Source organism: Centropristis striata, chromosome 19, assembly GCF_030273125.1.
Source record: "Centropristis striata isolate RG_2023a ecotype Rhode Island chromosome 19, C.striata_1.0, whole genome shotgun sequence".
NCBI classification, from domain to species: domain Eukaryota; kingdom Metazoa; phylum Chordata; class Actinopteri; order Perciformes; family Serranidae; genus Centropristis; species Centropristis striata.
Genome location: NC_081535.1, coordinates 6853549 through 6925637, shown reverse-complemented (window position 1 = coordinate 6925637; position 72089 = coordinate 6853549).

Here is a 72089-nt window from a genome sequence, read left to right as displayed (position 1 = left end):
GCTAATAAAACTTACTGAACAGAGTATTGAGTGCATTGTGTTCGGCCAGCTCACCCATTAACTTAGTGCAGTTGTCAAAATTGCCACGACAATCCTTAAAGTGGCGCATGAAGAAGGATCGACATAATTTGTCCCACAAAACTCAGTTCAACAGCAGCAATACTTTAGGATCTGTAAACAAACTTTTTGAATATGCAAACGAAAGTTGATTTACAAACAAATGTTTTTGATCCTCAAATGTCAATATAATTAATTAAATAATACAATAAAAATGTTTTGAAATGGTCTTAAAAATTCCTCCTCTCTCCTGTTGGTCACTGCTGTAAAATAGGTTCAACTATAACAGCCAAGGGTTCTTTTTCCTGTTGATTTTCAACCTGACTTTGACCTCTTCAAACACATAATTCAATACATAAACCCAAACATGCAGTTGATTCAAATGTTACAATGATAGCATTTCCATTATTGTGGAACCGAAGAATATCGCACCAACTTTTCTGACTAAATTATTCAAAAATGCAGAGTAATCCAAAGGGTTCACTAACTTTTTATTGGCACTGTGTGTGTGCAAGATGACTCTGCAGCTAAACTTTAACAAGATCATAATAAGATTCATACCAACCAGGGACATAGTGGGCAAGTGGGACTTCAATTAGTGTTAGAATTTTAAAGACTAGAGGCTTAGAAAATTAAGAAATCAGTTTGGCTCTCTTCTCCTACCACCTCTTCTGTGTGTGTTTGTGTTCTTAGACAGTCGGGGTGTTGTGAATTTGTACCTGCAGCACTGTTAGAAAGTGAGTCTGTACCTCTGAGTAGCATCAGTGTCCCTTAGCATCATAGATCTTTGTTAAGTTCACTGTGAGTTATTATTATTAAAGCTTATGTTTTCAGCAGGGGCTGAGGCCTGCTGCTGGATCGCGCTATAAATCAGAAAGCCTAGAAGGCAATGGCAAAAGTTGCATATTGTTAAAATTCAGGTGCATTATTTATGATGTAGAATTCTTTAGCGATACAGTTAATAAACCACAGGGTGTGATCATTTCAACCCTAGTTATTTTTCTCTTCAGAAACCACAGTGCAGTGCAAGAGGCATCCGGTCTATACCATCTATCAAACAAACACATTAAAGAATAACCCGACCAATTACACTGCTTGTGTTAGTGTTAGCCTTCCCAAACGCAGACCTTGCTTGTGTCGCAAATGCATCATCATAAAGGATGGGTCTCAAACTCGCGGCCCGCGGGCCAATTGCGGTCGTCGTGATGATATTTTGTGGCCCTCACCTTGATATGAAAGTTTAATGTGAGTTTTATATGAATGGCACTTTACCGTGTTGTGTGTGAACGGTCCCTTTAATTACTTTTTTTGGTAATTTCTTTTTTTTTTTAAATAATTTTGCGTCTTTTTTTAAAAATAATTTTGTGTCTTTTTTAAATTATTTTGTGTCTTTTTTGGTAATTTTGTCTTTTTTAGAATAATTTTGTGTCTTTTTTGGTAATTTTGTCTTTTTTAGAATAATTTTTGTGTCTTTTTAAATAATTTTGTGGGTTTTTTTGTAATTTTGTCTTTTTTTAAATAAGTTTGTGTCTTTTTTGGTAATTCTGTGTCTTTGTTTAATAATTTTGTGTCTCTTTTAACTAATTTTGTGTCTTTTTTGGTAATTCTGTGTCTTTTTAAAATAATTTTGTGTCTTTTTTAAAATAATTTTGTGTCTTTTTTGGTAATTTTGTGTCTTTTTTTAAATAATTTTGTGTCTTTTTTGGTAATTCTGTGTCTTTTTAATAATTTTGTGTCTTTTTTAAACTAATTTTTTGTCTTTTTTGGTAATTATGTGTCTTTTTTAATAATTTTGTGTCTTTTTTAATAATTTTGTGTCTTTTTTGGTCATTCGGTGTATTTTTTGGTCATTTTGTGTCTTTTTAAAATAATTTTGTGTCTTTTTTAATAATTTTGTGTCTTTTTTAAAATAATTTTGTGTCTTTTTTGGTAATTCTGTCTTTTTTTGGTCATTTTGTTTCTTCTTTAAGTAATTTAGTTTTTTTCTGTCATTTTATATCTTATTTTGGTCATTTTGTGTCTTTTTAAAATAATTTTGTGTCTTTTTTAGTAATTTTGTGTCTTTTTTGGTCATTTTGATACTGCCTCCAGCGGCCCCCAGGTAATTTGAGTTTGAGACCCTTGTCATAAAGGATATTTGTCCGTTCAAAGCTGCTTTGCAATGCATGCTAAAAATGTCTTATGATATGTTGGTGCTGTTTTCTACCAATAGGTGAACATGCTCTACAGAAGAGCATGCTGGAAGCCAAGTGAACCAGCAGGGACAATGGCCTCATTGACATACCTATTACTGCTGCTTCTACTGCTGCTGAGGCTGAGTCTTCTCACCAGGCCTGGGCCGGTGCTACAGCATCACGGTGCATTATGGGTTCGGGGGGAATCTGTGCTCGATAAGATGGAGCGGTGATTTTCACAGTCACCCATTCACCTGCGTTGTCACAATCGCGGCTCGGCAAGGAGAAAACTGATAAATGAACACAATGGGTTGCTCCGTGGCTGTCACAGAATGTATTAAATGGATAACCTGTAGGAATCAAAAACTAATCTTTATAACAAGTCTGTGGAGTGTTGGCTCAACTGCAATTTCAGATTATCATATCCATCATAATTGGATAAAATACAATATGAATTGCATATCTGGTGGGCATTAAGAAGGTGAGGAATATGGATACAGGATAATAACAGGAAGAAAAAAATATCTCATGGGAGCTCTGTTTTTAAATGCATTCTGTATTAATTGCATTAAGTGCCAGATCTCTTATCTTGCACTCAGGAAATTAAATGATTTCAGCCATCTTTGGGGAAATCCAAACCTAGGTTTATGGTGCAGCAAGCCTTGCCAGTATGTCTGGTCCTTTGGTTTAATTAAATGTTTTCAATATACAGGGAACAATGTAATTGAAATACATAAACAATGCTAATAAAGGCCAGACAAAGAGGTAAGTTAAGAAGCTGTTTGTTCATCCAAGTTTGAGTGTAAATACTTAAGAATGTGTCATTAATCTAAAGGGGTGTTCCAGTCAACTCCGGGCACTCAGCATTACATAAACACTCAGCTTAATTCAGTAATGTTGCTGATTTTACATTTTATTCCACAGTGACATTTAATACACCATCAACAATAAAAAACAAAACAATTGCAGATGACAAAGAAACACGACACGAACAACCAGTGGCATCGACCCCTTCAAATTCAGCACACTTGGTACAGTCCAATGAGACTAATTAGCAGCAGCAGCTGTAGTTTCTGATGCAATTAGAAACCCTTGAAGACAAGAGTGTTTCCAGTATGTTTATTACAACTAATTCCAAGGAAGGAAAAAGGAAGTTATTTAGTTGACAAAACAGAATGCCGGTGCACATTTCAGTCTTCCTGAGGTCTGTACTTCCTGTCCTGTCAGGGGTCCTTACCAAAACCCTTAATCCTTAATAGGGCACTCAATGAAATACTTACTGAAATACTCCAAATTTCAACCCTTGAGATTATTGGAGGATATTACATACAGCCAGAATGTGGATTGTGGAATGTGTAACAAAACCTACGGATCTGGGGGAGGGGGGTAATATTTTGAGAAAAAAGTTAACAAGATTAAAGTGGCAAATCTGTGACTTTTTTCTTGTAGATTTGCCACTTTAATCTTGTAAATTAGCATTTTTTTTCTGGAAATATTACCCCCCCAGGTTTGTATTTTTTAAAATTTATTCATACTTAATATGCCCTAATATGCCGTCATAGTCAAGTTCTCCTGGTACAAGTCATTGAAGAATAACACGACTGTTTCTTGCAGATTTTTTTTCTGAATTTTTGATTTTTACATTGGAGGTCCAGGTCAATAAAGTTAATATTATTATATTATTATCATACTGATTGGTCAGATGTCATGGTGTCACCGCCTGTGAGGTAGCCTGATCTTTGCTGTTTAGCTGGGAGAAAAATCTATGTGGTTCTACGACATTTGAAAGTAGATATATTTAAGCATACACACCGGACACTTTATTATTCAAAATTTCAATTTATTTCAATTATTTTCAATTTATTATACCACCAATAAATACAGCAGCATATGACCACAGTGCCACTGTATGAGGTTCACCCTGCTAGCTAGTAAAGTGGCCGGTGAAAGTATGTCCCAGTTGCCTATATCAAAATCAAATCAAATCAATCGAAATTACTTTTTTTATCCCAGAGGGGAAATTCATTAAGTCTGGTAGAATCTCTGTTAGAATGAGACAGCCTGATGGCTGTAGGAGAGAAGGATCTTTTGTATCTCTCGTCCTGCAACAGAGAGAGAGGAGCCGTCCACTGCTGTTTTTTTTGGTCCATAAAGGTTTTGTGTAGCAGATGATCCGGGTATTTCAAGATGGACTCGAACATCTTGACAGTGGCTGTCTCCACCACCTCCTCCAGTGTGTCCAACTGGCTCCAACCACAGAACCAGCTCTTTAGACCAGTCTGTCCAACCGCCTTGCATCTCTGTGTCTGATGCTGCCTCCCCAGCAGACTGCAGCATAAAACAACACACTACCACCACAGACTGATAAAACATCTGCAGCATCTTACTACAGATGTCCAGAGATCTGAGCTTCCTTAAGAAAAAGAGGCGGCTCTGCCCCTTTTTGTAGAGAGCGTCTGTGTTTAGGGACCAGTCCAACTTATTATCCAGGTATACACCTAGATACTTATAACTTGGCACCACCTCCATGTCCACCCCACAGGTATTCACTGGCTGAAGGGGGGCTTGAACCTGCAGAAATCTATGATCATTTCCTTTGAGGTGTTCAGTATGTGTTCATCTGAATAACACTGATCTTCTGACAAATAGCCCATACAAGATCTCATATAACCCCGAGATACTCTTTCAAAATCGACACCCTCCTAAAATAATGAGTCAATTTTTTTCAGGTTTTTCAGAAAACACAAAAACTGGTGGTCAAAAAATGATTTAGGCCATTATTTTTAGATAGGTGACGAAATGTTATCGGACTGATTTTTCATTTTACGCTTTTTTTTAAATCATTCTCAGCTTTTTAAGCCAAAAAGATAGTGTGAGGGGGCAAGTAAGCAGCAGAGAATAAGAGAGTTATAGGCGGTGTGTGTGGATGTGCATGTATGTGTGTGTGTGTGTGTGTGTGTGTGTGTGTGCGCGCGCCATAGTTTGTAGTACTGAGATAGAGCAGAATTACATACAGATATTGCTTATTTCGCTACTTTTCCAGGTTGTAACTAAGCCTTCAGACCTATTTTGATGTTCTCCAGTGCAGCAATCATTAGAAATAAGCAATTTATTCTTTGAATTTTGAACATTAGGCACACCAAAAAAGCATATTGTCCCCCACCATGATGTTTCGAAAGACAGATTTGCAGTTGAATCAGGTTCATTTTACTTATATACAGTCTATGATTCACACAGTCAGGTTTTTTTTTTTTTTTGCCAGCCGTCCTTCTTACATTTGGTAGCTGCAACTGTGTCAGTCAGATTTTTCATTTTATTTTAATTAACAAAGTATAAAGCTGCCAGGAACCGAAAATACAAACAAAAGACACAGGTGTCTATGGAAATGTACCTTGTTTTTTTTTTTTGTTTTTTTTACCATTTATACACACAAAAACGGCAGAAAAAATAATAAGTAATAAAACTACAAAGCACTCTATTTGCATGTGAAGGAAAAATAGTAATAGTTTTCATTGTAGAAAGAAAATTTAGATTTTAAAAATGTTTTAGAAACATAAATGGCACACTGTGAAAACTCCTATTATTGCACTTTCAACTGGTTTTCTCAGCTTGTCTACATATCATATATAAATAAAGTTATTACTGTAAATAAAATGTGTAATTTCAATAAATAGATGGACTCCAGAGGGTTAAGCATGGTTTCAGAGTTTTACTTAATAGTAGATTGGAAAACCTTGGTTGGCTCACGGAGTTGATCACCATTATCTTGTGTGATTGCAGTTGTTTGACTAAGTGAAGCCAGATAATTTAAAGAGATATTCTGGGTACATTCAACTTGCTTTGGACGATCCTCCAACACCTACCTCCCTTTGTTTTCTTCAAGCTGAGATCAATTGTCTTTGTTTTTTTCTTAAGAAATATGTCAAATACTTCAAATGGTTGGATGTCTACTACATTCCAAATTTAATGAGAAAAAGTCTTAATTCCATGCTGTCTCAACCAATAACACAAGAAAAAAAGACACCAAAGTCAGTCTAAGCTATGTCTGTGAAGATTATAAGGACATACTTTATTAAACTAAATATCTTTCACTTTTAAATGAATTAACAATATAGCCATAATGAGGCACAAGTCATTGTATGGTGTTAAAATAATATTTTTTATATTTTTATACATATTTTTGATTCACAAATTCATTACCGTAATGCGTCCAGAAAAAATGTCATGGTTTCCCCACACTTATAAACAATAAATGTTTAATAAACTTTATAAAAATAAATACACATTTGTTTAAAAATGTGTAATTTAACAGAATATAACCAAACATAATGGTTTTTAACGATGTATAAAGAACAAAATCTGAATGAAAAAAATGGTTACGGTAATGATAGAATTGTTTGCATTAATATAAGTGTATATTTTAATAAAATACATGTTGGTGATACCAGCTACCCTTGAGCATATTTAAGTGCTTGCCAAAGAAAAAAAAGAAAAAAATTGCATTTTTTTAAATTTATTTTCTATTTAAAAATGTGTTACAGTAATGAATTTTGCTCACAGTGTCTCTAAAAATGTCAGAAAATACCTTACATTTTTAAAATAGATTATAAATTCATATTAAACAGTGACTTTAGATTGTATAGGTTATAAAGGGTCAAAGAAAATATGTATTCAATGCTCTTGGATTTTTGCTATGAGCTGTACCATGTTCATGAGAATCACCCCTTTGTTGCCTTTTCTCAGAATGCCTTCCAGTGCAGTTAAGCATTGATTTTAAGACCACACTGTGTGCTTTGAAGGAACTAGTCCCTTCATATGTCTTGGATCTTTTAACCCCTCAAGTATCCACTATATCTCTCAGGTCATCTCACCTCCAGCAGCAGGCTGTGATCTCAGCTAAAGCAGGAGAAGTGATTCCCTCCTTGTTTTCCTTTAGACGCTGGAATAGTTCAAGATCAGATGTGTCCGACTGTTGACACAAAACTTTCCCATCTCGCTGCACTCTAAAAAAATGACACTGGCTCAACTTTAAAAAATAGTTGTAACAATTTGCATTGATCTTTTTAAGTCATTCAAGCTCAGACATTATTGAGTATTTCCCATGAGACTTTTACAGCTGGACTAACTCAAATAGTCTAGTACAACCAACATGATTTGTTTTGTCCTCTACAAGCTTCCCACAGGAATCCATGGAATAGCCACGGAATCACTCAAATTTCCATGAAACTGACACGGATTTCACTACAATGCAAGTTAATGACAGTCATATCCCGTGGCTATTCCAACATACAAAGTGATTATGTACATTCACTGAGTGAATATGTAGAAAATAAAACATATATTTCTTGCTAGAAATGTGATCAAAATCCATTTTTATGCAGAAACTAAGTCAAAATATTGGTTTTTTCACTAAAAATGAGAGAACTGTCCGCCATGTTTTTTGTTCTGACCGCCGGGACCTTGAAAGTCACTTGACTTGGAACAAACCAATAGGAAAAAATATCCATGGAATAGCCACAGGATATGACTGTCATTAACTTGCATTGTAGCGAAAATCCGTTTCAGTTTCACAGAAATTTGAGTGATTCCAATATGTTTCTGAGTTAAGACATCTTTCTTCATTTTTAATTTTGATCAACTTCTTGTAATAAGTTATCACCTTAATAAAACGGACATGTAACAAATTGTATTTTTTATGCTGAAAAAGCTTGTTTTTAAGCCATACTAACTAACCTCCTGAATCTTTTCTCAGAGTGTGTGTGGGGTCTGCATGAGTGGCTCTATGCCCTTGTGTCACTACCTATATTGGTATTGTCTATTGTTCTTTTCCGCGTGTGATTTTTATAAGCTTTCTCAAGAACAAACTGTCCACCACATTGGTCAACAGCCTCCACAGACTTGACCACAGAACTGAATCAACCACCTTTTAAAATAATGTTGTGTCTTTTTTTGCCAATTCTGTGTCTTTTTTTGTCATTTTGTGTCTTTTTGGGTCATTTTGTGTCTTTTTAAGTCATTTTGTGTCTTTTTTCGGTCATTTTGTGTCTTTTTTAAGTAATTTGTGTCTTTTTTAAGTAATTTAGTGTCTTTTTTTGGTCATTTTATTAATGCAATCTTTTGTGTTTACTGTTTTTGTGTATTTTTGTGTGTGTTTTTTGTAATTTATTTGTGTTTTTGCAAATATTTTTTATGTTTTTAGTGTTTTTATGTGTCTTTTGTAATTTTGTGTGTTTTTGGTTTGTTTTGGGGTTTTTTCCGTGTTTTTTCAATTTCTTTTGTGTTCAAACTGTTGATAGATTTGTAAGGGTAATTGTAAACATACGAACATAATTTTCTTGGGCCATTTAAACGTGTATGACATTATTAAGAGTTACTTTATTAAATAGGGTAGTTACAACTACTTTTTAAAATAGTGCAGGACATGAATTAATTGTGCTGAGCCAATAAAACAAAGTTAGGTTGAAGTGGTTTAGCCTAAAAGATTACCTTTATCATATGAAAATGAACATAATAGTAATTATTCAGGAAATGAATCATTTTTTAAACAGAATATTATATTCAGCAATTTAATTAGGTTGTTTTAACATAAAGTATTCTAGTAAATTTTAAAGTGTTGCATTTTATGCTAAAACTACATGTTTTAAAACTGTTCAACCACAAAACATCATTTTATTTAGTAGAAGCTAAATGTTAGACTTCGGATAAGGTAGCAGACACCCAGTTTGCTTTTTTTGAGTGTGAATCTTTTCTTAGAGTGTGTGTGGGGTCTGCATGAGTGGCTCTATGCCCTTGTGTCACCACGTATATTGATATTGTCTATTGTTCTTTTCCGCGTGTGATTTTTATAAGCTTTCTCAAGAACAAACTGTCCACCACATTGGTCAACAGCCTCCACAGACTTGACCACAGAACTGAATCAACACCTCTCTGACACAGTGTCAACACAAGCTGAATATGATAAGCCTCATGAAGGCAGGATTTATTGCAGCCTGGTTGTATTGGATGTAGCTCAGTGCGTCTAATAAAGTGGAGACTGGGAAAGAAAATAAAACCATGTAAAGTGAAGGTGCAAGGGGGCTGCCCGTGTGATATTCCACGGAGCGGATTCTTCCCCCTGCCTTATAAAACCTGAAGGTCTACCAAGAAAGCAGCAGTATCATGGCTCCGAGGCGTGTGTTTATGTGGTTGTCAGTTTACAACAACATCGTCAACAACTCGGCGTCTCGGTGACCTGCCAAAGGCTCAGATGTACTGTATACAGCGTGACTCACAGAAGGAAACATCTCCCTCTCCGTTTGTCCTTGACCTCCTCTGCTATCTTCCATAGAGCACTTCTATACTTGCTTTTAAAAATGTCTCCCTGTATCCCTATATGTGCTTTGAAAAGCTGCTCAATTGTGCAAAGTGGTTTACATTATCTGAAAGCTGTGCACCTGAGATTAATGTCAGATGCAGCTCTGCACCGGTGTCAAGTTCTTCCAGATATAAATGTTATGAACACTGTGTTTTGATTCGGCTCCTGTACTAATGCTGAAGTTTAGAATGTATAAGGGTTTAGAACATTATGGTGGAAGTAGAGCTGGTCTCACAGGAATCCGTGAAATAGCCACGGATTTGCTTAACTCAAAATCCGTGGAATAGCCACGGAATCACTCAAATTTCCGTGAAACTGACACGGATTTCGCTACAATGCAAGTTAATGACAGTCATATCCCGTGGCTATTCCAACATACAAAGTGATTATGTACATTCACTGAGTGAATATTTAGAAAATAAAACATATATTTCTCGCTAGAAATGTGATCAAAATCCATTTTTATGCAGAAACTAAGTCAAAATATTGATTTTTTCACAAAAAATGAGAGAACTGTCCGCCATGTTTTTTGTTCTGACCGCTGGAACCTTGAAAGTCACATGACTTGGAACAAACCAATAGCCACGGGATATGACTGTCATTAACTTGCATTGTAGGGAAATCCGTGTCAGTTTCACGGAAATTTGAGTGATTCCGTGGCTATTCCACGGATTTTGAGTTAAGCGAATCCGTGGCTATTTCACGGATTCCTGTGAGACCATGTTGAAATGCTGCCCTTACTAGGGTTTGTCATATTTAGTTGTTTTGTAATGTGCGTTATTCTTTTCTCATATAATATATTTCAGAAAAAGATTGGCCTATTTTATTTCAGAGGCTATTCATATTTAAGGTATTATCTTATTTAAATGTGCACTTTATGGAGCTTTGATTTTTTTAAAAGTTACTCCTGTTGTTCTACAGTATTTATGTTCACTTAAATAAACGTTTTCAATAAAACTACTTGTGACATGTCATATTTGGCTTTGACTTTGACTGAACATTTGTTCTCACTTTGCGATAAAAATATCCGGATATATATCGTATATTGATATTCAGTCTAAATATATTGGGATATGACTTTTGGTCTATATCGCCCAGCCCTAGATGGAAGTATATAAAGGACATCCCCATTAGTTACACAGATTTATAAAAATAAAAACAACTTTTTATTTGAATAGCACCTTTTAAAAACAACATCTCTTAAAGTGCTTTGAAAGAGAACAGTTGATCTCAAAGTAGAAATAAGCCTTAAGGCCAAAAACGATTCTTCCATAAAAAACAACAACTATAAAAGACAGTGTAGGATCAATCAGACATTCTCAGATAGAGGGAATTAAATTAAAAGGTAAAAGGAAGACAATATATATAAAATAGAATAAAAAAGAGTGGTAAGATGGAAAACATCACATAAAAGAAAGTCTATAAAAGTGGATTTAAAGAAGTGATTTAAAAAAGATTACTGATTCTGCACGCCCTCTATCCTCAGGCAGCTTGTTCCAAAGTTTGCATCCTTAGATCCAATCGAGGATCTAAGGATGCGGGTTGGATCGTACGGAATTAATAATTATGATAAATAGTGATCAGTAAAATCTTAAAATCAATCTTAAAACGAACAGGGAGCCAGTGCAAAGATGCTAAAATTGGTGTCATGTTGTCTATTAAAACCAGTAAAAAGCCTATATGCTGTGTTCTAGTGATAGTGATAAATTTAACCATTTTAGAGATTTCTGCAAGAATGTTTGTCATATTGGATGGCGACTGCTTCTGTTTTAGTATTCACTCAGGAAGCCTCTTATTGTCAATAAATCTAAGAAAACCATACATCTTTTAAAATTCCTTGGTCTCTAGTCTGTGGGGACTAACATCTTCATGCATGTATATGACTGGGCATTTTTTTTTGTCTCAGCAGTCTTGTGCAATTCCAAGATTTTTTAGGGATAATAGTATGCAAAGAAATTCAAATGAATAGGAGTAAATAACAAATGCTGTTCTGCATGAGAGAAACTGCATGGTTATTGCCCCAAACTGCATGGGATTGGCATAAAGTAGGCATGTCTGTAAACACTTTAGATTAGGGAACACATATTCAACATTAATTAGTTGCTATTAGCATGCAAATAAGTAACATATTGGCTCTTAATTAGTCATTATTAAGTAGTTATTAATGCCTTATTCTGCATGGCCTTATTATACAACTAGTAAGACATTAACTAAGAGTTTTCCCTCAATAACCTCAGAATTATTACTTAGTAGTAAGTAAGGAAGTTGTTGTATATAAGTTACAATCTTAATATGCTTTACTTTGTATTGACTTTATAATCTCTACATAGTGATGAACGAAACCATGGAAACGGCAAATAGCCAGCCTTCTCCAGACCTTTGACGTGACTGGTGGCTCCTTTTGGATGATTGGATGAGGATTGGTAGATTGTAATGTCTACTAGTCTACCAGTGACTCACTTTGTGACTTATAAAGTCCATACAAAGTAAAGCATATTAAGATCGTAACTCATATACAACAACTTCCTTACTTACTACTAATAAGCAATAATTCTGAGGTTATTGAGGGAAAACTCTTAGTTAATGGCTTACTGGTTGTATAATAAGGCCATGCAGAATAAGGCATTAATAACTACTTAATAATGAAAAATTAAGAGCCAATATGTTACTTATTTGCATGCTAATAAGCAACTAATTAATGTTGAATATGTGTTCCCTAATATAAAGTGTTCTAAAATGTTCTAGAGTGCCAAGTCAGTTTTTCCCTCACCAAAATTTTGCCTAATTTTGGAGCGTTATTAGCCCCCTTCCTAACAAGATAACATAAAAAGTATTATCCCAGTCACTCTCAGTGAGGCAAACAGCTTTTAATTACACTAGCATCAGATTGGTACTCTGTATCAGCTGATAGCCAAAGCCCAGCATTCAGTATTGTACCGGGACTGAAAAAGTTGGCTCGGTGCATCCCTAAAATAAAAAGATGAAAAAATAGTTTTAATTATTGTATTGCCTCGGTGAAATCAAAAAGTATAACCCATAAAGAGAAAAGAAAATCTCCATTTAATTTCATGGGACCTTTAAACCTCCCATCAAATTAATCACAAGTGCCTGGAGCTCTTTAATAACAGCCAACCTCATCAAATAAACCATGAACCTTATTTACATACAAATCATTATTTGTGGTTTCATCATATACACGGCACACTCTCCTTGCTATGCACACACAACCCCCTCTAGACACACACACACACACACACACACACGCTGTCCTTCATGATCCATTCTGCTGGGTCACCCTCCGCTTGCTATTATTGGTTTTTGTTTCTTGTTATCCATTCATTGCCTTGCACACTGTTGATTTTCTTTTACCTGAATGCGTTTGCCTTGTCCAGAATAATGATTGTGCACGAAGGAGTGATGCCTCTACATGCATGGTGGCTCCAATGACGGGGTTGACAGACCAGCTGAATTGAATTCATGTGTCTGATCTCCTTCTATCTGCAGCTCGCTTTCACTCTCGACTTTTTCTCTGCTGCTTATTTTATGTCTGACACTAGAAGAGTTTGTCTTACAATATCTATTTCCAATGAAACAAGTCTGTGAAATTTTAAACAAAACTGCCATTTGATGCAATGTTAAACTAGTTAAATGGTCTAATTTGGTGACTTTTCATTATTGTACTCTTGTTGTCTGTATCCCTGAATAAAGGTGCTTTCACAACCCAAAGTTTAGTCCGTTTTAGTCATGGGTCTCAAACTCGCGGCCCGCCAGCCAATTGCGGCCCTCGTGATGATATTTTGTGGGCCCCACCTTTAATAATTTTGTGACTTTTTAGATAATTTTATGTCTTTCTTATAATTCTGTGTCTTTTTTTTTTATAATTTTGTGTCATTTTTTTAAGAATTTTGTGTCTTTTTTGGTCATTTTGTGTCTTTTTTTGGTCATTTTGTGTCTTTTTAAAAATAATTTTGTGTCTTTTTTGGTAATTCTGTGTCTTTTTTAGGTCATTTTGTGTCTTTTTCTGTCATTTTGTGTCTTTTTTGTAATTTTGTGTCTTTTTTTGGTCATTTTGGTCAATTTCTTTGTGTGTTTTGTGTTGGTATTTCATGTGTTTTTTTTGTGTTTTTTTTTTGTAATTTATTTGTGCTTTTTGTAATTATTTCTATGTTTTTGGTGTTTTTATGTGTGTCAATATGTTTTGTAATTTTGTGTGTTTTTGGTTTCATTTGGGGTTTTTATGTGTTTGTTTGTTTTTTTGTGTTCAAACTGTTGATCCAGTAAGTCAAAATGAAAAAAAATAATTATCAGGTCATATAGGTGAGGTTGTGCTGAAAACAATGATACCAACACGTCATGGTGAAGATTTTTAAGTGGTTTATACAGGCAGAATGAAAAGGAGTCCGAAACCGACAAAATAGCCCCAAACTCCAAAGGGTTAAAAGCCTTCATTCATATTGAGTATGGTAGCAGTTTTGTGTTCCCTAAGGTAGGCCAGTCACTACATGTTTTGGAGGGTTGTACGTTTTTAACTGGTTCTTTGAAAAAGTCCCTAAGAATAAAAAGCTCTGCTGTGTTTGGCTTCCCTCTATTGTGCATTTACCTTCCACTGGTTAAGGAATTGACATTCTAAACCCGAACAGGACATTCAAAGCTGTTTTTGTTTGTCCAAAGAGATTATTTTCCAATTGACATTACATTTAAAGTTCAGGACAGCTTCAGTAAAGGGGAGCCAGTTACTAGTCTAATAACTTGTAAGGGATTGTCCTTGACTCGTTTATTTAAATGCTTAAAAAGGTTTTATTTGTAACAAGTATATACTCTCAGGTAAAAGGTTGGGCAAACAAACCACCAAAGTAGAAAAAAAATGTCTAAAGTCAACCAGACTGTTACTGTAGACGTGTGTCCAAGCAAGCTCCTCAGTGAGATGCACACAAAGAGGAATGGCTGAGGGCTTATGATAAATCAACATAAACTACACAAATAAAAGAAGTAGTTGGGGAAAATGCTTGTTATACCAAGAAGGAAATGTCTTGAGCAGAATTAGTTATTAGCTCCAGAAACCTTGCCAGATTCCTGGGTTTTATGAAGGTATTGGATGGTTTTGTACTAAAAGTACAGTAATACATTCCCATTTTTAGGGTCGACGGCTCAGACTGTTACAGTATATTAAAGACAGTTTAATGAAGAGTGTGAACATTGTTATCAATGTTTTCTAATCAGTTTCAAGCTTCAGTGTGGAACTGTGGATTATGAAAAAAAACCCCTAACCCAGCCAACCCCTTACAGCATCTTTTCTTCTTCGTATAATAGAAAGATATTTCAGGCAACTAATAGGTGTAAATTAATTTTTATCAACTAAACATGCTGTGAAAGGGTCAACCTTATTAGATGAAAAACCCAAGAAAAATTAAATTACAAAATGAACATAACGCTGTACTGAAGAAGGCTTGAAACTAGTGATTGTGACAATAACCTCATTATAAATTGTTTACTGTTGTAATACATCAAATGTGAAAAAGGGTCATTTTCTAATAAACTTCAATACAATCTGACTTCTTTTTGCAACCAGTGGAGTCTCCCCCTGCTGGTCATTAGAAAGAATTCAGGTTATTAGGCACAAAAGGAATTTCTGCTCTGTTTAGTCTACAAATCTACAATTCTATAATGTTTAGCAGACGCTTTTATCCAAAGCGACGTAGATTTGAGAGTTATTACAACACAAGCAAAGATGAGATCAAGAAACATAACACAGGGATGTGTACACTTCAGAAGTGGTCAAATTCAAGAATTTTTCAAGGAATTTCAGGGTCAATTTTAAAGCTTTTCCAGTATCTTACACCTGTTGTAAATTGTATGTTTTAGATGAGTATTTACATACTCAACCATACCAACAGCGATGGTATTACACTTTTAGGAGGAACGGTCTTCATTTCAGATATTCTACTCATTATTTTTTACATTGAACATGTGATTATTTATAGTCTATAGATGTATATTGTCAGATTGCAAGAGAAGCTCGATTAGCTCAATGCATGTCAGTGCTAGCATGTCTCTCGATAACTACATCACTTCGACATAATGTACAAAAATAATGAAAGTCATCCCTCTTACTTTTTGTAACAAACCCGTGTTCTCTTGCCCATTTCGGGTTAAAGGAGGTATTTCGCTTTGGCATTTTCATACTTTCAGTTGCTGAGAGCTTGATTGTGGCGAATCAACACATGGCTCGTTTGAATATTCAAATTAGCCATGTGTTGATAGGTCAGAACACGAAAATGTAACCAATGAAATGACTTATTTTGACACAGCTTTTTCGACACACATTTTTAGCCAATAACTATTAAACTAACAAGGTAACTTCTCAAAAGGCAGACCTTTATTGTTATTTTCTCAAAAGGAGGACAAATGAGTGTCCGGCTTAAGGTTGCGCCTGCAGCCGGACAGAGCATTTAAAAGCCGGACTGTCCAGCCTAAAAAAATAGCGAATGGCCACCGTAGACAGAGGAGAAGAGTCTAGGTCAGGGTCAGACTATACAACATTTACACTATGTTGTTCCAGATGGTCACAATGTGAGATCAGGTGATCATCGTCCTGCTGGGACTTGGCAAAGAGACATGTCACACTGCATGCTGAACCCTCTAACAGTCATTGCTGCGGTCTTTCACGTCCTGCATCACATGCAAAGGTGACGAGGCAGAGGTGGCCAGAGACAGAGACAGACCTCTGGGAGCAGAGATGTCATCAACATGGTGTCTGAAGCGTCACTAAGCACAAACTTTGAGAGAGAAGACAAAGAAATGTGACAGTGAGACTTTGTGAAGTGTCGTTGGGAATTTATTGTCCTCCACTGTGATGCAGTGCAAAGGATGACATGACGCTTATTTTCATTTTCCCTGACGGCCCACGTCTGTTGGATCAGACCATGTTCAAAGCTTGATCCTGGTTTCAATAAGTCTTCATGCTCCAGTATGAGCCTGCTTTCACTTATCTCTCCCAGCCGACGGCTGCTTGTGTACAGTCCGATCAATATTAAGAAGAATGTCACGCATCCAATATGTGCATGTTATTCAATGAATTAGCATTAATTACAGCAGGTTTACGGTGCATGCTCTCTTTTGTTTGGCTGCAAGGGTTCCATTAATTCCTGATAATGGACACAGACTAAATATTTGCACTAAAACTGTTCACTGTTCTAAACTAATGCACTGCCTTCACAGTATCAAACTTATCCAATTGAGTAATCAAAGCAATAAAGATGAATGCAAAGCTTCAATGTACAATTCAATACGATTATTTACAACACTGAGAATAGTCTTTGAAATACTTGCAAATTCCAAATTTCAATCCTAGAGAATATTGGAGGATATTACATACTGTCAGAATGTATAAAAAAAACATACGGACCCGGGGGAGGGGGACAATTTTTTGAGAAAATAAGTTTATGAGATTAAAGTGGCAAATCTACTATAAAATGTGCAGATTTATGAGTGTGGCAGATCACCCTGCCTATAAGTGTGCAGTTAAGAGTAGCCTGATATCTTTTAGCTATAGCCTGGTGGGTGCACACACTAGAGTTAGAGCTAGAAATAGTGGCTCATGAACACTTACACAGTTTATGTACATTTGTTGTTATGCATTATTTTCTTACCGCCCGCAGTACTTCCTGGTTGGTGAAAGGACCCGAGGACAGTGAATGCTGCCCTTTTATTTGCCTGTGTGGCATGTGGGACATAATTGGGCCAAAACAATGTTTCTTTTTTTCCCTCTTTGTTTCAGGGCTTATTGGTTGAAATATTGCTGTAGAATATTTATCACCATGTTGAAATAAGACTGAAATATTTGAGTGATGTCCAATGTACTTGATGTCCAATGCACTTTAATTTATTATTCAATGGCCTGGAATGGTCTGTTCCAGAGGGAGGAGCTTAGACTATATATTGGGAGATTTTTTGCTCACTTGGGGGTAGTCGCTGGGGGACTGCTGAGCTGTGCTGACCCTCCCGTGTAGAAAATGTATTTAATATTTTGATGTAAATAGTTCTTGTGGTTGACCATAATAAATGGGATTTTTTGCACCTTCAATTTTTTTGACTGCGGCTTGTCATTATTTTTGTAAGGCAGTTTTCCCTTACAAATTGTTTTTTTCCAGTATGCCAAACGGCAACTTACCCTCACTCTGAGTCAGAGTGTGACAATGAGATTTAAAGTGTTGAATCTGCAACTTTTTTCTTGTAGATTTGCCACTTCAATCTAGTGAATTTGCAACTTTGCAACTGTTGTTACTGACTTTGCACCTTGCATTAGCTAGAGTTCTTTGAGCAGACTAATTTGTATCAATGGTTCATCCTATTTACTGGATTACTGAACGTTTCCATTGCTTAAGAACCACATGGGATAGTAATGACTATTCCATGCATTAGTCAAACCCTCAGGTGTTACCAAGGACATGGCTTTTGAGAAAAAAAAAACCTTAAATTTCCATTGCAGCACATGAAAATAAAAAAAATATGTTTATTTTTGTCTTTAGCAATTGACCATTATTCTCTCCTTCGTGTTGCACGTTTCTGACCTTCCATTAAACACTAATTCCTGATAATGGACACCTTGTTGGGTATTGTCCTTTATACTTCTACCTTGCTCTGAGTATAGATGTAAAATGACTTAATCATAATGTTGTTTAAAGTGTTTTATTTTGTTAGCTGTTAAGAATTCCTCAAGGCAATTATGAAGAAGCTGTCAAATTCATTAAATCACATGTATTGTACCCTTGGTGCTGTACTAAATAAACTTTGCAATCATAATGCTTCAAGGACAAACATCAGAGCTTTGCATGTTTTGTCATATTGTCTATTGATAAAATCATTAAGAGGAGAGTCATTTTTCTGAAAGCAGACCATTTTTCCAATTCAATGGCGTCCACCAACGTAAAAATAATGTTGTTTTTCATGTTGTTTATTGGATATTTCTTTTAGTTTAGAGCAAAGGAGAAAAAACTATTGTCAGGTGTGTGTGCACTGAGCCCGTCCTGAGGATAAAGGGTGTAATGTTCAGCCTCAGGCAGCTCAAAGTGGTTGCTGTGCTTGGCACCTGGGACCCCTGTCTCTCTGCAGGAATTGGCATGAAGCCGGCAGCTCCTCTAAGAGCCAGGTGTTGTTTTATTTATCTCAAAGCACAAGTGACCTTTCTAGAAGAACGCCGCAGAGAGACCTGCCTCTGAGGGCTGTCTGCTTCCCCCTCTCTCCTCTTCTGTCACATACCCCCCAGTGAAGGATGAGATGGAGAGCCATCAGCCAGCCCCGTCTCCAGACTGTCAGACCCAACATCAACCTTTATATTTAGTCTCTACTATAAGACTGTCTGCTTTCTTAAGTTTCGACTTAAGTATGGATGATCCTCCCTTCAAGAAAGAACCATTTGACTCCACAGAAAAGGTTATGTTTCCTGGCAGGTGCTCATTTTTATCTTGTAGCTACATTTTGACGTCTAAATGTGAAGTATGATTCTGCTCCAGATAGCTGGCTGATCCAGCCTCTGTCTATTTTGACTTACATGCATTTTTTTTTTTTGTTTTTTTTTTTGACCAAGGTCTTTTTTTTATTTTTCAAATTTTCCAAATACAACTGACAAAGAAAAAACAATTCTCACATGAGACAATCAAGTCTTGTTCCTGTCCAATCAAACAAACCTCCCAACGCCCCCCACCCACAAGTACTGGAGCCCGAGCTAATTTCAATACATCCAGACACCGACACATACACAAACTAGGTAAATAAAAAGGACATCACAACAGAGAGAGAAAAGAAAAAACAAAAGAAAAAACCGATACATATACATTTGGATTACATACAAATTTTAGGAACTGCCATTTGCTTTCAACAAAGGAAATAAATGGCTGCCAAATGACATAGAGTTTCCTGGTGGTCCCTGTAGAACCTGATAATGTAATAAATTCCCGATAATGTAATAACCCTGATAATGTAAGAAAAATCTGCACTTGAGTCCATTGAAAATGTAATAAAACCTGATAATGTAATAACTTACCGATAATGTAATAAAGTGCATTTCCAAATAATGTAATACACTTTTTTATTTTGTGTCTTTTTGGTAATTCTGTGTCTTTTTTTGGTAATTCTGTGTCTTTTTTTGGTCATTTTTAAGTAATTTAGTTGTTTTTCTGTCATTTTTGGTGATTTTGTGTCTTTTTTGGTGATTTTGTGTCTTTTTTTAAAAAAATGTTGTGTCGTCTTTGGTCAGTTTGTGTCTTTTTTTGTAATTTTGTGTCTTTTTTTGGTAATTTTGTGTCTTTTTTGGTCCTTTTGTGTCTTTTTTTTGTAATTTTGTGTCTTTTTTGGTCATTTTGTGTCTTTTTTTTGTAATTTTGTGTCTTTTTTTGGTCATTTTGATGCAGCCTCCAGCGGCCCCCAGGTAATTTTAGTTTGAGACCCCTGGTCTAAAACATAAATGTGAGTCATATTTTGCTGCATATACAAACACCTCATACTGATGTTTCTGATGTGAGACCAGTCTGGCAGTATGACCCTGACTCCTGTTCAACTCTTCATCAGAGTTAATTGCTGTCAGTATTCAGATTCCATCACCAATACTCTTCTACTTAGAGCTGATTAAACAGCTGAAATATTGATGACAATTAACCTGGAATTTATCAAGAACACTTTAATCAAACCAAGTTTTGGGTGGTCAGAACTTATTTAATGCTGTTTCTTTTGATGGCCACTTTTGAATCACTATGAAAGATTTTACAACAGTTCATGGTGGAAAACATGCTCCTTCAGTTGTGACACTGCAGCTTTTACTCGAGCCTAGGATCTGAATCCTTCCTCCACCACGGCTTACTGCTAATGAATGGATGACAGGGCTTACACAAGAGACACTGAAAAACAGACTGTATAAAACATTCTACCTTACATAACCCACATTGCATGAGCTCAGGGGCTTGATTCACAAGCATAACTGATAATACACCACGGGAGCATCTACATATAAAATGCTGTGATCTATGATGGTGCCATATTTTGATTGCGTGTTCAGTCGCTAAATACCCGACCACGGTGAAAACTCTCCGGTCGGCTCTTTTATGAGATTTGTCATCGGATGTCTACAAGGTTAAAACAAACGCAGATTGGCACCCTTTGTGCATAATGTGCTGAGACCTGAACAAAAGCAGTCATGCCTGCCTGGAGTCACTCTACTTCTAATCCCCCTCCGTCTCCATTATCACAAAGAGACATTAGAGTGAAACAGATGGTTACTATGGCAACATTACAAGGCCTTGTTTTCGTCTATGGCACTTGGAAGAATAGCTGTTATTAACCATAGGTGAATATACAGGAAAGATTGATTTAACAGAAGCAATGCAATCAGTGTTCTGTATGTCACTGAACGGATGTTAACCAAACTGATTAGCAGAGAGAATGGAAAGGTTGAGGGAAAAAAATTACCAATCATGTTGTATGATGTACATTTAAGTTAATAGCACACCCAACCAGGTGTTTTTTTCATATGTCAATTATAAGCTGCCAATTTGACTATGGATAGTCCTCAGAAGGCTGCTTTTTTTGTACATTGATTATAATTTTTTTTTTTTTTTTACCATTACAAAGAACATTTAAACCTTTATCAGGAAGACCCATATTTGGTCATTTCATTTAATTTCCCAATCCACATAGAACCACATGGATTTCTGACCAATCAGTATAATAATAATAATAATAATAATGATAATAATAATAAAAAAATAATAATAATAACTCAATTGACCTTGAGTTGCAACTTAAAAATGAAACTATTTTTTTTAAGTCACAAAAGTTAAAGTCATGTAATATCCTACAACACTTAAGGGTTGACATTTTCAATTTCCAATTATTTCAGTGAGTGCCCTATAAAGGGCTACCAAAAAAAAAGTGACCTTACATTCTCAGTAATAAATATATACCAGTACAATAAAGGGTTAAAATAATAATAAAAAAATATATTACTTAAAAGAAGCTGTCACTATTTAACAAAAAATTGTATGTATATTGTGTTTGTGTGTATATATATATATATATATATATATATATATAGGTGTGTATGTGTGTGTGTATATATATATATATATATACACACACACACACACAATATACATACAATTTTTTGTTAAATAGTGACAGCTTCTTTTAAATAATATATTTTTTAATTATAATTAATTATAATTTTTTTAATAAATAGGGCACTCACTGAAATAATTGGAAATTGAAAATGTCAACCCTACCATATATATATATATATAACGTAAATTTACAGTGTGTATCATAGTAAGTAATTATTTTTTTGTCTCAGCCACACATTCACAAATCACACTGTGTAAGCATTACAAAAACATGAAAAAAAGATTTATTAATTTAGTTTATGGTAAGTACATTAAACTACAAACAACACATGTAACACTTTAGCATGTGATCAGAAATAATTCAGTTGAGTTCTTTGATGTACTGTAATATTTCAGCATGAATTGAACATTTTGTACAGACAGCAGTAACTTTTTATAGTAAAACACTGTCTGGTGTCTATTAGGTCCAACCATATCATAATTAGGTGCATTACCTCTAGACTAGATACCACTAAGTAACAATGTCACCTGAAAAATAGTGTTGCAATTTCAAAGTACTGTGGACAAATTACATTTGAAGAAAGGGAAATATTTTTTCCATTCCATCCATTAGCCCTAATGTGGTTAACATGCAATTTTTAAGTGTTGTTGTCGAGAGTCAACTTGATTACACACACTAAGTGCAAATCAAGTTCACTTAGATAGGCGCTTTATGCTTGAACAGTAACTACCTGGGTAATAAGTATGGCACACTTGCATTAAGAGGTGTTTAAATGGCTCGAGTTAAAAGCATGCATTACTAAAGAGTCCCTTCATAGGAAGTGCGTCTTCACCATCTGTGTCTTTTTTCATTGTGTTGAAACATCTACTGCTGGATTGCAGGCTTCACCTCAGGGACATTGACTTATCAGATTACCATTCAGAGTGGAAATGCTCCTTCTAAAGTGCACACACAAAGGGTCTTTATAATGCTATACAGTCATGATGATGGAAACAAACAAAACATATTATTATTTCATTTATTATATTATTTTATATTATTTTTTATTATATTATTTTATTTATAATTATTTTATTTATTTTATTATATTATTTTATTTATTATAATATATCATTTTTATTATATTATTTTATTTTATTTATTATTATTTTATTTATTTTTATTTTATCATATTGTTACTATTTATTATTACATATTATATTATATATTATATACTGTATTATTATTATTATTATTATTATTATTATTATATACTGTCTAGTCACTATAGCATTGTTGCCATCATATCATCAATATAATAATGTAATATAATAATGTAACATATAATAATAATAATAATAATAATAATAATATACCATCATCCTGCCAACCTACCAGCTGATCTTCTTTTTTCAACTTCTTAAGTGTCCTTGTTCTATTCTGTGGTTTTTTTTTTTATTGTTGTTTTTATTTATTCTACCTTAGTATTTTATTCTATTGTATTTTATTGTACCGAATTTCCCTTGGGGGACAAATAAAGCAATCTATCTATATGCCATATATGTTTTTAATCACTCTTTAGTGTGTGCATTTTATTGGTTAATAGATGAGATGCGTGTGCAGCAAAAACATTAGCCCAGTCATTATCTGGCATATTTGCTTTGTGTGAAAGGTACCCCATTGTGGCATTTCATTTGGTGATATTTACAGCAGCTAGCTAATTTTGCTTAATGACTTTTTCTTTATTTAATGACTCTGCCCAGCTTACTCAGTCCATATCAATTCAGGGGTAATAGACCACAGTGAAAGTCGTTTGAATTCTAAATACCAAGCAAATGAGTGCACTAGTCAATAGACAAATAAAGCATTTCATGTATTATCTCGGGCTGGAGAGTCTCGTACATTTAGGATAATATTCTCCCTGTCTGTCCCTCTCTGCCGATTCAAGGTACACACACACAAACACACACCTTTTCAACAGAGCAGCATTTTGTTCAAGTTTAAGATAACTGATAGCAGGACATCAGATAGTGTATTGTCAAGGAAAACATTTTCTTCTCATTTCAGGTGAAACAAGGTCAGAGTGATCCATCACTTTTTAGAGGTGCTTTCTGACAAGGAATTGGCGGTTTTCCACAAAAAGTTTTGTCTAAGTTTAAATTTCAACTTTAAAACAATATCAGCATGAATATTATGTCAATGTATATGTCCTATCAACCAAAGGGCTCTCATGAACAGTTCATATTATGTCCTTCAGAAAGAAATGCACTGGAATTTGGAGGTATCCCATGAAATTTTGTCCAAATACAAAGCAACATAATGTCTTAAGCCATGGGTCTCAAACTTGCGGCCCGCGGGCCAATTGCGGCCCTCGTGATGATATTTTGTGGCCCCCACCTTGATATGAAAGTTTAATGTGAGTTTTATATGAATGGCACTTTACCGTGTTGTGTATGGAAGGTCCCTTCAATTACTTTTTTTGGTAATTTTGTGTCTTTTTTTGGTAATTTTGTGTCTTTTTTTAAATAATTTTGTGTCTTTTTTAAAATAATTTTGTGTCTTTTTTAAATAATTTTGTCTTTTTTTTAATAATTATGTGTCTTTTGGGGTAATTCTGTGTATTTTTGGTTATTTTGTTTCGTTTTTAAGTAATTTAGGGTTTTTTTTGTAATTCTGTGTCTTTTATTGTAACTCTGTATTTTTTGTAATTTTGTGTCTTTTTTGTAATTTTGTGTCTTTTTAAGTAGTTCAGTGTTTTCTTAAGTAGTTTAGTGTTTTTTTCAGTCGCTTTGTGTCTTTTTAAGTAATTTAGTGTTTTTTCAGTCATTTTGTGTTTTTTTGGTCATTTTGTGTCTTTTTAATAGCCTGGCTAACACCAGACCAAATCTCATTGGAGATTAGGTCTGGAATCCACCCGTTCATTTCTCCGTAGAGGAGGTGTGGTTTACGATCCTCCGGAGCCGTTTATTGGACGCTTAGAATGTCTATCAAAAGCGTCTGTAGGTAGCTCTTAGCCAATCAGATCAGTTATACCAGATGACGTAGTAGAGCAACAGAGGTGGATGTTTGTTGTCTGTGAGAGAGTGTTGTTTGCTGCTTTGCTTCTCCAGTTCTCGCTTTCTGCAAGATTATTTATTTTCACGCTTTATTCCCCCTCATGTCATTCAGCCACACACATCCACTGATTTTATGGGCAATAAACAAGCTGCTGGGGCTCTCTGGGGGGTCCGCTGTCCGCGGTAGCGGGGCTATTAGCCGCTAGTGACGCTAGTAGCTATTAGCCGCTAATAGCTATTAGCCGCTAGCGGCGCTAATAGCCGCTAGCGACGCTAATAGCCCCGCTACCATAACGCCGGTGATCTCAGCAGAGCTGCCGAGAGACCTTTCGCCTTTCAACTTTCGCTCTAAACTATTTAAAACACCATCTGCAGCTATAGAGTTGCTGCGAGTTTCGCAGCAGCCATGTTGGATCCGGAAAGCTTCCAAGTGCCGATTAGTACGTGTCATCGTCTCACCGTCCCTCCCCGCTCTGTGATTGGATCCCTAAAACAGGGCTACGAAACTGGCTTGGTTGCCAGACCGTCTGGAGGTTCGAAATTAAATTCGAACGCGCAAGGCAGTCTGGGTATACCCAGGCTATCTTTTTAAAGTAATTTAGTGTTTTTTCAGTCATTTTGTGTCTTTTTTGTCATTTTGTGTCTTTTTTGGGCGATTTTGATACTACCTCCAGCGGCCCCCAGGTAATTTGAGTTGGAGATCCCTGTCTAAAGCCCTGATCTTTCAGCCAGGAGACCAGTGTTGGTGTCCCATTGTTGATGTCTGAAGGTAGTGTAGTAGTGGTCTCAAGACTGTTTTGAGGTCTTACACTTGTCTTGGTTTTGGGCCTTGTTGGACTTGGAATTGTGTTGATCTCAGGTTTGGCTTTTGTTGAATGTCATTTTGCATATAATGATCCGGAAATGAATTGTGCAGAACTAATTTCCTGATTGGCTGATTCTACCAATGTGATGCGTTAGATTAATTTAGTTTGATGTCAATCACAGACAGAACAATCTAGCGAACTCAAGTAACTCACAAATGTGTACACTACAGGCCAAAAGTTTGGAAGCAAGACCAGATTTGTATAAAAAAAAAAGAGATCATAGTTTCATTGGTATACTTTGCAACAAAGTAAACATGAATACTATATAAAGAGTCATTTATCAGAACACATTTACGGGTTTTTATTGCTTAGACTTTGCTTCCTTCAAAGTAACCTCCTCTGGCTTTAACAACAGCACGGCATATTCGAGGCATCCGTTTATATTTATAGGCAAACTCTCAAAAGCCAAAGATCCAAAGTGAATAATGCAAACTGTTAATTAGGTTTTTTTTAACTTTTGCACTGAAGTTGTGACTCTTGCAAATCTTCTTAACCCTAAAACTAAGCCCTTCTTTTCTTTTGCTAACATTTATTCAGCAATGGTCTGCTAACATCAATGTATACCTAAAGGTAAACTGAGGAAAATGGTTCAATTCAATGAAACTAAAGTATGATCGTGCAGTAAAAAGCATCCAAAAATCCAAAGAGTTCATACTGATTTTTTGAAAAGGCCATTGTGAACAGAAAATTGAAGATTTTTGGTCTGTATTGTCCTTGCTTCCAAATTTTTGCCCTTTAGTTTATTAGACTGGAATCTCTCACTTCATTTTTAATTCCAAATGGGGGTTACCAATGTGTGCAGACAAGAATGTCCCTGAATGGACCAAAAACCAATTAAAGCAACAAAACAATGCTTGGTTTTTGCTTTTTTCTTTCAGCAGGATAAACATGTCAGACGGGTCTTTCTCAATCTTTCTCAAGTCAAACTCTCACTAAAATGTGTTTCTAAAACACACACAGTAACAGAATCTTGATTCATATTTGATCAGTGCTGCCTATTTTGACAGTTAGATCTCAGTTTTGTGAGTTTTGCTGGACGCCAGTCATTCTATCAACCCGCTGATTGACTCATCTGCCAGATGAAATATAAATGAGCTTGGCAGATTTGTCTGGTTTCCATGCAGGCTCAAGTCAATATTGATCTGTTCATTTTGACTCCTTAATCACTTTATTAGCATTGGAAAGACACCAGAGCCTTTTATGAACTTTTTGGTGTTGACTTTGACTCAACTGGACCTGGACTTGGATTTAACTTGGACTTGATTCACTTGGCTCGACCAGGCGGCAACCTCCGGGTCTGAGCAGGGAGGCAAACCAGGAAGTGCCTTAAGCTGCATTCTACCGAAAATTACAGCAGGGGGCGCTAAGTTTGGCTGCAAAAAAAATCTGTCCATTCATTTCAGTGCAAAATGAGAAAACTTCTCACTTGATTTATGACCTCAGAATTTTTTTTAGGACAACACTATGGTCTCAATCACTAGTAAAAAATCTTCTTCAAGACAATTTGATGTTAAAAGTTCTAATAGTGGCCCCATTTAGAAAATAATAGAAGATAAAGAATCGTATGACTTGGGGCGTGGCTACCTTTGATTGACAGGTCACTAACAAGGCGAGCCGTCATCAGTAGAGAAGCAGAACAATGCGTATCCATGGCAACGTGTCAATAAAGTTATTCAAAACGTTATATAGATAGAAAAGAGGACATTTACCAATTTGGTCTCATAACTTTTACCCTTTCACTGTATTTTCACTTAATGACAGTTTATTTGAACGTTTTGTTCAGTAAATGTATTGTTCAGCGTTTGGTTGGACTAACAGACACTCCAAGGAGTCGCTGCTCAGTTTTCTGAGGTAAGTAACGTACATTTTGTTTTTGTTTTTTGCTAGCCAAAACCAACATCCCAGTTAATGCTCCAGTTAACGCTAACATGAATTAGCAGCAGCTTCTCTCAGTCAGGTTGAGGTGTAGAGAGGCTGTAGTTAGTGATCAGATCCCTCTCCTCCTCCACAGTCCAAATATGGTCTGCTTCCTGTATCAGAAACAAGATGGTGACTAGTGTAACGATGAACTTGATGCTTCCAACGGGCCACAAACCAACTGGTGATGTCACAGTGACTGCGTCCATTATTTATATACAGTCTATGGTCTCGACTCCAGCCATCATCATCAAGTCTGGTTTTGGAGAAAATTTGACATGATGGACAGAGGCTGAAGGGATCAACAGAATCATTACAACTCATCCCTTGGGAAGCACATATATCCATACTAAATCCCACAGTAACCTGACCTGTGGTGGCCAAAATATCTGGCTGTGGACCCAAAATGACAGAGCAATCTGTAGTTTTCCCCAGCAGCCAGAAAAAGATGTAATGGGTGCACCTCTGACCACTGTGCTATCAGATAAGACACAGTGGAATATCTTGTGTTGAGTATGAACACTTATCTTGTCAAACTGAGTGAAAAATCAAAGAGCAAGCATTCAGGGCAGAGAGAGCTTTCCATTGTTAACATATATCTTTTGCTTTTATGTCCCAGTGATAACTTCTAGTATCAATGATGCAATTTGTCAGTGCGAACATGACACCATGGGTCTCAAACTTGTGGCCCGCGGGCCAATTGCGGCCCTTGTGACGTTATTTTGTGGCCCCCACCTTGATATGAAAGTTTAATGTGAGTTTTATATGAATGGCACTTTACCGTGTTGTGTGTGGAAGGGCCCTTTAATTACTTTTTGGGTAATTTTGTGTCTTTTTTTTACAATCTTGTCTTTTTTTTAATAATTGTGTGTCTTTTTTTAATAATTGTGTGTCTTTTTTTAATAATTTTGTGTCTTTTTTTGTAATATTTTGTCTTTTTTGGTAATTCTGTGTCTTTTCTTGGTCCTTTTGTTTCTTTTTTAAGTAATTTAGTTTTTTCTGTCATTATGTGTCTTTTTTGGTCATTTTGTGTCTTTTTTATCAAGTAATTTAGTGTTTTTTTCAGTCATTTAGTGTCTTTTTTTCTAATTTTGTGTCTTTTTTGGTAATTTTGTGTCCTTTTTGGGGGGGTAATTTTGTGTCTTTTTTAAGTAATTTAGTTTTTTTCTGTCATTTTGTGTCTTTTTTAAGTAATTTAGTTTTTCCGTCATTTCGTGTCTTTTTTTTTTGTAATTTTGTGTCTTTTTTTGGTCATTTTGATACTGCCTCCAGGGCCCCCCAGAGGGTAATTTGAGTTTGAGACCCCTGTATTACACTGTGGGTGTTTTTGGCACCAAAAGTCAAAACAGCTACCCTAAAAAAGAGCCCTACCACAATGTGTTGCTGTCACTGCATTATATAAATAAGAGCGTGGAGGTAAATGCACAAGTAAGAGAGATGGAGGAAGAGAAAGAGAAATAGCAGTCTGCAGCAAGTGTCCACTCTGGTCCTGACAGAGAGTGAGCCATGTTGAAGAGCATTAGGTCTGAAGTTAAAGAGAGCACTGACCTGACATATCTTGGTGAGTAACTGTTGTGTGCTGAGCTTGATAAATAATGGAACAGAATTTGAGCTCCTACAGATAAGGCCAGTGAACTTGCTCTCAGTATCTCTTTCTGTCACAGTCTCTTGTGCTGCGTCTGCCTTTGTGGATCCGCAGTGTCTCCGAGATGACCTTTGTCATCGTCATACATCTTTTGCATTTTTCATTGTTGTACGAAAGCAGAGAACTGCCATGCTTGAAATGATTTTTTTAAGGCTGTGTTCAAGATCACAAGGTATTATCTCGATAAGGAAAACTGTTGTATCAAGATAACAGCATGATTGTCTCTTTTATCGTGAAAAATATCTTCTTTTTTAACCTGGGGCTACTTTGGCCGTTTTTGAATTCTTTTCATGTCTTTTTTGTGTCTTTCTTGGTCATTTTGTGTCTGTTGTTGTGTCGTTTTTAGTTATTTTGTGTCTTTTTTTGTTAATTTTGTGTCTTTTTTGTCATTTTGTGTCTTCTGTGTTTTTTTGGTCATTCCGTCTTCTCATTTTGTGTATTTTTTTTGTCATTTTGTGTCCTTTTTTTTGTCATTTTGTGTCTTTTTTAGTCCTGTAGTCCAACATAAAATGTGATTTTGAATTTTTTTTTACTTTCAAAACACTGTCACGCTCAATAAAGAATTTTAAATGTTGCAAATGTCCTTTTTTGAATCCTTTTCATCCTGCCTGTATACACCACTTAAAAATTTTTAAATGCCATGTTGGTATATATTTTTTTCAGCACAACCTCACCTATATGACCTAATAATAATTAATTTTTTATTCTGACTTACTGGATCAACATTTTGAACCAAAAAGAAACAAAGAAAAAACTCTCTGACTATGTTTTATTTGTGTCTTGTGTGTTTAGTGTAACAATTTTGGTAATTTTGTGTATTTTTTAGTCATTTTGTGTCTTTTTTTTTGTCATTTTGTGTCTTTTTTTAGTCATTTTGTGTTTTTTTGTGTTTTTTTTTTTTGTCATTTTGTGTCTTTTTTAAAAAAATGTTGTTTCTTTTCAAGTCATTTTATATCTTTTTTTGGTCGTTTTGTGTCTTTTTTAGTCCTTTAGTCCAACATAAAATATGGTTTTGAATCTTTTTTTTACTTTCAAAACACTATTATGCTCAATAAAGAATTTTAAATGTTGCAAATGTGAACAAAGGTTGCAAATCTAACAGATAAGAGGGTTCCATCCAGTTCTATCATTTTATACAGAATATATTTGACCTTGTCTCCAGTTTTACTTGGTATATCATCACCAAACTGAAACTGGCCTCATGGAGTTCACAGCCAGAACTTTAGAGGTAAATTTACAGTTCTTATCTTGTTATCTTGAGAAAACAAGTTTTGTTATCTCGATAACAGGCTACTTATCTCACTATCTTGATCTCGAGAAAACAACCTCATCTCAAGATAAAGAGATTAATAACTTATCTCAAGAAAACAAAAGTTATTTTGAGAAAAAGTAGTAAATGACATGTTATATTGGGAAAACAAACATTGTTTTCTAGAGTTAATTAGATAAATAACCTGTTTTCTTGAGATAACAAGATAATTCACAAGACTGCGTCCGGTTTTCATGTGATGTAAACAAAAATAAATACAAAATACACATAATAATACATAATGGATTATATTAGTTTGTTTTGTCAAGATAACATGTTATTTATTTCATTGTCTCGATATAACAACGTTTGTTTTCTCAAGATAATAAAATAAATTACCTGTTATCTCGAGAAACATCAAAATAGGAAGATAAATAGCCTTTTATGTCAAGATAACAAGATAATTAACAAGACTGCATCCAGTTTCCAGTTTGTTTTCTCAAGATAACATGTTATTTATTTCATTGTTTCGATATGAAAATGTTTGTTTTCTTGAGGTAAGTTATTCATCTTTATATGTTGAGATGAAGTTGTTTTCTCAAGATAATAAAATAAATTACCTGTTATCTCAAAAAACATCAGAATAGTGTGATAGCCTGTTATCTTGAAAACACACATTAATAATGGATTATATTTGTTTGTTTTGTCAAGATAACATGTTACTTATTTCTTTGTCTCGATATAACGTTTGTTTTCTTGAGATAAGTTATTTATCTCTTTATGTTGAGATGAGTTTTTTTTCCCAAGATAATAAAATAAATTACCTGTTATCTCGAGAAACATCATAATAGTGTGATAGCCTGTTATATAGAGATAACAATGTTTTTTTCTTGAGATATTATTAATGTCTTTATCTTGAAATGAGGTTGTTTTCTCAAGATAATGAGTCATTTATCTAACAATTTGATTGAGATAACAAAGTTTTGTCATTGTCATAACAAGTTAATTGTCTTGTTATCTCGAGATAACAAAGTTGTTTTCTCGAGATAACAAGATAATTCACAAGACTGCGTCCACTTTTTATGTGATGTAAACAAAAATAAATACAAAATACACATTAATAATGGATTTCTTTAGTTTGTTTTCACAAGATAACATGTTATTTATTTCCTTGTCTCGATATGACGTTTGTTTTCTTGAGATGTTATTTATCTCTTTATGTTGAGATGAGATTGTTTTCTCAAGATAGCCATTACAGTCATTTATCTAAAAATTTGATTGAGATAACAAAGTTGTGTCATTGTCATAAGTTAATTGTCTTGTTATCTCGAGATAACAAAGTTGTTTTGTTTTGCATCAGAGCAAACTGTAACGAGACCATATAATTATTCTCACAGTAGCCTTCCTTTTTTTTAATAGGCTACAACATGAATCTGCCTTTGACTTTAATTGCTTTTAGTGTGGAACGGCTTGTTAATACACCTCATGTGAAGGAATGATTTTAATCTACAATTTATATTGAGTTTTCATCATTAAATACATCCACAAAAAGCCCTCAATCCATTCGAATGTGAAAAGTTCAGGACTTAAAGTATCTTAATTGTAGTCTAAGGACATGAAAAAGTGCCCTTGGATAATATTAAATCGTAAAAAATGAAAGTAGTTCTGTGCCGCTAACAAAGCGCTCGCCCATACATCTTGTTGAATTCCTCAGAGGGAGTAAATTCAGCTCAGTGTGGAATCTCAGCTTCACATAATACATATTATTGGAGTCCAGTTCTTGAGGAAACAAATAGTCCTTCTCTCCTGCTGCTGTGTTTGTATGCAGACACTCACAGTGTGTTTGTTTTGGAGGATTTCTCTACTGACCTCCATTGTGAAATAACTATAGATAAATAGAGAGCCATAGCCGCGACTTATAAAGTCACCCCCATCCATCCGCACTAGAGTTATGTGCAATCTGCTCATACTGGATACCCGGTTAGATATCAGTTGGCTTCTTGGCTACTTTTGCCCTTGTTGAGAAATGCATTGAGGAAACCTTTAACCCATAAGAACCAATGGTGACACCCGTGTAACAAACACTTTAAGTGGTAACACTTAACAGTAACCCGGGCGCAGTAATGTGCTTCCCACTGCTCCTTGCATGGTGTGTTCACTTGTGTGTAAAAAAGGATGGGTTAAATTTCCCCATTGTGGGATTAATAAAGTAATCTTCTTCTTCTTCTAACCAATGAAGTGATATTTATAGATGGTTTATAAAGCAATTATTAACCATGCCATACATATTTAATTGTTAAATGTTTTAAACCAATTAAATATTTTTATCCCACGATTTTGTAACCCATTTTATTTATCACCCAGTTTGTCCTATTTCTTGATCCTGGGCACTACCTCGTCCCTGAACCCTGAACTGCCACATTACATTACATGTCATTTAGCTGACGCTTTTGTCCAAAGCGACTTACAATAAGTGCATTCAACCTGATGGTACTAGACATAGACCACAGGAATCAAGTAAGTACAAAACTTTAAGAGCTAACTGTCATTGCTAAAGGAGTGCTATATGTTAAAGAAGAAAAGAAGAGAAAAGAATAAGAGGGTTTTTTTTATTTTTTTTATTATATCTGTTAGGTGACCATGACTTAACCGAGATATTGTTGGAAGAGATAGGTCTTCAGCCTGCAGCGGAAGATGTCCAGGCTGTCTGAGGTCCTGATGTCGGTGGGGAGCTCGTTCCACCATTTGGGAGCCAAGACAGAGAAAAGTCTGGAGGAGGTTTTGAGGCGAGTTGACCCACGCAGGGTGGGAGTCGCCAGCTGTTTGGCTGATGCAGAGCGGAGAGGACGGGCAGGGGTGTAGAGTTTGACAAGGTCCTGGATGTAAGTAGGACCTGAACCGTTAGCAGCAGAGTACGCCAGAGCTAGAGTCTTGAAGCGTATCCGCGCAGCCACCGGTAGCCAGTGCAGGGAGCGGAGGAGGGGTGTTGTGTGTGAAAATTTGGGAAGATTGAAGACCAATCGAGCAGCTGCATTCTGGATGCATACATGCTTCCTCCGATACATGTGGAGTTAGCAGACCGCTTCTTGACACCTGACAGGGGGAGATTCCCCGGTAGGACGTAGCGCGTGGGAGGATCACGTTATTCCCACCGGTTCCTCTCCCCCCATCAGGGGCTCTATAGCAACCAGGATCAATGCATGCACATGCAAACTCCACACAGGAAGGCCCTTTTGCCGATACCGACCGCACTACGGACACCGGTCGTATAAAATAATTTACATACTTAATATGGTGTTAAAAGTGTTATAATGAGTGCAAGTAAAACTATTATTAAACTATTAATTATACTATTACAATTTTATTATAGACTAAGGAGAAGGTAACAGACACCCAGTTTGCTTTTTTTGAGTGCAGATCTTTGACATTTAGGGGTAGAATTTAAAAAAAAAATTAACATTCATTGTTTTGTTTTACGATACATTAAAAGTGCATTCTGTCTTAGCCGAACATACAAGTCACAAAATCTGAAAATCAACTCCAACAGAAGTGAATCTAACTCAGGTTTTAACATGTAACAACGCTGGCAGAGCTTTTTGATCACTACAAGTGTTAAAACAACTCCAAAATCAACACCCACCAACTCAAAATTATAAACACTGAAAAAACAACACTACAACACAATTTTGCTGTGTGTCTTGTTATGACTTACAGAGATATTATTGGAGACACAGATTTTGCAATGTCCACATATAATATATCTTTTTGTGATGATAGAATCTTACTAAGTTCAAGCAGTTGGAATAAATGTATTTAGAGTAATCATAGTTTTAAAACTATATTAGAATAGAATAGAATAGAATAGAATAGAATAGAATAGAATAGCCTTTATTGTCATTGTATATATACACAACGAAATTGGAGTGCAACTCCCATTGGTGCAAAATAAGAAACTCAAAATATATATATACATACACGAAAAAAATAAATAAATAAAAAAATAGAATAAATAAATAAATAAAACAAAATAGACTTTTTACATGGGCTGTAATTAAAAATGTAATCTTATAATGTTAGATATTGTTAGCACATGATCATTGTATCAAAAGCATCTTACATGATTAATCTATAAATGCATAGAGAGGGGGCACACACACAGTTAGTGAATTACGCATGCATAGACAGTGACCTAGTCAATCAGATAGTGACCCCCATGCACAGAGACAGAAAACAGAGACAGAATAACAGATTATTTCTAACACCCTGCTGCTGCAGCTGCAACCATGACACAGAAGAAATGGCAAAACAATTTGGTGCAAACCAGATTGTCTTCCAAAAGCAGATTTAAATTAAATTCCAGCTTGTGATCCGAGCAGCCGAATTAAAACAAATTATGACACTTGCAAAAGGACAGTAAGGAAATTAAGTGTTTAGAAAGCCGGAAACACAGTTAAATGGGAGGCGTCGCATATTTTAGCGTAATCAAGGAATTAAAAAGGATCTATAGCATTTTGGGAATAATTACATTTCACTTTGCATTTCTGTACACTGGCACATCATCAACTGTACTTAAGCTGATTTTGACTGATGCAAATTAATTTTGAGTATCAATTTTGATCATGCTGCTGTCTTTCACACAATTAATTATAGTTTTCCACTGAATGCATTAGTGGGGAATGCAGGGTTTGCTTTACGGTGGCTGACTCTTATCTTTCTGATATAATTGTCTCTGTGAAATTGATTTACTCAGTATTTCTTCACCACCTGTTCAATATGCCAGAAAAGCACATCACTTGAAATTGTGACATGTTGAACAGTAAAAACAACTTTCAAATGAATAATTATGATAATTCATATTCAAAATAAATAATTGACAATGTTATGGGAGCAAACTACTCAAAAGAAATGACACTTTGGAGGCTGCAATACACTATGACTTGAATTATTAATTCATCCAAGATTACATTATCATTTTTTTGATGCTGAATATAAACTAAAATACAATCCTTTCTATTAGCCTGGCTAACACCAGACTATTCTCAAATGAGGTCTAGTCTGGCAACGAGCAATGCATTTCTCTGTAGAGGAGGTGTGGTTTACGATCCTCCGGAGCCGTTTATTGGACGCTTAGAATGTCTATCAAAGCGTCTGTAGGTAGCTCTTAGCCAATCAGATCAGTTATACCAGATGACGTAGTAGAGCAACAGAAATGGATGTTTGTTGTGTGTGTGTCTGTGAGAGTGTTGTTTGCTGCTTTGCTCCTCAAGTTCTCGCTTTCTGCAAGATTATTTATTTTCACGCTTTATTCCCCCTCATGTCATTCAGCCACACACATCCACTGATTTTATGGGCGATAAACAAGCTGCTGCGGGCCTCTCGGCGGCTCCGCTGTCCGCGGTAGCGGGGCTATTAGCCGCTAGTGGCTATTAGCTATTAGCCGCTAACGGCGCTAATAGCTAATAGCCGCTGGTGGCGCTAATAGCCGCTGGTGGCGCTAATAGCCGCTAGCGACACTAATAGCCCCGCTACCACAACGCCGGTGATCTCAGCGGAGCCGCCGAGAGACCTTTCGCCTTTCAACTTTCGCTCTAAACTATTTAAAACACCGTCTACAGCTAAAGAGAGTTTTGCGTCTGCAGCAGCCATGTTGGATCCGTAAGAAAACTACAAGCTTCCGTCTGCCGGGTAGTACGCGTCATCGTCTTGCCGTCCCTTCCCGTTCTGTGATTGGATCCCTAAAACAGGGCTAAGAAATCGCTCTGGTTTCCAGACCCTTTCGCAGTACGAAATTAAATCGAGCGCGCAAGGCAGTCTAAGGCTAAAGAGGCTACCTTTCTATGGCATAAATGGAAATATTAACACTAAAAACAACTGTACAAAAAACTCAGTACTTGAGAAGAGTTGTGAAATCTATAGAATTTATTACTTTGTATCTAATAATATCCATCCATAAAGACGATAGAGTTAATCATCTGTTTTTTAAAAAGTCAGTCTGAGGATTGTTATTTGTACTGTCATTAGCCTTCAGAAATGAATTAACTTTTCAATTTCCTTTTCAATTTTCTTCAGGGTCATTCTGAATAGAGCCGCATTGACAATTCCAACAAACCTCAGAAGGAATCAATATTCTAAGAGTTTACACCTGAGGACATCTGTTAATGGGACAATGTATTTTGGGGTGATTTCTGCCTTTTAATTTGAAAAGAAAAACTTTTACGAGGTTAAACTGACAAGGGTTATTCAGAAGAGGAGTCTATTGAAAACTTTTTCTTTTGTAAGACACTTTAAATGAGGAAATGGAAGAAACTTTCCTTTTAATTTCCTTGAAAATATGTATTTCATTTGGAAGTTTAAACATGAGGATTTTGACTGCTCCAAGTAGCAGTACCGCAACAGCACAATTAGATTAATTTCACAGTGTGGTATAAGTACTTTCACTTAAGTAAAGGATCTAAATACTTCTTCCACCACTGCCCAAATGTTACAGTTAACTTAGACAAACTGAAAACACACTTGGTGTTTTAAAGTTTCAAAAGTTGTAAAGTTCTGTATTTAGGTTTTAATGCTGCGTTCGATTGCCCTTGGAACTCGGAACGATCCGAGTTGGAATTTACGACTTCCGAGGTAAATGCGTTTTATTGCTCAACCTCGGAAAACATGCAAATTGATGTTTGTTTGGATGTCTTTCGAGCACTTAAAAATTATTCTGGGGAAGTACAGCTGCCTGGTACAACATAGAGTTAAATGGTTGTGTCCTCTCTGGGTCCAAATATAGGGTGGAATTGTAATATGTAAAAATATAATTAAATCTTATCAGTTTCCTTTAAATATGGAAAAAAACAATACTTTTTTTACACTTTTACTGTGATTTTTCATCCCTACTACGCTCACAAAACTCTTTAATGAACAGAATGGGAGTGCAAATACCACTACGAAGTAATCCTACACTTTTAGTAACACAAATGCTAAATTAAACGACACATAACAGATTAAATATTGAAGATAAAGTGACTGTTTCCACATATTTCTGACCTACTCGGGCTGCTTGGATCCTACCCGAATTCCCGGAGGTCGGATCTTTCCGAGTTCCGAGTGCAATCAAACGCAGCATAAGACGACAACACACAGGATGCAGTTGTGGTGAGCTGTCAATCACAAGCTAGCTCCGCCATAAAAAATACCCTGAACAAACATCCTGCTGTATTGAAGAAGACTTGATCCATTAACTCATTAGGAAAACATTTAATGAGGTAATACATCAAGTTAGAAATAAGGTCATTTTCTAATTGACTTTCATGCAATCTGACTTCTTTTTGCAACCAGTGGAGTCGCCCCCTGCTGGCCATTAGAAGAATCCATGTTTAAGGCACTTCTGCATTGACTTTTTTTTTTAGACCTGGACTGCTTTGCTAACACTGACTTACATGTGCTGTCAATCTGCAGTGTTTAGTGCTAAAAGTAGCCACATAACACATTAATTTAATTTAGAAAAATAGTGATTAGTGGAGTTTTAAAGGAGTTAAACGGAACAATGGGAACACATGAAAACATTCAACTAACATGTAATATTTTCAAACTTTTTAACAAGTCCAGTGTGTGTACATATGTCCATCATATTGCTTATGATTCTACGACCCTTGACCGTTTATCGCAACATGGTCTCACAAGAATCCGCGGAATAACTCAAATTTCCGTGAAACTGACACGGATTTCGATACAATGCAAGTTAATGACAGTCATATCCCAACCTGGTATTTTTTCCTATTGGTTTGTTCCAAGTCACGTGACTTTCAAGGTTCCGGCGGTCAGAACAAAAAACATGGCGGACAGAGAAATATATGTTTTAATTTCTAAATATTCACTCAGTGAATGTACATAATCACTTCTTCAGATCTTGCCAGAAAAGCGGAAAGCCGATCCGCTGTGTTTTATTTTGAAATCTCCCTGATCCTCTGTGTATTTAACGCATCAAACCTTCGCCCATTACATGCCTTGTGTCTGAGGTTGATTTGCTGATCGACATATAATTCTGTTGCAGCGGGAGACACTAATTTTGACAAAGTGACGATCTACGATCAGATTTGTTCGCCGTTTTATTTTGTAATCTACCGGATGTGTGGTGCGATCTCATTGAGGCTTGCTTCACTGTAAATGCCTCGGGCTCTGCTCTCCTGTTTTAGTTAAATGTCTTCATTAAACAAACATTGTTGTCTTTTTTTAGCATAGATAATACACATGCAGTATAATTATTTATTAGACAGTTTGCGTTTTGAGTTAAGCGAATCCGTGGCTATTTCACGGATTTCTGTGAGACCAGGTTGGTTTATCAATGTTACTTTAGAGTAAAAGTACTTCTCTCCATTATTTTATCCATCCAATAAGTCCCATCTTATCTGTCTCCTCTCCCTTGCTAGCTTCTCTTTTCTTCTGTCCTTCAGCACATCATCTGGATTTTCTAAAGGCAGCCATTTCTTTTCATTGTTAACGTACAGTAATTGTCTCAGGCAGTCAGGCTCAGCACTTTTTAGGGAGCTATCTGACGTAGACTGGAGATGCAAGACAGACCAGAGGCTATGTGCACTTCAGTTTGAGTGGGGGAGGGAGGAATTTAGGGATCGTCTGTGTACCATCACTGATTGTGCCTGCTGGCAAACAAAATAGCATATTTTCTTATATTAACAGTAGTTGTGAGTCAGTGATGGAGGGGAAAAAGTAATACATAGTGTCGGGAACAGGGTTACCTTAAGGCAGTGAGGTGGCTTACTGGAATATACAGTTGCTGATAATTATTCACATTATCAGTGTCTCTATTATCTGTCAGTTAAAATACAAGAAAATAATAGTTGTATTTGTTCATTATGGTTTCAAATCACATAGAGCTTCAAGTAAGATAACCTCAAATTATTTCATGTGCAGATCAAGCGAAAAAACAAACCCCCTATGTATTCAAACTGACACAGAAACAATAATGTGCCCTTAAAACTGCAATAAATATTCACACAGACAAATCAGCCTGTTTTGCTTTTTAATACGCATGAATTTTCTTTATACATTTTTTATTAAACAACACTGCTTGTTAGGCTCCCCCTAAGCAAAATATATTGAATCTTTTTTTTTCTCCATTTTAAAGACATTAAAATTGTATTCGGTGTAATTACACTACTTTTAATCGTACTGTATTATGCATTATCAAAGTAATAATACATATAATAAGTTTTGGATGGGAAAACTGCTCACCTGATGGTTTAATTTAACTACTGGTGAGAGATGATGTGATTTTATCAAAGACGGATGTTTTTCATTGTGGTTTGTTGGCAGCAGCTATGGCCCTTATTTAACAGCATGCGCTCAGTTTGGAAACAAATTCAAAGAAATGCAAAGAAAACCAGAGCTTTGACCTCGTCTGATCACTCCCTCAGTAAATGTCCATATATGTTTAGTTAGGTCAGCGTCTGCCGTGTTGTTTTGCCGCTGCATGTGTGACAGTTCTGCAGAGCCGTAATTAGTCTTGTTAGACTTGCCTTGGCAGTACTGTTTGTTGTTTCCTCTCTGAGCCCTGCTGTTTGGTTTTCAGTAAATCATTTTTCGAAGTAACAGTTTGTCTCTGTGGATTGTCAAATCCGAGTTTCACTTCGCTTTCAACAGGAATCAGAAATCGTGAAGATTCAGCAGAGATTGACCAGGTGTGTGGCCTTTCAGTTAAGGTCACCACCACTGGTGAGCACCAGGCGTGATTGAACTCCCTTGAGGAGGATCATAAATGATGAGAGTGACACTTGAGGAGAAATTGACAAGCTACAGGGCTAGGGCGGAGTCCGTCCAGCAGCTCTCCAACAACACCAGTTTCTACCTCCATCATATAAGTAACTAGAGCAAGCGGCAACCTCCGGGTCTGAGCAGGGAGGCGAACCAGGAAGTTCCTTATGCTGCATTATACCGAAAGTTCCAACAGGGGGCGCTGACGAAGGTTGCAGAAGCATTTGGGTCGATTCATTTCAATACAAAATGTATTACCTCAGAAATTTTTTTTAGGACAACGATATGGTCTCAATTGCTATTGTGTATATAGTGTAAATAATGGTCCGATTTAAAAGAAAATAGAAGATAAAGAATTGTATGATTTGGGGCGTGGCTACCTTTGATTGACAGGTGGCTAACAAGGCAAGCCGTCATCAAGAGAGAAGCAGAACAATGCATATCCACGGCAACGTGTCAATAAAGTAAAAAAAAAAAAAAAAAAAGGACATCTACCAGTTTGGTCTCATTCTACTGAAAATTCCAACAGGGAGCACTATCGGTGGCTGCAGAAGCATTCGGGTCCATCTAGTTCAATTCAAAATGTATTACCTTAGATTTTTTTTTTAGGACAACGCCATGGTCTCAATCGCTATCGTGTATATAGTGTAAATAATGGTCCAATTTAGGAGAAAATAGAAGATAAAGAATCGTATGATTTGGGGCGGGGCTACCTTTGATTGACAGGTCACTAACAAGGTGAGCCGTCATCAGGAGAGAAGCAGAACAATACGTATCCACGGCAACGTGTCAATTAAGTGAAAAAGAAAAAGAAAAAAGGACATCTACCAGTTTGGTCTCATTCTACTGAAAATTCCAACAGGGGGCGCTGACGAAGGTTGCAGAAGCATTTGGGTCGATTCATTTCAATTCAAAATGTATTACCTCAGAATTTTTTTTTAGGACAACGCCATGGTCTCAATCGCTAAAGTGTATATAGTGTAAATAGTGTAAATAATGGTCCAATTTAGAAGAAAATAGAAGATAAAGAATCGTATGATTTGGGGCGTGGCTACCTTTGATTGACAGGTGGCTAACAAGGCTAGCCGTCATCAGAATAGAAGAAAAGCAGTGTGTATCCATGGCAACGTGTCAATAAAGTAAAAAAATTAATTAAAAAAAGGACGTTTACAGGTTTGCTCTCCAAATTTGACCCTTTCACTGTATTTTCACATAATGACAGTTTATTTGAACGTTTTGTTCAGTAAAAATGTCTTGTTCAGTGTTTGGTTGGACTAACAGACACTCCAAGGAGTCGCTGTTCAGTTTTCTGAGGTAAGTAACGTACATTTTCCCGTCAGAAAGGGATGCCTGACAGCAAAGTAAAGCAGTGGAAATATTCTAAATATGACGTTAACTTAAACTGATACATTTTTTTAAAGTTGTTATTGTTTTAAGTTGTTGAAATACTGTCTCCTTAAACAAACCCAGTCATTTTACTTCATGCTTCTCCTCTAGAAACCATGCCAGGTCATGTGGGGTAAAGTTTTTTTGGAAGGGCTTTGGAAAACAGCACTTTGACCCTAAAACATACTATACCAAAAAAGTTACCCTAGGAAATATTTTGCACAAATTTATGGTGGAAACGTCTTCATAATATTGACAATAAAATAGTATATAATGTCATGCAGTAAGGCTCTGAGGTATTCTGCATTGCTTTCAAATATTTATGTTATCCCTGTTGAGTCATCACATATTCTCTGTTGTGTCTTCTGCTTGAAAAAGCACCTTTGCACATCAATAACAGCCTACATAAATCAGTTTTAATGAATCTATAAACCTGTGGACTTGAATAGCTAATATTTGTTTCAGCAAAATTTCTGCTCAAAAAGAAAACTTTGTGCCCATTCAAAACAACTTTCTCTGAGAGTTCAAGAATGAAGTCATCACATTTTGTCGAAAACAATTAAAATATTATGAGGATAAAGTTGTTTTTTTCACCCCGTTTGGGACTCTGCGTGAGCCAAAGTTAAGGTAAGCAGCTGCTCGTCATCGGAGGTGGAAAACCAAAACTGAAAACACTCCTGACCGGCCATATGTGCCTTATTGTCTCCACAAATGTTAACTTTACGCAAGGCAAAACACCTGCGACGCGACAGCCTGGCCTGCCTTGTGCTCCAGCCTCGGGCTCTCTCATGATTCATCCAAAATTCACTCCAACAATGACCGCTGCATGTAAAGGAGGTGGAAACAAAGCAAACAAACACCAATGCATTGGGAATATGAGGGAGTTTGTAGAGCTGATGGAAATTATATTTGATTTAAACCCATATGTAATCAATTTAACCCAGCGGCACCATCACAGCACTGAGGTGTAAAATCAAAGCGGTGCACAACACCCAAGGCGGTGCTATACAGCCAGTTTTGGCATCTTGACTTCCTCCTTTGGAAAACAACAGCCAGAGCAAAGTGATTCTGCCGCTGAGAATGTGTAGACGGCTTAAAACAGCAGAACCAGGCCAAGCAGCTCACAAGCTACGTGCCAATCCTCACGGCTTGCACAACCCTTGTTCAGCATATGCACGCTGGCTCGCCTCCCTCTTCTCCGACGCCTCCTGCACCTGCTCCCAGTCTGCCGTTTGCTTGCATCGATATCTGGCTTCTCCTCCTCCCTGGGCCCCTGACCCAAGCCTCCTTCAACCTGTGAAGTGTTTGCGTAACCCAAAGACCTGCTGGCACTTCTTCCAGCCCTGCAGGATTCTGCAGAAGGATGGCAATAAAGACCTACACAATGAGCTGTTTATCAGGGTGGAAACATACATTGACTCTCTGATTGGCCCCAGAAACCAACTGCATTTATTCTTTTAGGGTTTGATTTGATTTTAAAGCATGGGTCCAATGTTCCGGACAAAATCCCCAGACGTAGTCCCTCTAAAATTTCATATAGTAATCCCAGGAAAAAATTAAACTGTTAGCATGAGTCTATAGTGGGCAACATATAAAAAGAGACAATAAAGGCTCTAGGCCATGGGTCTCAAACTCGTGGCCCGCGGGCCAATTGCGGTCCTCGTGATGATATTTTGTGGCCCCCACCTTGATATGAAAGTTTAATGTGAGTTTTATATGAAAGGCACTTTACCGTGTTGTGTGTGGAAGGTCCCTTTAATTACTTTTTTTGGTAATTTTGTGTCTTTTTAAAATAATTTTGTGTCTTTTTAAAATAATTTTGTGTCTTTTTGAATAATTTTGTGTCTTTTTTAAAATAATTTTGTGTCTTTTTTTTAAAATAATGTTGTGTCCTTTTGATAATTTTGTGTCTTTTTGGTAATTTTGTGTCTTTTTAAAATAATTTTGTGTCTTTTTTTAAATAATGTTGTGTCCTTTTGATAATTTTGTGTCTTTTTGGTAATTTTGTGTCTTTTTTAAATAATTTTTTTGTGTCTTTGTTGTCATTTTGTTTCTTCTTTAAGTAATTTAGTTTTTTTTGTGTCATTTTGTGTCTTTTTTTGGGTCATTTTGTGTATTTTTTTTAAAATAATTTTGTGTCTTTTTTTGTCATTTTGTGTCTTTTTAAAGTAATTTAGTGTTTTTTTCAGTCATTTTGTGTCTTTTTTTTTTGTAATTTTGTATCTTTTTTGGTTATTTTGTGTATTTTTTGGTCATTTTGATACTACCTCTGATACCCGACCTCTTCTGCCGTTTATGTTGGAGAACTTTTTGCAAAAAAACACTTGAACAGGGAAAAATGAAAGAATCCTCAGGAAGAGCATAATGAAATGGACAAACATGCAAAAGATATTGTACATACAGAATAAATTAACACTGTAAAATGACAGTAAATACAATCCGGATGCCTAAATTATTAATAGATTGTATACAATGAAGAATACGGATCTGAAATGATGTCAAGCTATCTTCATATGTTGCCAAACAGATGGGACATGAGCCAGCCAGCCTGCTCTCCACCACGGACACCTGGAAAGAGGACAGACGACACAATCACACAGGAGACAAAGCTCACACACGCCATCCACACAGATAGCAGACAGGGAACAAACACAGAGCGGGAGACAAGGACAACATGCACTCTGGGGAGAGACAGACAGGGACGTGAGAAGAGGCTGACACTCCTGGAGGACCCAGGTCCAGATCCAAGACATCTGGAATGAGGCACCGAAAGCCAGGGGAGGGAGAGAGAGAGAAAGAGAGAGAGAGAGAGAGAGAGAGAGAGGTCCCAGGATGGCAGGATCAGCACACAGAAGCCTGAGTAAAGAGAGAGGACAAGGAGGAGAAATCAGAGAGAGATGCACATGGAGACTTGAACACTTGTGGGACTCATGTTTCAAAAGATGGAGTAGTTTTCAGAAAGTTCACAGTATTCTCGTCTGCAGGCTAAACATAGACCTTAGTACTGGGAGAAAGAAAGAGAAAGAAGCTAAGAAAGAAAGAAAGAAAGAAAGAAAGAAAGAAAGAAAGAAAGAAAGAAAGAAAGAAAGAAAGAAAGATAGATAGATAGATAGATAGATAGATAGATAGATAGATAGATAGATAGATAGATAGATATGTTTACGTTTTAAACTTTCCTCCGCCGCCATCTTGCAGACGTACTAGTCATGATCGATGGGTAGCCTGGGTATACCCAGACTGCCTTGCGCGCTCGAATTTGATTTCGAACCTCCAGGCGGTCTGGCAACTAGGCGATTATCTTAGCCCTGTTTTAGGGATCCAATCACAGAGCGGGGAGGGACGGTGAGACGATGACGCGTACTACTCGGCACTTGGAAGCTTTCCGGATCCAACATGGCTGCTGCAGACGCGAAACTCTCTTTAGCTGTAGATGGTGTTTTAAATAGTTTTGAGCGAAAGTTGAAAGGCGAAAGGTCTCTCGGCAGCTCCGCTGTCCCCCGGCTGGTAGCCAGATCACCGGTAGCGGGGCTATTAGCGCCGCACGGGCGGTTTCTGCGGCTCGTTGCGCCGAGCCGGTGAGACCGCCGGTCACCGCCGGTGATCTCGCTCCGAATCGGGGGACAGCGGAGCCCCCAGAGACCCGCAGCAGCTTGTTTATTGCCCATAAAATCAGTGGATGTGTGTGGCAGAATGACATGAGGGGGAATAAAGCGTGAAAATAAATAATCTTGCAGAAAGCGAGAACTGGAGAAGCAAAGCAGCAAGCAACACTCTCTCACAGACACACACACAACAAACATCCATCTCTGTTGCTCTACTACGTCATCTGGTATAACTGATCTGATTGGCTAAGAGCTACCTACAGACGCTTTGATAGACATTCTAAGCGTCCAATAAACGGCTCCGGAGGATCGTAAACCACACCTCCTCTACGGAGAAAAGCATTGAAGGTGTCCAGACCTAATCTCCAATGAGATTTGGTCTGGTGTTAGCCAGGCTAATCGATGGGTCAAATTAATGTCACTTTCACTTTCACCCAGGAGAATGGGGTTTCTTGGCCCGCGTGAAAACAAATGTAAAATACTTTTTACGTAACTTACGTTTTTTATGCAACTTACGTTTTTTACGCAACTTACGTTTTTACGCAATTTATGTTTTTACGCAATTTACGTTTTTAACTCAAGTTACGTTTTTACGCAAGTCACATTTTAGTTACGTTTTTACGTAACATACGTTTTTCACATAACTTATGTTTTTTTTTTACATAACTTACTTTTTTTTAAAACGTAACTTACATTTTTTATCTGAATAACATTGCTCTCGTCACCCTCGTAACTACCTCACTTCCAGCATTTACGTACATCTATTTACTGTTTAAAATGTCTCTATAACGCCTTACCAGGAAGTTTTTTGCCCTAAACCTAGGTCAGTGGTTTTTCGGTCTAAATTCATAGAAACTGCAGCCGTTTTTAAAACCGCAAACCGTACGCATATGTCCACATGTACCTCTTTCCATGAGATGATTATAACAATGTGATTTATTCTTGACAGTGTATGTCTTCTCAAAACTTTATTAATCAATCTCATCCAAACATATCACAATGAAAATGAAACCATAATAATAGAGGATAACAGAGGATTGTGTCTGAAAACAAAATTATTCCAAGGTTTCAGATCGTGTTTGTTAGATGAGATTTGCACTGATTACTTTTCTTTCATAAAGTTTTGATAGGCAACATGCCACCTTACCTCAGCACTTCATTAAACTGGTCACATAGTAATTATCCTGCAGGCTCAAGTGATTAATGCTCAATGTTCCCCGGAAAAACTGATTTCAGTTTCTGCTGCATCTACCTGGAACATCTTAAAATTTATAACATCACACTGTTAAAATAATTGTAAAATAATAATACTTTTTTTTTTACCTAAATCATCTCCTCATGATGCCTGTTTAGTTATCAGTTTAGTTTATAAGTGTTTTATTGTTGACACTAATATTGGTAACACTTTATTTTGAAGGTGTCTACATAAGAGTGACATGAGCGTGTCATAAACATGACATGGGATGTGTCATGAACATTAATGACACTTTGAAGTAACATTAATGCTCATGATACTTGTCATGTCATGTTTCTGACAGGCTTGTGTCAATCTTATGTAGACACCTTCAAAATAAAGTGCGACCATATCTTCCTTTAGTCACAAAGGCATGTTCAAAAAATTGCCTAAGTCATTTATTTCTCTTAAGTTACATAATTTACACACAGTGTTATTACTATGGCAATAGCCATCCTTTGTTACATCCTTTTTGAGTGAAATGATCAATAAATGTCATATGTTACACTTTTGGTGAAGTTTTTTGTGTTTCCTGCAAAACTTGAAAAAATGAGTTAGGTGATTATTTTAACAGGGTGACGATATTCAAACACCACAAACTTGTTACTATGGGCCGGGTTAAAACTATGATTACCAATTATTTCACTTTTGAATTGAACTGTCTTTAATGTTTTCATTGGTGTTCTGTCTGTTGTTGTTTTTCTGTGCTCTCGACATCATTGAAAATTAGGTATTGCCCTCAATGATTCCTCGAGATCTAAATAAAGTAAAAAGTCCTTAATTATAATCTTGTGTTTGGATAAAGGCAACCTGCGGCTCCGGAGCCTCATGAGGCTCTTCAGGCCATCTGAAGTGGCTCCTTGTGACTTTTTTACATACAGTCATGGAAAAAATTATTAGACCACCATTGTTTTCTCCAGGTTCTTGTTCATTTTAATGCCTGGTACAACTAAAGGTACATTTGTTTGGATAATTATAATGATAACAACAAATATATATCATAAGAGTTTAATTTAAGAGCACATATCTAGACATTTTTTATGTTTTCTTCACTGTAAAATGTGCATCATAGCTTATGAAAATCTTAAAAAGCCTTAACCTATACATTTTGCCAACTTCAAGTCTAGTTTTGAGTTTCCCTAGCTAGACTAGCTTTCGATTACAAACTCCAAATTCATATTAATAAATGCTAATTTTGACCAATTAGTCATGTTAGTAGAATCATTTAGACTTAGTAGGCTATTTTATTTTCATTCAAAATAAGGTTTGCGGCTCAATTCCGACAATTTGTCTCTATTTTTGGCCAAAAATGGCTCTTTTGTTAGTAAAAGTTGCCGACCTCTGCCCTAACCCAATAAGCAGTGGCGGTTCTAGACCAGTTTTACTGTGGGGGCCAAGGAGGGGCCAGTGTTTAATCAGGGAGGCACATAAAAAAAATGGCAAAGATGATATTAAAGCATTCAACACCTTTATTTTAGGTTATTTAAAAATCTCATTTAAATATATTTGGAAAGATAAGAATACATTGATTGAAACAATGAGACTTACCAACAATAACAATTATTTTTGTACGACAATGACATTCCTCATTTTTGTGCACAATTACTTTCTTTTATTTTGAAAGCTTTTATTGCACAATTAAACTAAATTATACAATGTTCACATTCTGGGTTCATTTTGTGTACAATGAGATATTGTTTGAACAGAAAATAGGTGAGAATTGTTCCGTTGTTCATCTTTATAAATTGATCATTTTATTATTAATTTGACACAGGGGCCACAGCAGAACCGCCACTGCCAATAAGATCCCAAAGCCTCTCCCTGGACACACCTGAAGTGTACCTGAAGTCTGCCAGTTGATGTGTGCATGTATGCATTATTATTTAAATGCAGGCTGACTACCCATAGAATTTACTTTATGAAAATCATTGTGATATCTCTCACAAACCTTATCTCCACAAGGCGCTATTGTAATAAATGCTAATTTTGACCAATTATTCATGTTAGTAGAATCATTTAGACTTAGTAGGCTATTTTATTTTCATTCAAAATAGGGTTTGCGGCTCAATTCCGACAATTTGTCTCTATTTTTGTTAGTAAAAGTTGCCGACCCCTACCCTAACCCAATAAGATCCCAAGGCCCCTCCCTGGACACGCCCCTTGTTATGAAGTGTACCTGAAGTCTGACAGTTGATGTGTGCATGTATGCATTATTATTTAAATGCAGGCTGACTACCCATAGAATTTACTTTATGAAAATCATTGTGATATCTCTCACAAACCTTATCTCCACAAGGCGCTATTGTTTACAATAGGCGAAGAAAACGTCTTCCCACCAGGGACAAAATGACAAACTTTTGAGTCACCAAGCCTGCTCTTTAAAAGTTTCTTCCCCCTCCGATTTCATTTTCCACACAGTTATCGTCAAAGCACTCGTCTCAGAGCGCCGTTTCAATCTTTTACAAAAAGTGGCTTTGAGGAAATTTGTAGCTGCTGCGGATACAAAGAATGGAGCCTTTTGCCTTGGATTCCTCCAGCAAGACAGATAAAGGCTTTGTCATTGTTTGTATAACATTCACACACACACACAATATGCCACGGTGCATCCTCAGCTACATCGTCAAGGAAGTATGAACCTATTGCTCCTGACAAAACATATACAAGCGAGGGGGCTGAGCAGCACGGGGATGCTGGGGAGGCTTCACCTCAGATGTATGACGAAAAATAAAAATCATGACAGCCCAGCCTGGGAGAACCCCGGCGTAAAAAGCACAGCCAGAGAGTCCTCATCAGTTTCTATTATTGTGGCGTGCTTTGCTGCATGTTGTCAACAGTGTTGGGATCCAGCTGCAGGGTAATTAATGGGCCGGGTCGGACGGGAGCAGACGAAGGCCAGCCAGATGGATAAAGGTGAGGGATTGGCTTCTCTGGCGCCGCGGGATCGAACCGGCTTAAACGGTTATCAGCCCACAGATATTGATATATTTCACCTGGGCACAACTGACGTGGGATGCTTCAATGAGAGCTGCACCCGAGGGAGGCAGACAGCGATTGTATGTCACTGTAGCTTTACGGACCACAACACTAAAGATTCTAGAGATTAACCCACTGGAGTCCATGAAAACACCTGCATATCAGAACCAGAATCACTTTATTAGTCTCTCGAAGGGAAATTAGTTTTGCAGCAGGACACACAAGACAAGTTACACAACGATAATAGAATAAGACCCAATAAAAGTCTAATAAAACACAGTTAAAGAAATGCCATACGCATATGGGTCAGTGACAAATAAGGGTTGGCAAGATGTCAAATGGTGTAACCACAAAATAATTTTTAAACAATTAAAAATAAATAAATAAATAAACTTTTTCCACCTGCAGCAGGGATGGGCAACTTAAATGCTGGAGGGGGCCACAATTTTTCATGGACACTACCACAGGGCCACATATAGGAGCGTGCACTTAACCAGATATGATGAAACTGCAATTTTAAATATGTTAACAGTGCAGTAACTTAACATATTTCATGCTCAAATGCATGTATAACAGTATAAATAGGAATACAAAAGGTTTGAGGCAAATAAAAAATAACCACTTACTGTGATTTTTTTTTTTCCAGTGCAAGAACAGCAGACCAACATTAATTACAAGAAGTAATTTTGTGCATTTTTACACTGCACTTTTAAGATTTCATGTTTTTGGTCATTTTGTGTCCTTTTTGTTGTTGTTCATTTTGTGTCTTTTTTGGTTATTTTGTGTCTATTTGTTCATTTTGTGTTTTGTTTTTTTGGTCATTTTGTGTCATTTTTTGGTCATTTTGTGTCCATTTGTTTATTTTGTGTCTATTTGTTTACAGTGCAGTAACTTAACATATTTAATGCTCAGATGCATGTATAACAGTATAAAAAGGAATACAAAAGGTTTGAAGCGAATAAAAAATAACCACTTACTGTGATTTCTTTTTTTTTTCAGTATAAGAACAGCAGACCAACATTAATTACAAGAAGTCATTTTGTGCATTTTTACACTGCACTTTTAAGATTTCATGCTCAAATGCATGTAGTTGTACTGAGGGCCACTTCAAGTGAGGGTGTGGGCCGTATGCGGCCCCCGGGCCTCCAGTTGTCCATCCCTGACATATAGTGTATTTTATTGGACTTATACATATAATTACTTCATTTAAAAAAAAACATATTTCTGAGTATTTCTACATTCACACATTTCGTCAATATTGAGCAGAATATATTCTTAAAACAACCATTTTTTTCTAAAGTTTTAACAAATTATGTAAAATTTGTTATATACCATAATGTTGCAATGTAAACGTGGATTGTATTCTTTTCTTTTCTCATTTTAGATCACTTTTGTTTTCCTGTATATAGTTATCAGATTTGTATGCAAAAAAAATTCTGGTTACACCAACTGACAATGGATTAGATCATTGGTTCTCTACCTTTTTGAGTCGCGACCCCCAATTTAACATGCATGTTGTCCCCCAATTCTGTGTTTTGAAACATAATTTTCAAGATCAGATTTGATGTTTTCCTTTGTTTCTTTTGGGTTCAACACTTTGATCAAGTAAGTCAAAGTTAAAAATTAATTATCAGGACATATAGGTGAAGTAACGCTTAAAAAACTGATATCAACATGGCATGGTGAAGATTTTTAACATATTTTTCAAAGGACATAATAGCCGAATAGCACATTTTTGTAGTATTTTTATCAGGTTTTGTCTCACAATAAAGTGGAACTAACCCAATCAGCATTATTTTTTACCAAAGACATGTCTAGACTGGATAAATGAAGGCATGGATGAGTCACAATATGCCCTCATTTCTCTCTTCAGTGTGATAAAAAATTATTTGTCTGTTAAATATCATTTGTGAAAAAAAATAGGAAAAATCTAATTTTGATTTTTCCATTTGCTTTGCAGCTTTCAGGATTTGTGCCACACATGCTTATGAGGGACAGCTTGCAATTTGTTCACTCCGAAATGAGTATTTTTGGTGTAAATATGAGTCACACTGTGTTTGTCAAGAAGATTGAAGGAGCTGGTGTGAATGATGTGATGTCAGTAAGAGTAGTGCTAGAGGCCCAACTACTGTAAACAAGTGGACACACGGCCGCTTATGATAAATGAGAATCATATGAAAGCAATAAGTTTGAATGCATCTGAAAGCAGACTGACCAGCCTGAATGATGACAGTGAAGTCAGTGGACAGAATTGCTCTTCAAACCAACTCACTTTATGGATAAAAAAAAAGACTAATTATGAGTTATAAATGCATTATTAGGGACATTTTAAAGGAGAATGACTTTTTGTTCGACTTACTTTATTGCAACCATCAGTGTTATTGTTCATGCATACTAATGCAAAAGCAGCTTGAAAATTTAAAAATTTGCTCCAACTTCATGAGAAAGTTTGATGATGATACACAACATGGCTGCACGCACGGAACCGTTCATTATAAGTGTTAAACTATCAACAAAAAAGCAGCTTATATTGTATTTGCCTGTATGTTATTAACCCTCTGAACCACCAAGCCTTTTCAGGGCATTTTTTGCTTTTTTATATATCATGGCTAGTAGTGGGAACATATCAAAAAGTGGAATAAAATGGAATTTATATTTACAAAACTTTTCCAAGTGCCCGGGAAAATTGTGTCTCCATATGTTATATATATATATATATATATATATATTGAACTATTGACATTTTTACAACTTCTCCTGTCCTGTCCTGTCCTCTCCTCTCTGCTCTGTGTAAACAGCCTGCTGTTCTGTCTGATTTTCTGTGAGTATTTGTCCCGTGATGGTTCGTCTCAGCGAAATCAGTTCTGGCTTCACAGTGTTGTTGAGGAGCGCAGAATTCAATGTTTTAACAGTAACTGGTTATTCTAAGCGCTTTATTTTTTTGCCAAGATTGGAATTTAGATATGTAGAATAATGTGACTTTGACAGAAATATCACAATTTTAAGCTTTGTCTTGATTACTTTTTCTAATGGGAAGTTTTCTTAACCTATAATCCATCAAGGACCATCGGTAAATTCAGAGATCCGGAGGGAAAATAATAGATACTTTCACAAAAACTGTTTAGATACATTTTTAAGTATGAAAGTTTTGTAACATAAAATGTATAATGGCCTCTTTTAGCTCATGCATACAGAAGACCAAAACAGTAGTGTTTGGAATAATTTTATGTTATTCTAATTAACTAATTATCTTGAGAAAATTAGGTAATTAACTTGTTATCTCAAAATAATTAAAAATAAGCACACCTCCCTTTTGCATTTTCATTTGAATTTATAAACAACACAGGTATCCTCTTTCATACTGTGAATATTCCTTTAATCTAAATTCTTCTTTTATTTTATTCTATGCATGCCCTTTTTAACATCTTATTTTGAAAAGGGGACAACATCACATGTGTGTCTTCATGCATATTTTAGCAACTCTGTTACTGTCAGCTCAATCAGTTTGGGAGCATTTATTGTCGACTGATGTGAACAAAATATTATTAAGTAACAACCGGAAATTACTTTTTGTTTTCTTATGAAAAACTAGTTAATGATCTCATTGTTATAATAACAAAGCATGGTCTGACAAGATAACAAGTTAATTATTTTATTTTCACTTTGTATCATTTCTGTATTTGCAGCACGTTTGTATTTGTGCATGTATTTGTTTTTAAGCTTTTTGCAGCATTTTTCCCTTTTCAGCAACATACATTTGAATACTGAAACAGGTTTTGCTTGCTGTAATCATTCCTCCCAGACTGGTCACCCCTCAGAAACATCAATACAGGTAATTCTACAGGCAGCAGAAATCAGGAGGGAGGGAGGGAGGGGAGGTGGATGGGTCGAACAAATAGCCGACTTTTACCCAGGAGGTGTTAAAGAAGTAAGACAATTAAAACAATAGTAAACCACTTTTAACGTAACTTATGTTATACCCAAGGCTCACTGAATCAGTAAATTCTTTCAAGTTGCTTCTCAAAACAGACAGACTTGCATTCACGTGATGTTGGTCTTTCTAACTTGTGTGGTATATATATATATATATATATATATATATATATAAAATTTTAAGTCTTCTTCATTGTTGGTTTCTTATTTTTGAGTTTTATTCATGCTTGTTCTATCAAAGCACTTTGTGAACGCTGTTTTTAAAGGTGCTATATAATTAAAGGTATTATTATTTTTATTATAAGTAATGTTTTGTGACCGTGGCTCACAGTTTTTTGCATAACTTGCGTTTTAAATCACCCTCGTAACTACTTCACTTCTGGCATTCACGTACATTTATTAACTGTTTAAACTGTCTTTGATAAATGATTTATGTATTTGTTTATTTAAACTATTTATTTTCTATTTTTTGTAAATATGTATGTTTAGAGGAAAAATAGTGTTAATTGAGTAGTGGAGAAGGGGTAGGTTTAAATAAGCATATGCTTGCGACATGTTGCGATCACATTATAGCTTTTGTTTTGACTATTGCTATTTTTGTTTTGATTATTCTCAATGGATTTGTTTGTTTTTCAGTTTACTTTGTTGTGTTTCTCGCACATGTTCGAAATAAAACACCTAAACTAAAACTAAACTAAACTTTGAGAGATCCCATCCTAATGTACTCTCAGGGTATCAGACTGATGGAGAACAAAATCTACTGTCCTTCCTGTGTGCAAAAATACATTCAAGACTTTAGCTGATGCTAGAGGGGGATTTTGTGCTAAAAGGACAGTAGGTAAGTTTGGGTGAAACCTTCTTGATTCTTCTAACTCAGACTGCTGATGCCTCATATTAGTTTCAAAAAACTTCAGAAAAAAAACTTCAGTGTACTGCAGATTTCTCCCTATCACTTTCATAAGAAGCACAATAGTTTGGCAAAAGTTTCATATTCTTTCTTTTTGTTATTCAAGATGTCCCTAACACCATCCAGTGGTTATCACATATTATCTTATCTTATTTTAAAGTAGTCTGACTCACTCATACTGCAATTATACAACAATAACTACATAAAGTTTGTGGGAGCTCTCAGCAGCTCCTTCAGTAGCAGAATGATCAGCCTCTGTGTAGGAAGACCAAGGGCAGGGTTTTATTCGTACTATTATAAGATATTATATGATACTATTATACCTAACATCATACTCAATAGTGCACTTTCTACTTTTACATTTTTTCTCTGCAGCATACCTTGAAGAAATATCTTCTATATACTTATTATATTAAATATCTGTTTTTATACCCTTTGTACTATACCATACTACTATATCCTATATATGTATATCTATATATTTCTATTTATTGTTTCTATTACAACAGACAATGACACACAGCAATATTTTACATGCGACAATCTATTTTCACTAATGTGCATTATCTTTGAAGCACAAAATACTCTCAGGAAAAAAAAAAGATGTGCAACATTTAAAGCACAAACGTCATTATACATACACGTACAGTTTGTAGTTGTAAAAAAATTCTGCTGTTTCGTTGAATTTAGGCTACAAAACAACTGACCTAGGTTTAGGGCAAAAAAAACCTCCTGCTTAGGTGTCATAAAAGACAGTTAAATCAGTAAATAAATGTACGTAAATGCCTGAAGTGAAGTATTTACGAGGGTGACGTGAGCCAGAGTAGTTATGAAAAAAAACGTGATTCACAAACCGTAAGCAACATATGTTTGGGAAAAATACAAGTTACAAAAAAAGTAAGTTAAGCAAAAAAGGTTATTCACAAACCTTGAGTTACGAAAAAAAACACAAGTTACAAGAAGAAAAAAGTAAGTTAAGTAAAAAAAGTAATTCACAAACCTTGAGCCACGTAAGTTACGAAAAAAACACGTTACAAAAAAAAAGTAAGTTAAGTAAACAAGGTTATACACAAATCGTGAGCCACGTAAGTTACGAAAAAAAGTAAGTTAAGTAAAAAAGGCTATTCACCAACCTTGAGCCACGTGAGTTATGTAAAAAACATAAGTTATGTTAAAAAAAAACGTGATTCACAAACCATGAGCCATGTAAGTTACATAAAAAACGTAAGTTACGTAAAAAGTCTTTAAAATACAAAAAAAATTTACTTTTGTTTTCACACCCCGTTGGTGAAAATCCGCCGTTTGTTGGACCCATCCTGCCCCGAGTGTGATATCCACCATTTAAACTCTGCATTGCTGACAATCATTACAACTAGGTTAACAAGATGGCGGCGTACGACAATTTAAAACGTAAATGTGTACGTGTGAGTCGTACTTAGCTGCATGTACACACACCTTATATTGACGTTTTTGAGGGGAGACCAGTCTGGTATATTTTTGGATGTATATAACGTCTTGATTTTTCAGGGGGGGTTATTAAAATGTTCTTGAACATTGTTTGTAACTCCCCTGTCAGTATCTTAATCATATGTTATCTTATCCTAACATTAGCTACTATAAGCTACTAGTCATACTGGCCTTAGGTTACAACACGTCTTTGTAAATGTATGTTTGATTTACATATGGGCACCTGGCTGTTGTTTTAAGACACACTTGAAAAATTGTGAACATACCCTTTAATTCAAAGGGAATTTATTATCAAATGGTTAAGCCCAGATGCCTGCTGGGATCCCTATAGGTACTGTATAGAGAAGGATATTAAAATTCATGCCTTTAAATAAAATAGTCCACTTGAGGCAAGTCCCTTGACACCGTCTGTATTTCACTTGAATGTACTCACTGGTTGGAAATGAACAATATGATTAATTAATGAACACTGACTATTAAGTGGACAGACCATTTTGTCAGCTTTGCTTTCTATTCCCCTCGGTGCTTGAAGTGATAAAGATGTAACAAAAAGTCCGTTCGGAGAGAAAAAAAAAAACCAGGTCGGCCATGACAGATGCAAAAATAAGATTTTCTTTTTTAAGGACATACATGCTGCACCACAATTAATTTTTCTGACTGTGAATACAGTTCTCCCTCCTGTAAACATGTGGGAGGGAGTCTAGCAAGTGTGGCCAGAGCTCTGATGGTGGGAGGCCGCAGTGGAGAAGGAGAGAAAGGAGCAGATGGTGAAGAATTCTCAGGGTTTATTTCAGGAGAGTTCAGCCTTTACGGCTCATATACTGACTTAATTATGAGACAGAGGGGAGAGTGAACCCCTGGAAGACGGATTTAAAGAGGCAGGGAAATCTTCATTTGGCCCACAAGGAGAAGGCAGCACACTGAAATGACTTTGCCATCTCATCAACACCACTAACAAGGGCAAAGGGAGTATTAGTAGACACACTATTAGTAGTAATATGTTTACTTTTTTGTTGTCATGTCAATGAAAATCGTATATCTCAGGGAATGCAAAGGCTTTTACACACCGGGGGCGGAAGAGTGAAATGCATAATATTTACCAGCAATGAAAACTGTTCATATGCTATTTGTGTCAACACTTATTTAATAAAAGTTTAAATATTCAGACAGAGGACTTACAACCTGGATTCTAGTGACCCAGTGCAACATCTGGCAGTTGTTGAATAACCTAATTTACTGAATTCCCTTTTAGGGAAATGCTGTGAATTTAAGTTTCCTCTGGGAAACATTCACTCAGTATAAATGTACAGGACTTTTATTGTGAAAGGCAATAATGGATTTTCTATGTGGTGCCTTTGTCACAGCTAAAAGGAGTAAAGTATGCCATCTTGGTTTGAACTATAGGCTTTTTTCCACTGAGTACTTTTTGAAAAGTGGCTGAGGCTACTGTTGTAGCAGCTAACCAACGGAGTTTGAATGTAACTTAAATACTTCTGCGACACTTACGTGATAACTCAACGACAATTTTGACCGTGAATTCACCAAACAGACCAATGCAGCAAGTCCGAACAGTCACCGGTCTCTCTTTTTCCTTTTTCCTTTGTCTTCTCTTCTTTGGTTTCTTGTTCTCTATTCTCTTGATTCACTCTGCTCTTCTTATTTCTTTTAAAAACGGTGCTGTAATGTTGTGGTTGTGTTGAGTTCTACTCATGTCATATCACGCCTCAATCATATCCAATCAGCGTTGACTAGTTAGTAGCGGCTCAGAAAGTACCTACCCGAGGCAGGTACTTTCTGAGCCGCTAACCGGTGAAGTTGGGCGGATCCTCTCTACCAAGCCACACCCATAGTGGCTCACTAGAGGGAAAAATATGGAAACGTGCCTCATTTTTATTGTTTTTTATTGTATTGGTGTTGTACTGCTGCTGGAATTGCCAATTGCCTAAGGGAACCTTCCCAAGGGATTAATAAAGTTCCTATCTATCTCTCTCTCTCTCTCTCTCTCTCTCTCTCTCTCTCTCTCTCTCTCTCTCTCTCTCTCTCTCTCTCTCTCTCTCTCTCTCTCTCTCTCTATCTATCTATCTATCTATCTATCTATCTATCTATCTATCTATCTATCTATCTAAAAAAATCGAAATCATGAAAAAAAAGGTCAAAATGAGAAAAAAATAGAAATCTGAAAAAAAGGTCAAAATGAGAAGAAAAAAGTCGAATTCACGAAGAAAAAGTCAAAATAACAAGAAAGAAGTTGAAGTCACAAGAAAAAAGTCAAAATGAAAAAAAAATAGAAATCTGAAAAAAAGCTCAAAATGAGAAGAAAAAGTTGAAGTCGAGAAATAATTCGATTAAATGTAAATATGGGTAATAGGGTCGTATTTCAGGGATGACAGTCTTGATGGATGGATGGATGGATGGACAAACATAACATCATATTCTAATAATTGTTATTGTTAGTAGACCTCAAACTGAGTGGACATGTATCTCTTTATGTCAAACAAAATAAACTAAGTACCGGTTGGTAGGGTGGTCACACATTGCTCGGAAGGCAAGGCAAGTTTATTTGTATAGCACAATTCAACATAAGGTAATTCAAAGTGATTTACATAAACATTAAAAACAGCAAAACACAATTGAAAACAGTAAAAACAGTCAATTAAAACAGGGAAATAAAAATACAAATAGGATAAGGTGGCACCGTGTAGGGTAGCCTACCAGTATGAATGTGTGTGTGAATGAACGTCTGTAGTGTAAAGTGCTGTCAATGGTTGCAAAGACTAGAAACGTGCTATATAAGTGGAGTCCACTTATACCATTATGTTAATTCCAAAATATGAATTCATGTTTAGCTAATTGATTTAACAGTGCTTTGCCCTTATAAAAACAATTCTAATTTCTGGCTGAAACAGCTGTCAAATGGCCCAACTGATAGGACTCCAGGAACTCCATATTGGTTTGGCAGCTTTTCTTTTGAATCCTTTGCTTACATTAGAGCTTTGCATCAAAGTAGGGAAAAAAAGACAACAAAAGCATGAGAGACTAAAGACAAAGTGAACTTGTGACTCATTCTGGATAGTGATTATACATGTAGAAGCAGAGCAAATAAAAAAAAAAGTATTTCAAAGAAACATACATCATATATACCGTAGGGCTTCATAATGATGACATTTTTTCTTCTACGTCCTCTATCTGCAGTGCAACCACACAAAGGAAGGGAGTCCAGAAGGTGAAAGAACGTTGAGTAACAAGGCAAAGAGGAGGCGGCTCAGTAACAAGAGTCAATAGAGGATCAGTGCACCATCTGTGCTATGAGGAATCAAAGGTAGATAAATGTGTGAGAGCCAAAGAACTGGACATGAACTGTGAAAAGAAAAGGTTCCATTAGACATTCAGACTGGATGCAGTAAGAGACAGCAATCTCCTTTTATCTGCTAGAGATATTCTTGCTTTAAGAGACGAATCCCTGCAATTTAATCATTTCCTTAACCCGTACGGGCACAAAGGACAGAATAAAAAGTGTGGGACAGTGGCAGATGCTGGAGGCTGCCCAAACTTTGCGCTCTCTTGAACCTTCTCAAATGCAGTTATCGCCTCAGATGGGCAATTTGATTATCATCACCGGGTCCTCCTGTTCTAGCCATGATAACAGCTCATCCGTTTATTTTCTCCTCCAGAGAAGAAACCGTTTGGTCATACGAGAGGAAGTGGAGAGGCAGCCATGCTTCACAGCCAGCACCTGCAATTTGATAATGGCACAGTGCCGTTTATATTGTGCAGTAAATGAAGCCTTTTCACAGCTTCTTGGTTTGTTAATGTATGATCAAAGTAGAAATTTAAAAAAATACCCAAAAAAGAATCAAATTGACCACAAAATGAGACAAATTTATAAAAAAAAGACACAAAATGACAAAAAAATTGCATAAAATTAAGCAAAAAAGGGCTCAAATTGACCACAAAATGACAAAAAATGACCACTAGAAGACACAAATTGACCAAAAAAGACACAAAATTACCACAAAAGATACAATGACCAAAAAAGACACAAATTGACCACAAAATGATCAAAAAAGACACAAAATGACCAAAAAATTAAGTATAATAAAGCAAAAAAGGACTCAAATTGACCACAAAATGACAAAAAATGACCACAAGAAGACACAAATTGACCAAAAAGGACTCAAAATGACAAAAAAAAAGACATTAAATGACCAAAAAGACTAAAAGACATTAACACATGAACACTTTAACACAGTGGAGACAGAGCTGACTTCCAAAATGATTTGGCGACCCCCAGAAATCATCTCGCGACCCCAATTGGGGTCGGGACCTCAAGGTTGAGAATAGCTGCTTTAAGCTACCCCTGTTGAAGTCACTGCTCCACTTGGGCAACTTGTCAAAAATGTCTCATAAGCCAGATGTATGTATGTACAGTCATGGAAAAAAAATATTAGACCATTGTTTTCTTCAATTTCTTGTTCATTTTAATGCCTGGTACAACTAAAGGTACATTTGTTTAGACAAATATAATGATAACAACAAAAACATTTCATAAGTGTTTAATTTAAGAGGTCATATCTAGCCATTTTCCATGTTTTTTTTTGATAATAACCAACATCATTCTCAAGAAGACCATGTAAAATGTCTAGATATCAGCTCTTAAATTAAACTCTTATGAGTTGTTTTTGTTGTTTTCATTGTATTTGTCCAAACAAATGTACCTTTAGTTGTACCAGGCATTAAAATGAACAAGAAACTGAAGAAAACAAGGGTGGTCTAATCATTTTTTCCATGACTGTATGTCCCTTCATCCATTTATTTTCATCCGCTTTTCTGGGGGCCGGGTCGCGGGGGCAGCAGGTTAACTAAAGTATGTATGTATGTCCCATGACATACTTTGACATATAAATATAATTGTGTAGATTTTTACTACTAAAACAGAAAGATGCAAATAGTATTGCAATATTTATAGATTTTTTTTGTTAAATTCATCAGACAAATTCCTAACAAACTATGATGATTTTATGAAAATTATGTCTTGTGTTTTACTTTTCAAATATCACTTGTCAATACCAATATTTCATGACACCCCTAATGTAAAAGAACAATACAAGATAAATATTTAGAGAGATATTAAAAATGTGTTTTCTGATTCTTAGTTATAGATTGTTTAATTACAACATAATCTATCAATTATTATAGGTTAAATATGTTTTTTTTTTTAAACTAGTTGAACTATGAAGCAATACTATTGTATCATAATAAATTAAAGGATCTGAAAACTTTTTTTGGGACTCCCCGGGGCCCACTTTAAGAAGCTCTTTCATAAACCACTGAACTTTTTTTCGTTAGAGCCCAAATGTAGTGAGCTAATGAAAACAGCAATTAAATACCCATGTTGTAATTACTTGACTTTAGTCCAAATTTGTAATTTGCATAAACCTTTCTTTTCCTGAAAACCCCAAATCATGTTTTGGGCCTGATGACACAAGGTCTGTTCCAGCTATGAAAGGATTTGCTGAGTAATTGAAGGGATTGATAAGGATTAATGAGGAAGTCGCAGATCAATATCATTTCCAGCTCATTTACAGCACTGCAATTATTCCTTAAAGCAAAGCTTTGAATAATTTATCTTAATTGTAAATTGATCTATTGTAAAGAATAGGAATAAAACGGAGTGATGACAGGAAATCTTTGGTCATTTTGGGGAAAAGGGGAACTCATTATTGCTTTGTTACTCAGTTACAGAGTCTTTTCTGCTTTAAGCTTATGAATGACACAGCTTGCAGCTTTATTTAAAACCCAAAGCTTTGTTGCCATATGCAGAGATCAAATTGCACTGTATAATGACATTTTTAGCTTGATCAGAAATAATTAGATGATATTTTTTTCTGCAATATTCACATCACTTTATGCAAGTAACACAGATTCTCCTGCAAAAAAATAAAAGAAAGCAAAATAAAATATATTTTGTTCACAGCCAGCACCTGCAATTTGATAATGGTACAGTGCCGTTTATATTGTGCAGTAAATGAAGCCTCTTCGTAGCCCCTTGGTTTGTTAATGTATGATCAAAGTAGAAATTTAAAATATTTCCCAAAAAAGAATCAAACTGACCACAAATGACACAAAATGATAAAAAAAAAACACACAAAATGACCAAAAAATTACATAAAATTAAGCAAAAAAGGACACAAATTGACCACAAAATGACAAAAAATGACCACAAAAAGACACAAATTGACCAAAAAAGAAACAAAATGACCACATAATGATAAAAAAAAGACACAAAATGACCAAAATAGACACAAAAAAAGACCATTTTGGGGAAAAGGGGAACTCATTATTGCTTTGTTACTCAGTTACAGAGTCTTTTCTGCTTTAAGCTTATGAATGACACAGCTTGCAGCTTTATTTAAAACCCAAAGCTTTATTGCCATATGCAGAGATCAAATTGCACTGTACAATGACATTTTTAGCTTGATTAGAAATAATTAGATGATATTTTTTCTGCAATATTCACATCACTTTCTGCAAGTAGCACAGATTCTCCTGCAAAAAAAAAAAAATAAAGCAAAATAAAATATATTTTGTTGGTGCATTGTGTTCATTTATGAATGGAGTTTCAAACCTGATGCAGCTTTATTCAAAATCCAAAGCTTTATTGCCATATGCAGACATCAAATTGCACTGTGCAATGACATTTTTAGCTTGATTAGAAATAATTAGATGATATTTTTTCTGCAACATTAACATCACTTTATGCAAGTAAAGCACATAAAAAAAAAAAAGAAAGCATTGTGCATTGTGTTGATAAGATGTATTTCATTTATGAATGGAGTTTTAAACCTCATTTACTAACAATATTAAAATGCAATTTGGATCTGGAAGTAGTGGCATATCTTCTTAAAATAAATAATAATAACATAAAGACAGTTTGATACATACATGTCTTCATTGGATGTAAAGCCTAATAGATTATGTTATGTGCACAGGCAAAAAAATAAAATAAAAAAATTAAGAAATAACAATTAAGTTGCGTAGAGTAGCAAATCTTTTACATATTTGCATTGTATTTAAAATGCATTTCAATACCCATACACACTACATTTTGATGTTTAATACAAAATGATCAAATCAAACAGAGACAGTCGTCTTTAGCATTCACTGTTTCTACATTTATCACAAGAATATGTAACTACAAAGAAAACAATGGCACATTGTTCAAGCTTTAGCGGGCTTAAAAATAACTTCTAAATCAACTTTATACAGAACTGAGGCTGTTCTCTAAATAAATAAAAGAATAAACCAATCAATCCAAACTACAAAGTATCCCTATGTTCAGTTGCATCACTGCTCATCTCTCTGCTGTTTTTATTTCTTTATTTTATTTCTCCTCTCCTCTCTTCTCCTCTCTTCGTATCTGGGACCAGATCTAAATGATGGGCACCCACACGCCCTTTACCCACGCATAAACTGTATTTATGAATATGCAAACCTGACCAGACTTCAGATTCAGACCAGTGATAGACCAGAAATAGCTGCAGATAATATGATAAGGAGGGGAATGAATATAAGTGTAACCCTTCATCAGGCAAAGAACTATATTTGGTAACTTCAGGTAATATTTAGAGAAAAAAGTTGCAAATTTACTGGATTAAAGTGGCAAATCCAAAGAAAAAAAGTTGCAGATTTAAGAGATTTAAAGTGGCAAATCTGCACGAAAAAAGCTACAGATTTATGAGGAAAAAGTGGGAAAAAAGCAACTTTTTTCTCCCAGATTCCCCACTTTAAATCTCATAAATCTGCACATTTTTTTCTCGTAGATTTGACACTTATTTGGCTGTATGGAATATCCTCAAATATTCTCTAGGGTTGAAATTTGGAATTTGCAAGTATGTCAATGAGTGCCCTATTAAGGGTTAAGATGATTAAATTTTTTTTTTTTTTTTTTTTGCTCATGTCACTGATTGTGTTATTATTTTAGTAGGCTACACAGTATTCTGCAAAATAGTAAAGGCGTATTTAGAATAATTTTTGAGAATTTTAAATAATTTATAAGATGTAATTTATGACTTAAACATTGAGTGGTCACTTTTTATTTATGTATTTTTTATTTATCATTTATTTATTTTTATTTATTTATTTATTTATTTATTTTTGATGATTTGATTTTAATGATTGATCAACTGAATTATTCTTAATATAAATGTTTGGTCAATTGAAGTAAAAAAGGAAAAAAAATATGTTTACAATTACAATTAGTGCCCAAATAACTCAAAAATGCAATACAATAATACATAAAAAGCAAAAAAACTAAATAAAAAAATACGAGTGGAACCCTGGTTACCTTTAAATGACATTGAAGGAAAAAAAAGTGGTTGTGCAGCTGGAATATCTTGACAAAGATAAAATACTTTGTGTTGCTTTAAAAGTGCACTTTGCTGACTCCATTTCATATTTATAATATCCGCAATCATTGAAGCACAGTTCAATGAAATGTAGAGCCTTTCACTTACTTAGCATTCTGTCAAAGAGCTCCAACATGACAGGGTTTGATTTACAGTTCTGCAGAAAATACTGAAGGGAGGCAGTGCTGACAGCTACCTATAAATATGGATATGGCACTCAAACTACAATCAAAGGATTCACAAATCATAGATTTTTATTTTTATGCCGTCAATACATATGTGCACTGTATATTTGCGAGACCTCTCGTGGACTTTTAGCTCTGTATATCTTTCAGACGGGGCTCAGCTGAAGTGCCCTGAGCTTTAATCCGAGCGGTTTATAAAGAGTGTGTTTTCAGTAGCGAACAATGCTTACGTTAAATAGGCCAAGCAACAAAGTCTACACTCTCGTCATGAGCACTTTCCTGGGTGTCTGAACTAGTTTAAACTTCCCGAGAGTCTAGACTACAGTTCAATGCTTTTCATTTTTCACAGAATAAGCTGTTATATCATCACCCAAACACATTTGAAGGCAAAAAGCTGGCACAGGAACACACACGTACACGTTCATAGATATCAATGCACGCACATGTCTGCTCCCTTTAAAACACTCGTGCACGCACACATCCATAAAGGTGAGTAAGCAGCCACCTGACTCCTCTACATTCTGCCTCCCCACTGATCGCGGGTAGCAGCCAGCTCAGCGGTCTGTGGCAGATGGAGGCTCTGGCTTCCACGGGCTCAATCCAACTGGGTTTATGAAAGCACCATGGATCAGAAGCAGATGTCTGGAGATACCTGTGCAAGAGCAGACAATGAGCATTAGGTAGAAGTGGGCCTGAGCCAAGGTTATTATTGTTAACGGAAACTAACGAAATAACGAAAACTGAAATTGAAAAAACGTTTTCGTTAACTGAAATAAAAATAAAAACAAGAGCCTTTTTAAACCTTTTTGGTTGATATGAAATCTATTTCATCTATCTGGTTTTATGACTTAATAAACTTATTGGAGCTGAGATGGATCAGACAAAGGAAATAAAGGCAACATTTATTGTGACCTTATTGAATCTGGCATCCAACAAATACCCCATTAGAAAAAACTAACACTAAAACTAATAAAAACTCAACTAAAACGCAGCATTTTCAAAGAATAAAAACTAAACTAAAACTAACAAACTCACTCTAAAAACTTACTAAAACTAACTGAATTTGATAACAAAAATTCACAACGAAATTAAAACTAAGACTCATAAAAAAAATCCAAAACTATTTTAACCTTGGCCTGAGCTGAGCGTGTCATTCTCAGACTTAGATCCAATGCAATGAGTATCCCAAACTTAAAGGGAGTCTTAAGATTTATATATGTGAGGTTGTATAAGTTCCTTATCCACAATTAGTGTATTACCTGCAGTAGTTTGCAGTCAGGATGTCCTTAGTTGGTAGAAACAGGCAGGAGTACTGGCACAGAAGCTACAGAATGTACTGCTGTGGACAGGGGCAGCAGCAAAACATGCTTCAGATTACCTATAAAAAGGACCACCTAAAAAAATCAATATCAGTTTAAGTGGATGCTGTATTTGGAATATTTTAACCACTTTACGTTGACAACAGACAGCCATGTTTATGTTTATTGGGGGGGGGGGGGGCTGAAGCTGTTCTATGCTAACAGTCAGTAATTTGACCTCACAGAACACAATAGTGTCTGGACTACCACTGTCTCAATTGGTTACTTTGTTTGAGTCATTGTGTCACCTTAGTGTTTTAAAGGGTTGGTTTGGATTCACCAAAGTCACGCAATAACACAAACAGACTTACCAATCGAGGCAGTGGCAGAACAGCGACTCCTGTATTCTGTGAGGTAAAATTACTGCTAATGTCAATGGAGTCTGGTGGCTTTGACGAGAGTTGAGAAAACAACCTCAGTTCCCCCTTGGACAGGGTTGTCTTAGGACAAGGTATATAGGTGAAAATATTCTAAATATAGCTTCTGAAGTGGCTAAAATAGCCTATGTTTTGCTGCTTAGCTTAATTGCAAATACTCATGCCTGCTTCTCCAAACAGGCCCATCACCATTTACTAGTCAATCAATCAATCAAACTTTATTTATATAGCGCTTTTCATACATATAAATGCAACTCAAAGTGCTTTACAAAAGTGCGATACCCTAACTAACTATGGATAACTACCTCTTACGAACCCACTTGAATAAATCTCAACTATGCCTTTAAGTATTAAACTGTTAAAGTCTGAACAGCATATCCTCAATGAGGTATTTTGACAGAATTTCAAACTTAACACAATAACCAAAACTTATTGTAATGCCATAACAACAAATCCCATGACTTTGACCCCTTTCATTTAAAAAGTTTGCCATTCAGAAGCCAACCTTAAAGTCCTAGAAACCAGTCGTTTAAAAAGCAAATGAAAGAGCACATAAGCAATGTCAGCAAGAGACAAAGCAGCCTGCAGCTTGCTTTTTTAAATCGAATGTAGTAAACAAGAGACATGGTGCAAAAGCCAGGTATGATCCTTGAACATGGCTGTAATAGATGAATGAGTAAAGAGTAAAGAAAACAATGAATTCATCTGAGTATAGAGAGCTTTGAAGCTCTGCAGCACAGAGGGTTTAGACCAGATATAAGTGTGCTCATGCTCTCAACATGTGAAAAGCGTTGTACATGTACATGTGCATTAGACGTAAAAGAACATGCATCTCCTAATGCACATTCATTTCGCATGTTATTTAATGCTGCTGTGTGTTTCTGTGCTCTATCTTTTTATATCAACTTATTTTATCTTTGAATATTCCAAGTATTCTTTATATATATTGTTTTTGATAACAACAGATCATTATTTCCATTTTGCCTCTCATACTATATGAAGAAAAAACTGTTTTTGTATTATTACATAGCTAACTACTTGGCTATGTAGCTTGCTAAGCTAACTACTTAGCCAAGAAGTTAGCTAAGTAGTTAGCTTAGCAGGCTACTTAGCTAAAAAATGGATACGGGTCATTTTTGACCCATGTTGTGCATTCGAAGAGTAGTAACACAAAAAGGGATTTTATTCAAAAATGAATAAAGGAAAACATAAAATTAGCATGTATGATGATCAAAAACAGACTAATTGAGGAAAACCTGCAATACTGAATGATGAAAATAATTTATTGCAAAGATATTGAACATAAAAACCCCATGTTGTGCATCAAAGGGTTAAGTGGTACAACAAAAACTTGCTGCTCTGTAAAGAGGATTTAAAAAGCTGATATAAAAACAAATCAAACAGAGTAAAAAAATGAAACACAATACACATTTGTACCCGTAAAAACAACAATTTAAAAAAAAGCAGCTGTCCAAAAACAGCTTAGGGACATGAACATGGGCAGACACTGTTACACATCAAGTCAGTTTCTTGTGGGCTAAACAAGCCTGAGAGACTCTGCTATTGATTATACATTTAGTTACACTTGTGATTGACTGTGTGGACGGAGCTAATGGAAGCTGTACAAACAGATACTTTGAGGGATCTTCCAACCATTGTTCCGCCACCAATGTGTGATGGAACAGATGGTTGTTTTGGATGATTTTGGCATGGGCACGGGCAATTTTGTTGTTGTTAAAAAGTCTGTTTTCACATTCTGATGTCTCGATCAGGTCTGTAGATGTGTTAGTATCTCTGAATATACTTTCATTTTCAAAAGAGTAAATTGTTTCCTAACACACTTTGATGTTTACTACTCAAAAAGGGGAAATGTCTGCATTTGGGGAGACAATTTGCAGCTGCAAAGTTAGTGAACTAGTGAGTATTTACAGTACTGGGCGTTTTATGTGGGATGGTCTTTATATGGGGAATAAAGTACTTTTTGGTCATGAAAGGAATCTAGCACACAGTGTAACAATGTGGCTCATTGTTGTGTTTTTAGTAGTATTTGGACAACAATGGATGCCAGTGGCACAATGGAGCAAGCTCCATTTTATCAGGCTTTGATTGTAGGACAATAGTTAGATGGATTAATTGTTGGTTTTAGTCTTGTCACAGGATTTATTGAGGAAAAGGAAATTATTAAGTGTCACATGTTAAACATTAAGATGATTTTCAAGCACTGCAGAGGAGCAGCAAGATTGTTTTCAGAGAACTATAATGGTATTTGGGTTACAAATTCAATTGCCATGAAGAAAGTTTTTTCCGAATACATCTAAGCTGCAAAATGCATGGATTAAAGTTAAAAAAATCTTCTGACTGAAATTTTATTTGACACCTGCTTAAGAAATACTAATGCAAAAGACTTCAGCACCAAATGCAGCCATCACATAAATGCTCAACCAATACTGTTTTCCAGGAAGATTTTAAATAGTTGTTCTATTGAATCTTGCATTTTTTCTTGTCTTTTTAATTTTTTTTTTTTTTGCAAAGCTTGTCATTACTCTCTAAAATAATCAAGCATCAACATAACTTTTCATTTCATGTTTTTATTTCCCTTTTTATTTCAAGTAAACCTTTTATATTTAAGAAAATAGGAATAAAAAAATGCATCGACAAACAGCCCCAGGATTAAATAACAATGGGTGTAAATCTATAGTATCTCTATAGTTCTTTGTCTTATTAAAATAATTAACAACAAACAGAACAAGCATCAAACAAACAACACCAACTAAGCGATCTCTGTTTGTTTACAACAAGCACCGGACACTCTGTGCACAGTTAGCGATGTCGGTTAATTCACGATCACGATGTTTATTATCAGCGGAAACGCTGTGCATAATTAGCCATGCTGCTTTTTTGTTTTGCAACAAAACGCTACGATCGAAAACCATAAGTCACCTCCGGAGTCTCGTAAATCCCTCTGGAGCCTTTTTTGTAATCGAGACACACAAAGTTAGAGACATTTGAGAGGACGTGGTCTGAGACTTTCCCAGCGGCCACTCTTTTCCCCTAAAGGATCTCATAAGTGGCCTCTGTGAACTCCAAATGACGGAAATCCGTCGTAGCAACGGAGAACTTTAATCGATGAAAACGTTCATAATGAATGTATAAGCAAAGTGGTCACTGATAACATATACAATTTGTTTTCCTACAATATCCCCCCTTGCAATTATCTTGTCAGCACTTTCAAGGTCCTGCTCTTTCTACACCCAGCATCCAACCACCAGCTCCCTATATCACAAGCTTTTCCTTTTCCATCAAAACTTAATTGTCAAACAAATCTAACTGTAATTTCGGTGGCTTGTTTGGGATTCCATGATTCTGGCCCTCTTGGCTGATTCTACAGGCGGATCTTGCCAAATACTGGGTTACCACAACCTGTACTTGGTCCATGTCTAACAAGGGACAGTGACATGATAGTGACTCTAATGCAGATCTGCAGACTGGGACGCTGGTCTGTTACGTCCTGTTGTAGCACCTCTCCCCAGAGTGGTGACAGCCAGAGCTGCTGGGAGCTGACAAGGCAAATCTGACTCATCCAGTAGCTGCGCTGCAGTCTGCCCACCATGCTTCCTAATGCGGATCACTATATGATGCAGTGAGTTTTACTCTCTGTGAGATTCTGCAAGCAGGCTTTGGTAAAACTGTTCTCATGTATGAAAAGTATGTATGATTTCATTTGACAGAAAATCACTGTTATTCAGAGGTATTTTATTATTTTTTTAATTAATGAATAAACAAAAAAGAACAGTGGATTACTTATTAGGAGCCACAATATGAAGACAAGACACTAAAACACAATTCTAGACAACAAAGACTCAGAAACATATTTACAAATTAGACGTAATGTAAACACAAATAACATACATAGAATAATATAAAGGATAACAACAGCAATGAAAATGACGATACACCAGTACAAAGCCACACATCGAAAACAGACAAACAAACAAACAAACAAACAAGCAAAAAAAAGGAAACATAAATTTAGCCCAAACAGAAATATAGAGAGACTGGTAATATACACAGATTCCAGGATAAAAAGAGAATCATATGAAAAGTTAACTAAATTCAAAGTGACCCTTGGACCACAGCAATAGCTTTAGACCAATTGAGTATGGTTTCAGGTCTAGCATTATTAATTCAGAGGTATTTTAATAAATTTGCCCAGTAAGGAAGCAACAAACAAACCAAGGACTTTAAACCAGACTGGTGTTCATGTCCTGTTGTTGGCAGTAATGTCCGGAAAAAACGTTTTTTTTTTTTAAAGCCTAGCCCTTAAACCTTTTTCCCAACCACAGGAAAGTGGTTTGGGTGTGTAACCCTAATTGTTTTACAACAGAAACATGTTTAAAACAGTGATTGTGAGATGTTTCCAACAGCGTTCGTCACATTGCAACATGTTGAAAACAGACCTTGTTATGCCATATTTCAGAGGATATCGTATGAATTACACTCATATTTTTAACAACCCTGTTCATGAGAATATGTTGCTATGGTACATTGTAAAAAAAATTCTGTTGCTTTTACAGAAAAAAAATGGCATCTTTGGTTACAAGAATAATTCTGCAAAAAATACAGTTCACAGAACAACTTGTACATTTTACTGGTATTCAGTGTACAATTAATAATAACTGAATGTTAATTTTCTGGTATTCAATGCACAATAAGCAAAATCTGCATGTAAATTTTGCATAAATAATTAGTATAAAAGCAGCATCATCATGTTAAATTAGCAGTAAAGGATTGTAGAATCTACAACTTTAATTTTTTTCTAATTACTACAGTTTTAGGATGTAAAATGTAGAAGTTGTTCTGTAAAGATGTTGACATATGTACTGCATTTTTTACGGGAATATTCTGGTAACCACAGCTGCCAGTTATTTTCTGTAAAAACAACGGGACATTTTTTACAGTGTAGCTATACATTGTGACAGTTATGCACTGCAGCCTGTTTTAGTTCACTGATTGTGTTTTGGATCATTAGTTGTGGTGTAAAGGACCATAGATCCGTAATCCGTATGGATCCTGTGTGTCAACTGCAGATTGATGCACATTGTAGAGAAGCTCTCAACACAAACAATATGCATTCATTTTGTATTCTCCACAATGTAACTGCATATATGCAACCATAAACACTCCTTTAGCTACTTTATCACTGTCTGAATCTGCAGTTTAGAGGTAGACGGACTCATCTTCCAGTCTGCTGTTGCCTTGTTCTGCTGTCACATTTGGGTGATACCACTGAACGTTTGAAGTGTTTTACTTCTGACTTGAAATGTGGAAGGTGGAGCGTTCGTCAGCAGCCATCTTGTCCTCTGCCTTCTAATGTAAAGAGCTCAACAGGCTGCGGTGCGAGAGTGTTTTGCGTGGGGCTGGATAAAAAAATCTTGCATATTTATTTCGGTAACACTTCACTACAATAACTATCATTTATAAACTGTATATAGGCCATTTAGAATGGTAAATACATAATTTATTAATGTTCAACTATCTAAATAATTAAAAAAATGGCAAATAGATGGTATATTAATGTAAGTGTATAGTTACTTTACCATTAACAAAAAATAAAATTATAATTAATAGTTTATTAATAGTTTTAGTTGCACTCATTTTAACATTTTTAACACCATATTAAGTATGTTAATGGGTAACACTTCACAATAACCATCTAAGTAATGTTTATAGATTGTTTATAAACCAATTATTAACCATTTACAAAGTGCTATACATATTTAATCTTTAAACAATTTCTTAAAGGTGTATGAATCATTTCCAAATCATTAACATACTTAATATGGTGTGAAAAATGTTATAATGAGTGCAACTAAAACTATATGTAAACAAATAATTTTAATTAAATTGTTTGTTAATGGTAAAGTAACTATAAACTTGCGTTAATATACATGTTTATATATTAATATAGCATCTATCTGCCATTTATAAATGATTTAGTTAGTTAAACATTAATAAATTATATATTTACCATTCTAAATGGCCTATATACAGTTTATAAATGATGATTAAACATTAATAAACTCTCTCTTTACCATTTA